General features: G+C 28.0%; 3 protein-coding genes, 1 long non-coding RNA gene and 2 pseudogenes across 4 annotated transcripts; 4 read left to right on the top strand and 2 right to left on the bottom strand.

The window, feature by feature from the left end:
- The first annotated feature begins 3,326 nt into the window (after positions 1-3,326).
- Positions 3,327-5,690, top strand: LOC132943173 (uncharacterized). The gene is made up of 6 exons (XM_061012029.1): positions 3,327-3,465; positions 3,571-3,798; positions 3,940-4,082; positions 4,628-4,694; positions 4,814-4,978; positions 5,571-5,690. Exons 2-5 carry the CDS (start codon positions 3,781-3,783, stop codon positions 4,961-4,963), a joined length of 378 nt encoding a protein of 125 aa, XP_060868012.1. The 5' UTR covers positions 3,327-3,465; positions 3,571-3,780; the 3' UTR covers positions 4,964-4,978; positions 5,571-5,690.
- On the top strand, positions 5,581-12,884 carry LOC132943172 (uncharacterized; annotated as a pseudogene).
- Positions 12,885-16,351: 3,467 nt separating this feature from the next.
- LOC132943093 (uncharacterized) lies at positions 16,352-18,170 on the bottom strand. The gene is made up of 2 exons (XM_061011898.1): positions 17,824-18,170; positions 16,352-17,742 (listed from the first exon to the last, which is right to left on the bottom strand). Exons 1-2 carry the CDS (start codon positions 17,956-17,958, stop codon positions 16,450-16,452), a joined length of 1,428 nt encoding a protein of 475 aa, XP_060867881.1. The 5' UTR covers positions 17,959-18,170; the 3' UTR covers positions 16,352-16,449.
- A 567-nt stretch (positions 18,171-18,737) lies between these two features.
- On the top strand, positions 18,738-20,291 carry LOC132943752 (uncharacterized). Its single transcript, XR_009664364.1, has 5 exons — positions 18,738-18,934; positions 19,285-19,315; positions 19,381-19,509; positions 19,924-20,094; positions 20,162-20,291. It is a non-coding gene; the product is annotated as an uncharacterized LOC132943752 (long non-coding RNA).
- Positions 20,292-44,107: 23,816 nt separating this feature from the next.
- LOC132942602 (trimethylguanosine synthase-like) lies at positions 44,108-44,721 on the top strand (annotated as a pseudogene).
- A 23,286-nt stretch (positions 44,722-68,007) lies between these two features.
- On the bottom strand, positions 68,008-71,792 carry LOC132943129 (uncharacterized). The gene is given in 4 exon segments (XM_061011954.1): positions 68,008-69,095; positions 69,828-69,917; positions 69,919-70,128; positions 71,437-71,792. Coding segments are annotated over 4 exon segments (1,464 nt in total). The 5' UTR covers positions 71,674-71,792; the 3' UTR covers positions 68,008-68,168.
- Positions 71,793-72,089: the final 297 nt, after the last annotated feature.

Below are 72,089 nucleotides of genomic sequence, written 5' to 3'. Positions count from 1 at the left end.
TGCATTTGCCTGCAGGTGCCACCACCCTGCTTCAATGTTTTCGAAATTTTCTTAACTGTTGTCGAATATTTTGTTGAAATTTTTCAAACGTTGGTAACCTGATGCCTTAGCTCTGTTTTATAATTCTTTAGTGAGCTTATCATATTGAATAGTTTTTCTGTTTAAGATTCTGGGCATTATAGTTTGTAATGTGTATTCCAAAAATAAAATTTTTTCAAAATTTATTTTTTTGTTTTCTAAAATGTATTTGCCTGCGGGTGCTAACACCTCCCTTCAATTTTTTTTTTTTTTATTTATATAACTCTAGTTGAATTATTTGTATTGACTTAAACATTGACAATCTGGAACCCTCTGAATAATTCGTCTTCAACGAAATAAATATTTTAAATAGTTTTTTCTGTTTAAGATTTTGGTAATTTTAGTTAGAAGTTTTTAATTTGTTTTCCAACAATATAATTTATTTAAAATTTTTTTTGTTTTCAAAAATGCATTTGCCGGTGGGCGCTAACACCTCCCTTCAATTTTTTTTTTATGATTTCAACTCTAGTCAATTTTTTTAAACATTGACAATCTGGAACCCTCTGAATAATTGTTCTTCAATGAAATAAATATTTTAAATAGTTTTTTCTGTTTAAGTTTCTGGGCATTATATAATAGTTTGTATTTTGTAATGTGTATTCCTAAAATAAAATTTTTCCCACATTTTTTTTTTGTTTTCTAAAATGCATTTGCCAGCGGGCGCCAACACCTCCCTTCAATTTTAAGATTATGAGCAAAGCGGTGAATGTATTGATTTTACAATTATGTGTGTTTTTTTTTTTTTGTGTCCGTCATCACCTTTTAGGACAGTAAAAGTGCTTGGATTTTCATCAACAGTAACTTTTCTGATAGGAAAGTGAATCTAGTTGGTACTTTGGGGGTGTCAAAATTTCCCAGTTGTTCTCAAAAGCGACGTGAAAAACAAAAGAAAAATTAAGGAAAAACATGAATTTTTACGCAAAATCTGTTTTTGAGAAAATCGACTATGGTTTTTGGTGTATTTCTAAAACAAATGACCGTAGGGACATGAAATTTTGACTGTATGTTTATATTAGCATTTTCTATACACCATAAAATTTTTTTATATGGTTTTTTTTTCTATAAATATCAATAAAATTTTATCTGTTGAGTAAAAAAGCGTGAAAATTTAATATAAGGCTCCTGATATATCGTTCTAATAGCAGTTGAAAAATATTAAAAATACATAGGTACAAATTTTTTTTATAAGCATTTAAAGTTAAAATGTTGACAACATTTATCAAATTTATAATTTATTAATTATTTTGTAGTTAAAAATTTATTAAATGTTCAACTTTTATAGCTAAGGATTGAAAATTTAAAACAAGGCTCCACGTAAATAGGTTATATATAAATTACTTTATTCACAATAATATCATGAAATATACTTGGCAATATCATAGGCTTATTTTCGCTCAGAATCGTTTTTCTTATACAATAATATTATATCATTGAATTCAAATTTAACACCATCCATTACAGTGACCCACTTGTAACCTACTGTACAGCAGAGCGACATCCACTTATCCACCTTTTTTTTTATGATTTCAACATTGTGGCAAGGGTGTTTTATTCGAAAAGTCCTTTATGTTGTGACGTGGTGTCCCAATTTTGAAAGGACAGCAATGATGTCTTCATGTGAAGTTGTTGGGTGGAGATTTCGAATAACTACGCATAGCAGGTGAATAAAATTTGGCTGGTAAGTATGAAAACTTACTTCATTCTCCATTATAAATGCGTTAATAACGGATTGTACTGTTCATGCCTTCACGGAAATGCAAAAAACATTTTTTAAGTTTATATTTTGATTAGTCAATATTTCTAATGGTTTAATTATAAAATCAAAATCATATTATTTTTATTAAAATGATGAATTACTTTATTTTATTATACTACTACATGGATTACAGATAATTGGTATGCATTTTATTATTTTAGTATTTAATATTATTATTTGTTTTCAGGAAATTTGAGTTATTTTTAACTATATTTGAACGAGTTATGTTGTCACAAATTTTTGTTTCGTCAATTTCACTCATCATACTTTGGTTTAATTTAATAATGGTAAGAAAATATTGGAATACTTACAAATTGTATTACATTAGCTATATAAATTCAATTTTTAAATTATTAAATACAAAATAATAAGTCATGTACGAATGTAAATGAAGTGATAATTTAACTGGAGTAAAACGATCTTAGAGTTTCTTCAACAATGGTACATTTGCGATTTCTGGAGATACGTCAGTAAAAACGATTGTGGCAATTCCTTCATTCTTGTTTCAAATATTTATGGCGTGTTATTTATTTGAAAACATACACAACCAAGTAATTTGAAATTTATTATTTTTAGTATGATTTAGGGATTTGCATTGTATTTAATACCACAAATTTACAATTGAATATGAACAATAATTAGTTCATTATAACTATTATAAGTAGGTACATATCACCTAATAAGATTTATTATGTAATATAATATATAAATTTATAAACTAAAAATACCTATAATGTATCAATTCAATAGATCATAATTCTAATCATGTATTTTATATAACCAATAGACATTGTATAAGTTGTCTGCATACTTTATACAGTATAAACATTATTCTGATAATTTTCCACGCTTTGTAAAATAAAAGCTTGCAGTAAAAAAATTTAGATGCAGGTTTAAGAGTACACACATAGAAATATCGGTGTTGATTTAGCAATAATTAATATGTTGAATACAAATAAGTTAAATTAAGAAATATTTGTATTACACATGACGACAATAACGCGTTGAATTGAGTTACATAGAGTAACAACACACATTTTCAAAATTACTCATAACTTATACTATTTTAAATATACGTTATGCTTAAATTTATGTAAGATTAACTTATTGTAACTAAAAAATATATTAATATGACATTTTAATATTATTAATTTGAACAATAATTGTGGGTCGAATCAACAGTCATGAATCTCATTTTGACCGCCATAATATATTTTATAGGGAATGGATTTGATAACTGCAATGATGTTAAATCAACCCCATTATACATTAAAACAACGTGCGATAAGAAGAAAAATGTACTGGATGTCTACATTTAGGACAAACTTCCCGCCGCCGTGGCCGCGTCGCCCAATTTCCCAAGATATTGATAACTGTCGTCTGTGCACCATTGTTCGTGTGTGTGTTTTCTTTTTTTGTATTAATAGTTTTATTACGTTTAATGTGCACCATACGTCCTTACGTAACCGGTATTATTTAAAATTCCAATTAATTTCCGTGTTCGGTCTCCGCGTTCTTCGCGATAGTCGCTAAATACTTTTGTGATCAATTTAATATTGTGCACATTTGTTAATTTGGATTAATTTATGTCATCAAATATCAATACGAATATGGATTTGTTTGAAAATAAAGTACGTGTTAAATTAACAATATATTTTTAAAGAATTCAATTTTTTTAGTGTAATTGAGTGGTGTTCTTAAACGAATATTTCGTTTTCTGTAAAATATCTATATAGTTTCTATATCTGGATTCATTCGCACCGCAGACAACTGCAGTAGCACAGCAGTCTGTTGGAGGAAATTTTGATTATACCTAAGTCCAAGATATTTCAAATAACCATTATACAGTTCTATCTGCGCCTACAACGGCTACATCGACGTCTAAAAACGGCTCAAAAGAAAGACCATCGCCATTGGAACATAAGAAATATGGTAGTTATAAGCCAATGGAATGGGCGATTGAAGTAAGTATATTATTTAAATTCGGATAAGTAATTCTACATTTTGATTAACTTTCTCAGGCTCATATATAATCAAACTATTTACATGCTATTTAAATACAAAAATTACCCAACATGTTTTAAGTACTTAAAATTTTTTTACAGACCTTATTAGATTTAATACACATCACCAACGATGGTAGATATATTTTAGCCGATGCTGAACAAAATAATGGGTCCCTATCTGATGATTCGCAAAATTTGCTTACACAACTTTTGATCAATCATCTGTTTCAAGACAAGAGCAAGTAAGAATATTTTTCATCATAATTAGTTAATAGATAATATTTTATCAGGGTTGGAGTGTATTGTGTATAATATAGTTTACATAAGCGTGTGCATCGCACATGTGGCCATGTGGTAGGCAAATATACAAGATCCTATTTGATAATAATATTTAGAGCTGAAAAAGGGTTAACTTTTGTACATGGGAACATTGATTTAATAAAATTGGGAATATACCTAATGTCCTAATACTAATATATTTAAATTAAATAAGCTGTGATAATGTAAAATAAAGTATGTTATGTATTGGTCATTAAATGTAGAATATATTTTTACATTTTTTTATTTAGGTACTTTATATTTTTATTTAAGAATAAAAAACAGTTAAGTGATATAAAAGTCACATATTTAAATAATACTAAATATTCTGCTGAATCCAATACTTTTAATCTGCACATGTCTATGGGCTATGATTATTTACAATACTATACTCGCAGTAAAAAAATACATTTTACCACAATATAGGTATAAGATAGATAATCATAAGTTGTATTGTTTGTTATTACAGAGGAATTGATCTATTTTTTAGAAAAATTTCCAATTTAATCGTTGAAGTATTTCCTAAGGAGCAAAAGGTATAAATCTTATAATATTAAAATACTTCTTCACATTACAAACTTATAAATGTTATGTACTTATGTATCATTATTTTTAATTAATTCTTAGTAAAATAAATTAATAATATTGTCTTTAGAGCATTTACTTTATACCAGCCAAAACAGAAGGTGCACATCAATCACATGCTAAAGGAAAATTAATCGAACGATGGAAAAATGTGGCTAGACGACTACGATCAGTTGGTGTCTTATCTGTTGTAAAAAACATTGCAACATTCCAGAACTGACAATTTCATTTTCTGGTAAATTTTTTTGTGGTAAACTGATAAAATTAAAATAATTGATTTAGATTGAAAACTATGTTTCTTTGGTAACAATTTTTGTTTTCCTTTTCAAGGATGGAATGTTAATTACTTTTTACTAAATAATACTCCATCCACATTTGTAATAGGTATACAAAAAATATATAATTTTATGTAAAGGTACAAAATATGTATTAAAAAGAATCATTAACAAAACCATGTTATAGGTATGTTATTGCATACATGTAGGTACCTAACAAATTTGAATTTATTATAATGGTTTTTATAAAACTTAGATTCAATTATTCGTATGGCAATAATTATTTGAATACAGTACCTATGTTTTAAATTCATTTTTACATTAAAAAAAATCAAAATGTTTATAAATCACAATTGGTACCTATTTATGTAAAATTTAAATTTGACCAATGTTATGTAATATTTATATAAAACTGCTAATTCCTTTTTTTCTTACATTCAAAATTAATTTTGTATCATCTCATCTAATTTTAAATTTCAAAGATTTTACAAATTCTCTAAAAAAGTTATCGCTGAATTACTAATAAATTACATGTTTTTTTTTCACTTATAGAAGATATATATGCTGCCAAGCAATGGTTGGCAAATGATGGATTAACTGCTAGTTTTGAAGTTGTTTTATCTAAGTGGCAATATACATTGGAGTTAAGAAAAAATGAAATTTTGAATCCCAACAGTCTGTGTTTGTCAGACATTTTTGAATTGTGGCCTGTTCTTCAAGGTCCAAGAGGATTTGAATTGGTATGTTCTATGTATTTTTATTTATTATAAGATAAGAAGATATTAATTACATAGACTAAGAAACTTTTTTGTAATAAATATATAAAAAAATCTGTTTTTATTTTCAGATTATTAAAGATTTTGAATTATGTTACTCAAACACTTATTCAGAACAATTTAAAGATTGGAACTGTTTCTTGAATTGTTGGGATATTTTTACTGCTAAGCTTTTGCAAATTAGGAAAAATTCTGTCAAAGACAAATATGCCCGTAATCTCTTATCAGTACTAGATTTGGCTGTACTAAATGGAAGTATGTATAACAATTTATTTATATTAAACCATAACTAATTTTTACAATTTCATCTCAAATTTCTAATTTTGTATTTTCTAAATATTTTTTATCTGAAATATAAAAATATACTTCTATAGACTGTAAGTATTACTATACAAATGTATATAAATACCAGCTACTCTAGTTTTACATACATATTTTTATGGTAATTATTTACTATTTGTATGTTGGTCCTATGAAATTAAATTATCAATTTAATCTTGAGGGCTCAATCAAAAATAACAAATTTATATTATTATATTTATAATTACTAACCAAACTATTTTTTACTAAATTACTTTCATTTTTATTTGTTTTTTAGATGTAAAAACAACAAATGCTTTGAAATTACTTTTGATTCTGTATTTAATTCCAACCAAAACACTTATTTGTAATACAACCCTAAACAATAAAAGTAAATCTTGGAAGCCATATTTATTAGAATCTGCTTCAGCATTTTCTTATTTTTGTATGGTTAGTATTGTTTTTATATAACATTTTACATTAATTTATTCTAATGATAACTTTCAATTTGAATAGAATCTCATTGGACTTCAAGAAGACATTGAGAAAGGGCTTTCGAGGTATAGTCAACAAGGAGCCACTATACAACCTTACATTACCATTGTTGGGAAAGATTATAACTCAATTGATACATGTTATATTAGGGTAAATCAAAAGTTATGGTTGTTCGACTGTCCTGTTAAAGCTTTGGAGGTTTGTTTTAAATCGTATTTTGTTTTCAATTGTTCCTATCCCAAGGAGTGTTATGACCCTTGGATAGTGATTCAACAAGAGTCGTTTAAACTTGTAACTGCTTACGATAGATCAACTGCAACTACAACTTCAGTAATTAGTAAACTACAATCATTATAGAAAATAAATATTTTCATTTTTAATTAATTTTCAACTGTAATATTAACATATTAAGTATAAAGTACTACTTATATAATAACGGTAACAGTAAAATATTTTCTTTAAATATTATATTTATAACATTTTTAGATTTAAATTAATAAAAAGTATTAGTAAAAATGTATTGCTGCTTGTTATGTAATTTAAGACGTACATCGATTAATAAGCTTATTTTGCATTTGAAAGTCTATCATAACTTTGATAGTCACTCAATATACACATGTAACCAAGGAGGATGTGTGAGAGATTTACAAGGGTCTGAAAAATGCAGAAAACATTTAATGGTAGTTCATTCCCAGAATGTTGAAACAATTAATTTGAATACTCCAGTGTTACAATTAACCAATGATTTAAATAAATCTTCGTTCGAGCATGAATCAAATCATTTTTGTAGTGCATCTAATAAAACTTCTAGTACATCCTATAATGAGATTATTATTAATTGTGAATTAGAATTTATTACCAGTCTGTACACAAAACCAACTGTAACAGAAATCCTTATACAACAAATAATATTATGGAGTATCCATGTTATTTTCCAGTGAGCTTATTTTACATTTGAAAAACAAAGTCATGTCTGTTTTAGAAGTATGCAATACTTCAGATAAAAATGAAATTGTGTCAATGTTTAATGATTTGGAAAATCCTTTCTTAAACTTTAAAACTGAGTATCAAAGAATGAAATATGTTGAGTCTAATAATTTAATGTTTAAATCTAAAACAATAGTATTGGGCTTTACTCCTGAAAAAAAAAAAAATGTTTCAGGCATAGATAAACTAATAATGGTACCAGTCCAAGGGCATTTATTACCCATTAAACAAAATTTAAAACTGTTCTTTGAACTTCCGGGAGTTTATAATACAGCCTTAGAGTATACTGAAAATGCTATGAAACAAAAAGATATTCTTACATCATTTTTAAATGGTAGTACTTGGAAGACAATTAAGTGCAAATTTTTTGATAAAATAGTTTTTCCTATTTTCCTTTACTACGACGATGCTGATAATTCAGTGAATATTCAGGTATATTTTGTTCTTGGGTTAGTGTTGGGGGATAACTTGGGTCTCAATTCTATACTTGGTTTTGTAGAAAGTTTTTCAGCAAATTATTACTGTAGAATTTGTTTCTCTCATAAAACACCCTTCAAAAAATGCTCTTTGAAAGTACTGAATATCTAAGAAATGTCGAAAATTATAAATTAGATGTCCTAAAAGCCAATGTATCTGAAACAGGTATATGTGAACTTTGCATATTCAATGAAATTCCCAATTATCACGTTACTGTAAATAGTGTATGTGATTTTATGCATGACATTACAGAAGGAGTTGCACGTTACGATATGGCTTTAATCATTACCAGTGTTTATTTCAGGGGGGTGACCGGAAAATGTATACCCCCCCGAAAAAAAGTATGACATTATTACGTAAATAGTATATTATGGTGCGATTATATATAAAACGAGTTATCGATGAATTGTCAGTTATTTCGTGCGAAGATGATATAATAAATAAATATTTAATATAATAATATCTTGGGTATTACTTTTTCGTACATCAATATAGTCAATTAATGTGTACCGATAATAATCGTAATCTATATATTATTAAATTGTTCGTCAATATAATCGATTTTAGATAAGTAGATACTGTAAATGAGGTAATTGATTTGTATGCACGTCAAAAGCAGCGCCGGATTCGTTTAATTTAATTTAATAAACATAATAAATATTAAAATGTATATGACCTAAGCTCATATTGGTGTATTATTAATAATATAGTATAATGTATAACTAATGTACGTATAGTAAATGTGTGTTAATTGTGTTATATTTTTTTTTCCATATAATTAATCAAAATTAGATTATTAATAATTTATGTATTCTTAGAAAAAAAATAATACCTTAATAACTTAAATTATTAAGTATCAATCTGATACCAATAAATTGAGCTTAAAATAATATTTTTACTTCTCTTAATTATTTACTTCTAAGACATATCCCCTTGAAAATTTACGATACCCCCCCCCCCCCCCCCCCCCGGAGTAGAAGGTCTGAAATAAATACTGATCATTACACACCTAATAAAAGATAAATATTTTACTTTAGAATGTTTAAATAATCGTATTATGTTTTTGAATATGGCTTTACCGAAAAAAAAAATTCACCACCTGCAATTAACCAAAATAATTTAGTAGTACATTTTACTCACATTCAATGAGTACTTGTGCAAGTTTTTGGACGTTAGCAAAATGATAGATATCAAACATAAAATCAATTCTTACATTTATAATTTGATGCTCCGTCACTACTTAAGTGATTTTAAATATTGTTAAGATAGCAACTGAATATATATTTCACATAAATTAAATGATAAGTGACTGTTATGAAGTAAGACTATAACTATAACATAATATTTTTGGCTAAGTTGGCCTGTTTGACGATTTAGTAAAATATTTCAGTTTAAAAATATATTTTATAATATATCACTTTAAAATTAAAATATAAAAAGGCCATCATACAAATACAAATACAAATTATATTTTTAGCTTTATGTTTGATTATAATAGATCAAGTTAATTTAAATTTAAAACTAGAGCTAACAGCATAAGTTTTGTTCTAGTGAATGCAAACTTGCTATGTTTTAAAGAGAGAGAAAACAAATGTCAAATAGTGCGCTGACATCATGCTTATATTTAATGTTTTTTTATATAGCTTATACATCTCAACGACTTGGATAATTTTAATAACAGTGCAAAGAAGAGGTCAAACAACAATTTAAATCAATGCAGTAAACAATTGAAGATAGAAGAAGTTGGGAAAATATCTGTGATAAAGTTGACTCAAGCTGAATTTGATGCTGCAAATTTGCAGCTTATAGTTAGTACGGTGTCTCCTTTTTCTTTTACAGAGCACCCTGCATTTTTAAGATACTGTAAAATTACTAACAATAAAGTTCCTGTTTCAAGAAGAACATTAATGCGCAATGTTCAATGCATTTATGAACAAATGATTTCACAACTAGTAAATGACTTGGAAAACATAAAATATGTGTGCTTAACAGCTGATTGTTGGAGTATATTTCACAGGTTAGAGCATTCAAAATAATTGTGTTTTTTTCGTATATTATATTTATTCATTTTTATTATTGTAGATCATACATAGGCTTTACTGTACATTGGATTGATCCTCAAACGTTACATCGACATTCTAAAGGACTTGCTTGCAGAAGAATGATTGGTAGACATACATATGATAATATTGCAGAAGCTATTGATAAAATACTCAATGAATTTAAAATTAATAAAAAAACTACTCATAGTTACAGACAATGCTGCAAACTTTGTTAAAGCTTTCAGGTATTATTTAATTATTTAGTATTTGTTATAACTTAATAATTAGATGATGCTACACCCACATGTGTTGTTTCCGTCTTACTAACGTAAAACATTGTAAATTTAGAGACTGTAGAGTTGTTAGTTTTAATATTACAGTAAATTGACCTTTTATAAAATTTAAAGGTAAAAATATTATTTATTATCTCGTAGATTTTTATATTTTATTTTTAGAGCAAGTAATGACCATGTTTAAACTAAACGCTTAAAATTAAAATATAAAAAAAACCAACAAGAGGTAATAAATAATTTCTTACCTTAAATTTGATAATCAGTCAATGTATTGTAATATTAAAATTAACAACACTACACAGTTTATGCTCCTCAATGCCAATTTGCTATGTACTATGTAGTATTGTAGTATATTAGTAAAACGGAGCCAACACATGTGGGTGCAGCATCCTCTTAATGGTTTAATAATACCTAGGTAATTAAAGATATTTAGAGTATATTTTATACCAACATAATTCAAAATAATATGTTAAGTTGTTTCTAATTAACAATAATAACTAATAAGGTATATTTTAATAAAGATTATCTTTTTTAGAGTATTCAATAATGATAATGGTGATAATACACAGGAAAATGCTGACTCTGATGAACTGGAAAACTCAAGATTAATCGAAATTTCTGATGTACTAGATAATGAAAATATAGAGAAAACATTTAATTTCTCATTACCTCCGCATCAGCGCTGTACAGCTCACACATTAAACTTAATAGCAACAGGAGACATTCTAGAAGCTGAGAATGATACCACATACAAGACAATTAGTAGATGAGTTTCTAGCAAATGTCAATCAATATTTAATAAACAAAACCAATCAACGTTAAGTGCAGACAAAATCAAAGATATTCTTGATCGTTATCTTATAACACCTAATGTCATAAGGTAAATATTTAATAATTGTTTTAAATATTAAATAAAACTCATTTAAACAACTTATTAATTTTGGTTACTTATACTTTATTACTTATACGTCTAGATGGAATTTGTATTATGATGCAATCAATTGTATTGTAGAAAATATTGATAAAATAGATGAAATTTGTATCAAATTAGAATTGGTTACGTTTTCAAGACCACGAGAAGTTGGATTTTTAAAAGAGTATTGTAGAGTAATTATTATTTTTATATATTAATATACATTTCTGTAGACTAGTTAACTTTATTACCTACTGATTTTTTTATTTTAGGTTATGAAACCATTAGCTAAAGCATGAGATGTATTACAAGGAGATAAATCTGTTTGTCTGGAATTTCTCCTCCCAACAATTAATGCGGTTCATAAGTCGTTAAACAGACTAAACAATATTGTCTTCTGCAAACCTCTTATTTTAGCTTTGAAAAGGGGGTTAAATAAAAGGTAAAACACTAGTATACATATTTAATACATAACATGAATATACATATATTTTAACTTTATTTTTTAATGATTAATAATTTATTTGAATTTTAAATTATTTACTTATGTCATAAAACTGAAGAACGTATAGGAGTTTGTTTTTAATTTTTATTAATTAAAATTGTCAGTATCTACTGCTTTGTGACGGCGCAATTCAACTTGTCCTAAATTTGCTCAATAAATTCTAGACACTGAATGAGTGTAGGACAAAAACTGTGTACAATGTATAGTGGAAAATATTTTGTATTGACCTTAAAGTGTTATTTTTTTAGTTAGCTAATGCATAAATACTAACATTTCCATGAAATATTTTTTTTTTTGTCCATAGGTTTAGTAATTATTTTATGTCGAAATCATGCCAGGTAGCTGCTACTCTAATTCCTAAGTTTACACTTAATTGGACAGCTAATGAAAATAGAGATAAAATAAAACAACATCTCATAGAAATTGTAACTAACAATACTTCTATAAATATATCAAGTTCTCAAGAATCAAATCAATCAACCATATCTACTACTGAACAGTTTGAAAATAGTGATTCAGAAGATGATTTTCTCAGTTTTAGAGAAAATGAAATGATTAGTGAAAACAGTGGCACTGAATTACTTATTAATAATTATTTGTCAAATTCAAATTTAACAAATCCTCTGGAGTTACCATTAGCATTAAAAGAAGCATATATCAAATACAATACAGCAGTTCCATCATCGGCACATGTTGAACGCTTATTTAGTGCTGGAGGGCAACTATATGATAAAAGGAGATGATCTATGTGTGATAAAAATTTTGAGATGTCTCTTTTGCTAAAGTTCAATAAGTTTTTTGATGATTAATTGTATATCCATCTACTTAAATTACTATTTAGTTCGTTTTTGTTAACACAAGTACCTAGATTATATTTACTTTAATATATACAAATAAGCAGAAAAAAGCAGATCAGATAATAATGTTTTTTATTCTTATAATACTATAAAATATTTTTTACATTTTATTATTATTTTTATTTTTTTAAATATTTATCTAACTATCTATTTGTGTCTACAAGAGAGTTTAAGACTTTTAGGTATATAAAATATATTTTATTATATCTAATCCATACAATTTAATAGTATAATTTAAAACAAAACCTATAATGTAATTTTATTATTATAAAATTGAAAATAATTAATAAACACTTTAGAATATTTTCAGAAAAACAATAAATACAATTACAAATGTGTATACATATACATTTTTTTATTTATAAACATTTTTAAATTATGTAAATTATTGTAGATAATAGGTATACAAATTGATGGTACACATTTTAAAAGTATGCTAATAAATGTGTGTACAAACCTCTTGGAAAATAAAATAATAATAGTTCTTTGATCTAATAACATGAACAACTTTAGGTACCTACCGATTGTTTTAATTTTACCTATATCAAAACAAGACATTTTTTTTAAGTAACTTAACTTGAGTTAAATAGTTAATATTAAATTTTCGTTAACTTTAAAATTAGTTCAATTGATAGAACATTTTGAATTAACTTTTAACTATTAACTTAATTTAGATTTAAGTTTAACTTAACTTAACTGAGTTTAAAAATATCATTAACTTGCCCAGCCTTGAAAAATTGATATTATTAACAATGCACTTGAATAATGCATATCAGAAAAAGTTAAGATATTCTAGAACAAAAATTGTTAACATGGAAATGTTTTTTGAAGTACGTATTATTAGAATAATTATTACTAATCTAAAATTATAAGACTATAGACAAATACATTTATGGAATTCGTATTCTAAAATTATTATTTCTAACATAATAAATATCAAAATAATACAAGTATTCACTTTTATATAGAAAACTTTAAATTTTTTTACGCACAAAAAATATTTATTCATCCATATATATAATAAATATGGCGCACAAAAAGATTTTCAAAATTATATAATATTGTCTAATAATAAAAAAGGTGGGTAAGTGGAAGTCGCTCTGCTGTACAGTAGGTTACAAGTGGGTCACTGTAATGGATGGTGTTAAATTTGAATTCAATGATATAATAATATTGTATAAGAAAAACGATTCTGAGCGAAAATAAGCCAATGATATTGCCAAGTATACTTGATGATATTATTGTGAATAAAGTAATTTTTATATAACCTATTTACGTGGAGCCTTGTTTTAAATTTTCAATCTTTAGCCATAAAAGTTAAACATTTTATACATTTTTAACTACAAAATAATTAATAAATTATAAATTTGATAAATGTTGTCAAAATTTGAACTTTAAATGCTTATAAAAAAAAATCGTACCTATGTATTTTTAATATTTTTCAACTGCTATTAGAACAATATATCAGGAGCCTTATATTACATTTTCACGCTTTTTTACTCAACAGATAAAATTTTATTGATATTTATAGTCAAAAAAACTAAAAAATTGAAAACTGACAATGTCCGTACACAGCTCAAAAAGAGTTAAAATATTTTCAAAATTGTATGGTGTATAGAAAATGCTAATATAAACATTCAGTGAAATTTTCAAGTATCTACTAGTCATTCGTTTTTTAATTACAGTAAAATAAGAAAATTGTTACATGAGAAATCGAGTGAATATCAAATGTGAAAATATAAATTTCAGACGCTCATAAAAATTTAATTTAAGTTTCTTGTAGATATTTTTTTTTTGATAAAGGTAGACAAACTTATGAGTAATCTTATATTACATTTTCTGGAAATTTTTCTTGTATTTTTTTTTTTTAATATAAATCTTATTTGATTGATTTAATTAGAATATTATTTAAAGGTATTAATAATTCACTAAAATTGTAATAATAACCACAATAATATGGTTTATAATAAATGGTTAATCATGTTAATATATATAACAATTGATGTAGATTTGAGTATGAACTATCAAAATAAAATAGTTATATTAGTACTTACATACCTATATATTGCATTTTATTTTTTATTAATAAAAAGTGTCGTATTAGTATTACTGTGTGGGCAATGTTGCCAGTGTTTATTTTAACTGGTATGTCTACTAAACTACACAATTATTATCGCGTAGTGAAATAATAGTCCCCAAGTAAGAAGTAATTTTAATAACTTACTGGACATCGCTTTTTCTTCATACTTATTAGTATGTACTATACTACTATGTAGGTACTAGCCTAAACTAGCCTAAACTTTAATCATCACTAAGTCATAACGTACTATAAATAGGATAGAAAAATAATAAATTTCTCTAAATAATGGAAATTATACGATAAATGTTATACTTAGGGATATATTTTACTAAACGTATTGTTTATATACGGATTTTATTACTCCCAGCGACTATCGTCATGCGTGGGGCCCGGTGGGGAGGGGGGGCGAAAGCTTAACAGTCTGCCTAGTAGACAACTAAAATTATATTGCTATAGAGACGGAAAAATATAAAATAAAATGTTAATTTTTTTCTTTTCTTAATTTCTTTAAACTGAATAGTCTCTATTATTGGATTTTGTAAAATAATATCAAATAATTTATAAACTGAATTTATCTTTATATAGAATTTTTAATTTTTAATTAATAACATTATTTTATTATTTTATTAATTAAAAAGCTAGCAAGTGGGTACCGTTCAACTGTACCTACATTAAGTGTCGAGTGGGACATTGGGTCAGTAATGTTTGATAACGTTTCATATTTAGTGTAAATCAAACACCTATAACGAAAATATTGAATTGAAGTTATTTTATTTTTGTTTAAATACATTTATTATTATTAGAAGTGTACTTATATTTTATTTTTATTTTTTGCAATTATTTATTTAAGAATAATCAACGCAAATATTTATGTATAGGGTACATTAAATATTTTTGGTATGATGTAGTTTTAATTTTTCTTATAAATCTTGTATTTCTGACTACATACCAGGTAGACAAATTCCTGATTTGTAGCCTGATTTGTAGTCTGTAAGTGTTTAAAACAATCGTGGTATAGACAAATCACTAAAAATTGTAGCCAGTCTTTTATTATTATCAATCTTATGTAAGGTAATAAATAGTAAACAATTACTATGGTAACTGGTAAGAAAACATAATAGTATTTAGATAAAACAAATTATTATATTTATTAATTATCGGTATAAGATGGACCGAAGTTTTAAAATCGCTGACTGGCCTGACTCCTACCCTGTCTAAAGTCCAACTTAAATGTGCGTTTTTAATCAAGTCGTGCTGTAAATGCTGTATCCGTTTCTCGCACCTTTCTAACTTCTACGTTCCGCTTTCAGCCATATTTTTTTTTATTAATTGTTAATAAATTGTTTTAAGAGAATTCGCGACACTCCAAAAGAACCTTTACCTTTTTACTACCAAACCGGTGGTTCAAACCTCGTGTGAATCCTTCTGACGCAGAGTTAATGTATTTGTGCCAACTTCTTGCGGATTCTGTGTAGGAAATCTACTTACATAACTTACGTCCCGTATTTATTTATTTAAAGCAGATGCAAATACATTTTTTTTATATATTATATAGATACGGGACTAGGCCATAATATTATAATATAATTATATAATTGAGTTCATAAATAAATAAGACTTATTTAAATATGTATATTATGATTTATGACGATATACAAAAACACATACAATTACCAATCATAAAATAAAAAAATTACACATACATATTAATCAGAAAAGACTGAAGTGTCTCTTGTTGATTGCATCACTTCCAATTCTGCATCTAATAGTTCGTCAGAAATAAAATCGATATTGTACAATTTATCTTCCTCCTTGATTGTTTGGCTGACGAAATCGGCCCACATGTCGGGTGTTACGCGCTGGACTCCATCGTTAAGCAGCTTCTGTATATCAGTCAACTTATTTTTTTTTACGTGATTTTTTACCACCGACCACGCCAACTCAAAAGGATTCAGCTCACTGTGATAAGGAGGTATACGCAATACCACTTTTTTGGTTTTTAACGCTTCTTCGTCTATTAAATATTTATCATAAAGAGGTCCGATTTTATTTACCATTTCCATTAATTCACACATGACCATCGGTCTATCAATGACATAATTTTTAGACAACAACCATTCGATTACGTTGTCCTTGTTCCAATCCATTGTGGGAATGGGGTCCTTTTTTACCGAATGGTAAGAAGCGTTGTCTATTACTATAATACAATTGTCATTTAATCTAGGCAAAACCCCGCAGAACCACTCGTAAAAGGTGTCGTCATTCATTTTATCGTTTTTCGATTCAAAACATAGCAGTCCACCCTCGACAAAACCTTCAATTGAACCTATATGGACGACTATCATGTATTTCTCTTTGGCTCTTGGAATTTTCAGCCCCTCAGATGGACTACGAGATTTTACCTCAGTATCTGTCCAAGCGTTACTAGAACAGTCACGGGCATTCACACACATTTCATCAATATAGTATATCATTCGACCTTCGCTACGATAACGTCGTATATCCTTAATGTAATCACGTCGCCATAAGACGATATCTTCTCTTTCAATTAGCGCACTGTCCTTTGTTGTTTTAAAATATTCAAAATTCAACCCCTTTAATAACCGCTTCAAAAACCTTTGAGATATATTGGGAAGGTCGGGGTCATCCATAATTACCTGTTGAATTTTGTGGAATGTTGGTATTTCATGTCTAAACCAAAATTCATGGATTTTTTGTCGAATTGAAATTTTACCGAACTCGTTAATTTTATCGTTGTTTGTCGGAGGATTTTTTTTTCTAGACGGTGACTTCCGAGGTGACATCACAGTACCCGTTTTTTTGTACTTTTGTTCTTTTGTTCTTTTGTACTCGCTTACAGTTGCTTTAACTATACGCAATCCGATTCCGGTTTCTTTAGACAAAGATTCCATTAAAACTTCATACTTCATATTAGGTTGGTTTTGGATTTTGGATTTATAAAGATTAATAATCATAATTTTTTCTCCACTTCCGAGTAACTGAAACAATAATAATTATAATACTTTAACTCAATATAAGTGCGAATTTAATAAAAATTAAATTAAATTAAAAATTCTCACAAGTCTTTTTTGATTTTTTTTAACGGGCAAAAGCAATTTCATTTCCACATTTTGTACAACAGGTATCGCAGGGTGGTCTACATTGGTCGATTTATGGAACAACGACGAATTGATTTCTTCTTTAGAACCGTTCATTTTAAAATTATTCAATCACATAAAAAAAATTTACAACAAAATACATTAAAATCAAGGGCGTGATTCGATTTTGACTTTCGTCAACACATTAGACACGGTCCACGGACTCAATGACAAACGCTGTATAATTTCGATTCACATAATATTCCCCAACACGCAGAACGCACATGGTTATCATATATTTTGGACATTTACCATGGTCGAAGGAAGATATTATACTGGACTGGTATCACGGTCTTATCAGTGACCCTCAAATGTTTCGAACGCCGCCGAAAGGTACAACCACGATTAAAGATATAAAGATTAAAGATTAATGCCGGGTTGCATAAACGATCGATAAAAACAGCACGATAAGGTATACTAATGGGTTTATGCAACCCGGCATAAAGGTATATTTTTAATCGTGGGTACAACCATAGAACAATATTATAGAAGCGAAACTCGATCAGCTGACTGGGGTCTTGGTTACCTATGATCTGAAGTCTGAACCTATGAAAAACCTGAAAACGGTTCCACGCACCAATATGATGTTAGACCCATGGTTGCCAATATTATGAAAACGTGTGATAACTTTTTTCATATACATGATATCAAAAAAATAAAACAACGTTGCACAACCAAAGCTCTTCTTTTTATATGGGGCAAACCTCGTTTCTTAGTTATGACCATAGCCTTCTCGGTTCTTTCCCGCGCAAAACAGTTTTTGCTATGTTTTACATTTGTAAGACGGAGACAACACATGCGGGTGTAGGGTCCTCTTATGTATAATATATTTTAACTACTTTATGTCACACGGTTATATCACTAATCAGTTTAGACAGTTAGCCAAATTTTTTTCTCCAGTGACGTTCTCTGAATCACATACAAAATATCATAGATTATATTATTATCTATGCAAAATATTATATTCTTGATTGTAAATAAAATGTTATAATATAATTTTATAAATTTTTTTTTGTCATCACATGTTATATAGGTAGGTACATACATTTTTTTTAAATTAAATCAATACATTTGTATGACATGGCTACATACCATTAATAATATTAAAATTTTTACATAATAATTGGTACATGATTTCAAAACATTGGCTTATAATAAATACAATATAACATAAAATATATTATGTTGGTATACAGTCTATGCAGATTATTAACATTTGAACAACAATTAAATGTAAATATGACAATATGTTTAATTCTAACTTATAATAAAACAAGCTATTCTAATTGACATTCATTGTAACCTAAACTTTGAAAATATGAACTATGTTATTATTGTGATTATAAATGATTTTAAATTTAACATTTACTTGATGAATGCCAGCTAATAGTTGCTGCCAATGCCAATCCAATAGGTATGTTATTTTTACTGGTATAGTTATTACTCTGAATATATTTAATTATTTATCATGTATAATAGAAGAACCAGAGATGCTCCATATTCCAAATAGTTATACTACTGTGTTTGGGGTACAAAGGATGACTACAGAAATAATCAGAGATGACGCCGGCTTCTTATACTATAAAATAAAACAACTGAAACTAAAATGTGAGTGAATACAGTACCTTATTCTATAACCTGTTTAGCTATTTAGCATGTTTTGAAAAAAGAATGAAGACCAATGCCACGGTACAGCATATAATATATTCCCAGACAGAAATGACTTAATGTTTTTTTTTTGTCCAAACGGCACAACCATCCAGTTAAACCATTTGATAGAAACGTACCATTAATTCGGCAAAATATAAATGAAAATGCATTACAAAAAACTGTTTAATCGTATACACCTCGTGGTATATAATATATTATACTTGGAGGCCATTGTAAAGTTTGTATACAATTTGTTTTCATTAATTGTGTAATAGAAAATATGCAATATTATTTACAATTTTTTTGTATTATTTTTATAACTCAACATGTTACTGAATTGAAGTTTTTATCTGTATGTTCATTGTATTATAGTTTTCCTGATGGTACAAAGCAATACACCTTTTTGCAGAGTACTGAGATGATGAGACGTTTAAGTTGTCTGTGTTTTCCAGCAACACCCAGAAACCTTACAGAGTTGCTTTATTTGTTGGTGGCTGATGAAAACAAAGAGTATATTCAGACTCTCCAAAACCTACCAAATAGGTACCTAAAGCATTAAATGTATTTTTACTTTTTACTCGTTTAAACAAAATAATTACATTTTTAACAGGTTTTATCAAGGTCCTCTAATAATACACAGAATTATACAGAGTGTAATTTTTGTAACTTAACAAACATTCAACAAATTGAGAACGAACTGAGAAATGTATGAACATTTAATTAATAGAAAATTAATGTAAGTAAGTTTTCTAAATTAATTCTATACATTTATAGATATGTTTAGCAGGATGTGATGGCACTTTTAAAACTGTACCTACGTTTTTAAATAAAGATACCAAATTGTTTAATTCCTCGTAATTTTTAAAAACTTAAGTTCAATATGTTTTAATTTATTAATAATTGTAAATTAACGTTATTATTTAAGATTAGAAAAATACACTTTAAATAGTGTAGTAATTTACATTACTTTGTAGTATTATCATATTGAACTATTAATATATATTTTTTTATGTAGAACTTTTAAGTTATGTTAGAACAGTGTTACCTCTGACATATTGTGATTTAACAGTCACTTCTGATTTTGAATATGGGCATGATAAACGTGGTGAATATCATATTTCCAGAGAGTAAGCACCAAGGGTATTATTTTCATTTTTGTCAGGTAAAAATCAGTTGTATACTATGTATTCTGTTAAGCCTGCAAATATTAATAAAAATTAATTTCAGGATGTCATTAGGTTTACAAGAAATAAAAGAACCATTTTGTTTAAATTGATAAAAGCAAATGCAAATGCTGCACGTGTAGGTACTCAGAATGGTAATTAGTAATTACTAATTTATAACAGATTTAAATATCAATACAAATTAAAATTTGACACTTAAATACTAACATATTATAACCATAAAATATATAATACAATTAACATTTTTTTTTTTTAATTACAGATTTTAGCTCTACCATATTTGCCAGCTGCTGTAATTAATGTTATACCATCAATGGAAGATGGCTTCCACTCAATTGTTGCATAGGTATATCAATAAATTTCTCGAGTTGGATAATAAACCATTTTTAAATAATTTTATTTGGAGATATTGATTTGTAACTATGAGGCCAGCTGCTGTGACATGTTACAACCAAGATATACGAACCAACAATTATATTCATAACTACCACGCTTCATTGTTGAAGCTAATAAAGCCTCATTCTAAAGTTTGGGAATTTTTATGTATGATTTTAAAAGTTGTTTTTTTTTCCTTCGGCTTGCCCTTTTGGTGTTTGTCATAGTATATTTTATGTGTAGATAATATTATATACTTATTTATACTATTGGAAATAATGAGTGTTAGAATATAATATGTCAAGTACCTAATTGATTTTTTTTTTATTTTAAGAGGAGAGAAAAACTGATAGTTGAATAATATTTAATATGTTTTTTATTTATGTTTGCAACCATAATTAAAGCTTAGTAGATTATATTATAATAACGATTTCTTTGTTTATTATGTATTATTGAAGTCCACGAAATCTAAAACCTTTAAATATTAATTTTGATGGAAATATTATTCTTTTAGTAATTTATTTCTCGTCTGTGGGTCGGATAATGTCCGTCCGCGGACCACCATTTGGTGACCCCTGGTGTGGTGCTGTGTATCTAATATCTATACAGTATACGCTAAGCAATATAACTCAATAAAATATTATGCCATTTTATAATATGTGCTATAATTCGTCATGGAAACGAGGAACAGAGTTTCGGCAAATGTCTATACGACGAAAACGGCGGAAACGCCATAATCGCGGCATATAATATAAATATAGCACAAGTACTGTTCCTATATTATATCATATTATAGGTATATCGTCCACATGGACGAGTTTCCGGGCAGTGACGACCGGAAGAAAATCATGGCCGCATCCGATTTCCGGGTCCGCTCTCGGTTTTACGCGATCCGCCAGGTTGACGGCGAACGGGCGTACGACTGGTACAGGCGGGTGAGGGCGGCCGCCGTGCCGTGCGGGTTCAACAGTATCTTTTCTGATAGGAAAGTCTGAAAGTGAATCTAGTTGGTACTTTGGAGGGGTCAAAAGTAAAAATTTCCCGGTAGTTTTCAGAAGCACCGTGAAAAACAAAAGAAAAATTAAGGAAAAACTGGAATTTTTACGTAAAAATTATGAAATTTTGGTTTTTGGTGCATCTCTAAAACAAATTACAGTGATACATGAAATTTTTACTGAATTTTCTTTCAAAGCATTTCCTATACACCATAACATTTTCCAAATATTTTGACTTATTTTGAGCTGTTAACAGACATTTTCAGTTTCCATTTTTTTTTTCTATAAATACCATTAAAATTTTATTTGTTGGTTAAAAAAGCTTGATAATTTAATAGAAGGTTCCTACTATATTCTTCAAAGGCTAATGAAAAAAATAAAAAATCCAGTCACAATTTTTTTTTATAAGCATTTAAAGTTCAAATATTGACATGATACGTAAAAATGACAAACATTTGCAAATTATTTTGAGTAGGAAATTTATAAAAAAATTTTTATTTAAATCTAAGTATAGACAATATCATACAACATCTCTCATAACTCATAAAATTGTCTATATTTATTAAAAAAAAAAAATGTTTACAAGCAAATCAAATTAAATTTTTAAGAGCGCTCGAAGTTCATATTTTTACAAGTTGGATATTCACTCGATTTCACATGTAGCGATTTTGTTATTATTCAAGAACAAATAACTGTAGATACATAAAAATTTCACTAGCTAGTGGTTTTACAATGGTGTTTATTTATTTATTTTTTTTATATACTGTGTACAAAATTTTTTCGATTTCCTCAATAGTTATTTAATGCCACGGGAAAAACTACTGACAAATTACGAAAAACCGCTTAAAATGGGATTTTAATTTCTAACGATTTGTTTATCGCCGTAGCAACAAATAAAAAATTATAATATTATAATATTAATTCTACTTGTAACCTACTATACAGCAGAGCGACATTCACTTACCTGTTTTTTTTTGTAACTGTCAATAAAATTTTATTTGTTCGGTAAAAATGCCTGAAAATTTAATACAAGGCTCCCGATATATTGTTACAATAGCAGTTGAAAAATATTAAAAATAAATATGCACAATTTTTTTTATAAGTTTTAAGTTCATATTTTGACAAAATTTAATAATTATTTTGTAGTTAAAAATATATACAACTTTCAACTTTTATAGCTAAGGATTGAAAATTTAAAACAAGGTTTCACGTAAAAAGGTTATAAATTATAATATATAAATAACTTTATTCACAAAAATATCATCAAATATAATATATACTTAGTATTATACTAATATAGGCTAACTTGACCGTCTTCGCTCATAATCGTTTTTCTTATACAATGATATTATATCATTGAATTCAAATTGAACACCATTCATTACAGTGACTCACTTGTAACTTACTGTACAGCAGAGCGACATCCACTTAACCGCTTTTTTTTAAATTAATTTTTTAATTTTAATATAATCTGTGATAATAGTCAGTATATTATATAATTTATAGGTATAATTAAATTAATCCAAATGTGATATTTAAATTAATGTTAAAGATAATTTTAAGGTATTAGTGTTTTAAAACAGTCAATACTCATCCCTTTAGTCACAATGTGGTAAATCCTAGTTTTTGCACTTTTCGGAACGTTATTGACTTAGTTACTTTGACTGTGGCGTTATTCCAAAAGTATACGCAACTGTAGATTTTGGAATTTCATCAAACGGTTAGTATTTACAAAAAGTCAAAGTAGATTATTTGGTGTGTGATTCTCGGAAATAAAATATTAAGCCCTTGGAAAATGACTGCATATCCTTTGAATGATACATCATGGATTTCTTCAATCAAATCAGTTGAAAACGTCAACAGTGTTAAATTACCAGCATTTTATAAAACACAGTTTACATTACCAGTTAACTATACAAAATGTTTAGACACTTATTTGAACACTTCAGGCTGGACAAAGGTGTGTTCTTACAAGTTAATACTGTTAAGTCGACTTTTATCCACATATTTACAATTTAATAAATAATATTCGATATTTACAGGGTGTAGTGTTTTTAAACAATGTAAACCTTGGTCGGTATTGGCTCCTCTTTTAAAACCATCACCTTATGTCAATGCACTAGTGATATTAGAACTTGAAGGTACTCTCAAGATTTGTCCGTGAAATTTGTGGATAAATCTATTCTTGATGGTCCTATAATGACATAGATAAAATGTATGTTATATAATTAATTAAGAAAAATATATTAAAATTATTAAATGTTTGATTTATTTTATTTTTATCATATAATAATTATCGTGATTTTAAACTCTGTGTGTCATTCTATAAACCATCCACTGAAAAGCAATAATTCACAGTTCATAACATCAAATAGATAGGGCCCAGCTAGGATACCTACATAATTCAGAAAATTAAAACATATTGTGTATAGCAATGCAATCTAGGTATCTTGCGACGGATGTGAGTGGATGACACAGTATGGTCTTTGCGTTAGAAGCTTCAAATTGAGTACCTAGGTATTTTGTTGTTTTTTAAATTTTTATTTACGTAATTTTTTCTAGTGATTCCATCACCACATACCAGATGACGATACGTCATCCAGTAAAAAGATTGTCGGTGGCAATAAATATATAATTCAAGTTTAAAAATACTCCGAACTGAAACTTGAAAGTATTTATTTTATGAAAATAACCCGAACGCACTCAAATGTGCGAGTTCGTGGTATATACTTATTTTTTAATATTATATAGGTATACCTACTGCTTAACAAACTGTCCGTCTATTGTTGGCTCATTTTATTTTTTTTGTTCACCGAAATTATCATAGAATTGTTAATCGTTTCCGACGAATGTCGATAATTATTGGCGATTATCATAGATGATACAAAATATATTAGGCATATTATGATAAATCCATTAAACTTATATACTCAGTACCTATATGGTCAATTGATAAATTGTGTGTTCTTTTACAGATATCTTTGTGATCTGCAACGTATGAATAGATACGGTTAAGTTGAATTATTATTATTTGTTTATTGTCATATTTGTATATAATAATATATTTTAGTCGTTTCAATTATCCACGAATAATATTTTTAAAATAGGAATAGCACGAACTAAAATCGTTCTTCTTTGTTTAAATATCTAATTTCGTCCAATTTGATTATAAAAAGGTGGATAAGTGGATGTCGCTCTGCTGTACGGTAGGTTACAAGTGGGTCACTGTAATGGATGGTGTTAAATTTGAATTCAATGATATAATATCATTGTATAAGAAAAACGATTCTGAGCGAAAACGGTCAGTCACCCTATGATATTACCAAGTATATTTGATGATATTATTGTGAATAAAGTAATTTATATATAACCTATTAACGTGGAGCCTTGTTTTAAATTTTCAATCCTTAGCCATAAAAGTTAAACATTTTATAAATTTTTAACCACAAAATAATTAATAAATTATAAATTTGATAAATGTTGTCAAAATTTGAACTTTAAATGCTTATAAAAAAAAAATTGTGCAAATGTATTTTTAATATTTTTCAACTGCTATTAAAACGATATATCAGGAGTCTAATATTAAATTTTCACGCTTTTTTACCCAACAAATAAAAATTTATTGATATTTATAGAAAAAAAAACTAAAAAAATTGAAAACTGACAATGTCCGTAAACAGCTCAAATAGAGTCAAAATATTTTCAAAATTGTATGGTGTATAGAAAATGCTAATATAAACATTCAGTGAAATTTTCAAGTATCTACAGTCATTCGTTTTTTAATTACAATAAAATAAAAAAATCGTTACATGAGAAATCGAGTAAATATCAAATGTTGTAAAAATATAAATTTCAGACGCTCATAAAAATTTAATTTAAGTTTCTTCTAGACATTTTTTTTTTGATAAAGGTAGACAAATTTATGAGTAATCTTATATTACATTTTCAAATCTTAGATTTAAAAAGAAAAATTTTTATGAATTCTCATCAAAATAATTTGCTATTTTTCGTGATTTTTCCGTATTTTGTCAAAATTTGAACTTTAAATGCTTATAATTAAAAACTGTGACTAAGGATTTTTAATTTTTTTCATCTGCCTTTGAAACAATAAACTAGGAGCCTTCTATTAAATTTTCAAGCTTTTTTACTCAATAGATAAAATTTTATTGATATTTATAGAAAAAAAAACTAAAAAAATTGAAAACTGACAATGGCTGTAAACAGCTCAAAAAGAGTCAAAATATTTGGAAAATTTTATGGTGTATAGAAAATGCTAATATAAACAACCAGTGAAAATTTCATGCATCTACGGTCATTTGTTTTAGAGTTACACCAATAACCAAAATCGATTTTGTTAAAAATCGATTTTGCGTAAAAATTCCCGTTTTTCCTTAATTTTTCTTTTGTTTTTCACATCGCTTTTGAAAACTACTGGGAAATTAAAATTTTGACCTCCCCAATGCACCAACGATATTCACTTTCCCATCGAACAAGATACTGAAGTCGAAAATCGAAGCATTATTTCGACTACTTATCGTGTACACAGACACAAAAATAAAAAAATAAAAAAAAAAATAAAAAAAAAATAAAAAAAAAAAAAATAAAAAAAAAAACACACATCATTGTAAAATCAATACATTCATCGTTTCACTCAGAATCTAAAATATAAAATAACTAGGTATAAAAAAAATTGTGTTTTTTCTAAAAAAAATTTTTAGATTTTTTGGTTACAGAATAACCTATTTACGTGGAACTTTGTTTTCAATTTTCAAACCTTAGCTATAAAAGTTGAAATATTATTTTCAATTTTAAAGTTCATAAATTGTGCCTATTTATTTTAAAAAATTTCACCTGTTATTGTAACAATATATCAGAAGCCTTTTATTAAATGTTCATGCTTTTTGACCCCACTACTAAAACTTTATTGACATTTATAGAAAATAAAACTAAAAAAAAAGGAAACTGAAAATACCCACAAACAGCCAAAACAAGTCAAAATATTTTGGTGGTGTATAGAAAATGCTATTATAAACAATCAGGGGAAATTGTATGTACCTATCTACGATCATTTGACTTAAAGTTACACCAAAAACTAAAATCGATTTTGTTAAAACGTGATATTATTGGTGTGTTAAGTTTCTATTTTATAATAGATCAATAGCCAATAGATTACCTATAAATCACATTTTTCTATTTAAATCCCGGTAGTCGAGTTTTGGACAAGTACCTACCTACATAAGTAACTTATAATAATTCATATTGTAATTTAATTAGGGAGCAAAAAAATATAACTTCTCAAACACTGTGTCTAGAAGAACTGGTGGGATAATGCATTCGAATAATAAAATGTCTATAAACTTGCGGACCAGTTTCGCATAGTTAAATTTGGCATGCGAACTATAACTGAAATAGATAACCAGAATAGGTACATTGCTGATCACAAAGTACTTTCTGTAAAAGTACATACGATTTAATATTTATCAATAGACTGTAAAGATACGCTTAGTATAATATAAAGTTCTATGGATTTATCATAGTAAATAATATATTTTATAATATCTATGGCAATCGTCAATATTGTCGACATTCGTCGGCGACGATAAACAATTTTAATAATTTCAGTGAACAAATAAGTAATAAGCCATCAATATAGACCGACAGTTATGAGCCGTATACATTATAATGTAAATTTTAACACAAACTCACTCATTTCGTTATGATCAGGTATTCAGGTTATTTTCATAAAATATTTTGATACTTTCAAGTTTCAGTTCAGAGCGAGATGAAGATGGATAAAGATGGTTTCTTCGGCGACGGCGGCACTCTAGCTAGGTTTCACCGGAAGAGTTGATGCTTACGCGTGAGTTTGTTTTCATATTATTATTATTATTATTATTATAATTAAATATTTATTGCCACGGACAATCTGTTAACTGGGTTACGTAGAAGCATTTATAAGTTTAATCCCAAAAGCGCAATGTATAAAATACGCGAGACCGTCTTCGTTTCACCACGCCAAGTTTAATACGCAACTTTTTGCATGTTATATTATATACTATACGCCGGGTATCACCTTAGGTTTGCGCGAAGTATTTAAAACAATATAATTTTATTAATCTTTATATTTTATATTTTTATATACATAAATACATTATACACCTCATATATTTTATTAGCATACTTACAGCTTTTTTAGTGTAGTTTATACCCTATAAATGGCTATAGATATAGGTATTACATGTCTTGCAATTATATATTTTACTATAATTATTAATTTCGTTATAATATAATATAACAATACACTTTAAATTAAATTAGTTGTTACCAAGACAGACAGTCTTAAAACAAACTCTTTTCTGGACGTTATTCAAAGATCACTTTGGGATAAATGCCAAACGTATAAAAATGTAAATTAAATTAAAAACAATTAAAAAACATTTTGTGAAAGGAACAAGATTACTGCTAATATTTAAGTTTTAATTATTATTAACAAATACATACAAATAATAGATATTTTAATAGCTTTTTACTATTAACATATTCAGTGTAAATATAGTTTCTGATCGACTTACCTATAAATAAGTACCTTCATTAAAATAATTATTCATATCAAATAATCCTAACAATTTAATGCAAGGGTTCTCATAAATTGATCTTACAGCAGCCTTAAAACACCAAAAATACATTTACACAGACCACAAGAAAAAATAATTAAAAATATTAAAAAAATAAAGAACACATCATTATAAAATTAATACAGTCATCGATCCGCTCAGAATCTAAAATTATAGACTTAGAGTTTTAGAAATCTAGTTGGTATTATGGTTTTTATGAATTTACTGCATACGTTTATGGCTTTATGTTAACTCTAAAATCCAGTAATCACATTTTTATTTAATAATTCATAAAATACAATATACTTATATACTCTTATAAAAGAATTCTTGTGCTTCTGATATCTATTCACCACCTTAATCAATAATTAAATTGATAAACTAAAATAATAATTAAAATATTACCTATATCATATTATTATAATTCAAATTCAAAATTATAAACTATTTTGGTTTTATTGTCATATCAAATTTCAATAAACAAATTGTTCCTTAACACGGAACTCTTTGATATGAAAAGTTGCATTATATTATATCCGTGGATTCATCATACTGACGTACCTATAGTATAATATCTATCATTTATTTATTTAATCTATGGCAAATCTCAAAGTCGTTGCAGAAGACACAGTCGATTAATAATTCTAAAATTTCAATAAGCAAAGAAGATATGAGCAAAAAACTTACTGCGTTTCGTATAATTTTATTTTTCATAAATCACAATATTCTAAGTTCTGGCTGTATTCTGGAGCGTTTCCTCGTGGGCGTCGCAGTTCACAGATGTCACGGATTCCGCCGAGTCGATAATTAAAGTAAGTTTGTTTATATATTCTTTTGGGGCTTAAATTTACTTTTAAGACTTAAAACAAATATTTAATGTCACGAAAAATGTGCTATCAAAGTGTTGTAGGCGCATATTTTAGTTCCGAACTAGAAATGTATAAAATACGTGAGATATAAACGTCGTCGTCGTTTTTCCAGTCCCTGTTCGTAGAATAATTATAATTAATAGGTACATACCTATATAGGGTACTTAATATAAATAAATCTATGTTTTGGTTTAATTTATAGAAATATATGTTATGACTTATAACTGATAATAGTCATAAGATACAATTTTAATTAATAACTGGTAATTTTTTTTCCAAATACAACGTTATAAGTTTATAGGTAACTATTAATTTAGTGTCACATACTTAACTTCTATTGTTCACCTAATATCTATATTCTATATCATAGGGATTAGGGACGTATAACCAAGTACCCATAAAAGTAATATTCACGGAATGGTCAACTGCCTATCCTGACGTGTGCGCACTTATGAATAATATACCTAGGTACTCATATAGTCGTATTGGTATGTAAATATTCCTATATATAAATAGTGTAATACTACATACACGAATGTGTTACCTATTATGTCCCTAAAAGTTCAACAGTTATTATTATATTTATTTATTTTTTACATATAGGTAGGTTACATTACGAGACTCTAATTAAAATCACATTTATTTTATTTTTTCGAACACAATGTTTCAAAAATTATTACTTAATATATAATTTATTGGTATAGTATTAAATAAATTAATGAAATAGAACAAACACATCTACTATAATTATTAAAATACAAAACGAACAAACGAAAAACGATTCTGAGCAAAGACATCATTAACTAATAAATAATATTGAGATTAAAGTAATTTATTTTACTATTAGACATTAGTACCTACAATAGTAGGTTAAAGTCATTTTTGCCCAAAAAATTACATTTGAAAATGTCATCGTGTATATAAATTATAATAATATACTCTAAAAGTTGCATAAACCCGCGAATACCTACTTTCTTTAAATTACAACAAAATAACTAAAATCGTTATTCTTGGTTTTAATATGTAATTTCGTCAACATTTTAACTTATAATATCTTTAAAAAGTAACTGTGTTTATAATAGATTTTTTAGATTTTTTGGTTACAATATGAACCAGGGGCGGACTGGGTCGGCGGGATACTGGGAACTTTCCCGGTAGGCCGCTACTCAAAAATGATTTGTTATTGCTATTTATTTATAATTATTATTAATATAGAAGATCGGGATAAATCGGTAGAAAATCGGTATAAAAATGAATTGTAAATATTTTTTATTTTCATACCATGACGCGTGTGTGAAAAATTGTTTATATTAAGTGTTTAAGATGTTAAATTTCGGTTCAGCTGATTGTCCACCGCCCTCACTCTTCAGCATCAATGCATCACAATTTATTATTTATAAAAATTGCATTTTCTGAATTTTCTAAAACATTGCTTTCCAAGCAAATAATTCGTTTCATATATTATCAACGAATTGAAAAATGAAATTAGAACATTTATATGGGTTGAAATCAATTTTATAAAAACTTATTAAAAAAAAATTTAATACAATTAAATAAAGGTAATTTTTTTTACTTATATTTCTAATTTTTACGTACCCATTATGTTCGATACTATCACTTCAGTTTTCAGCTGAAGATAAGTTTCAATTAGCGAGATGTAGAGAGAGATGGAGACGGATGAAGATAGCTGTTTCTTCGACGACAGCTTATGCTGCAGTACAGCTAGGTTTCACTGGAAGAGTCGATGTTTATGCGTAAGTTTAATTTCATATTATTTTGGGACGTACATTTACTTTTTAGACTTGAATTAAATATTTATTGTCACGGAAAATCTGTTAACCCAGTAACGTAGAAGCATATACGTTTACTACTATACTTATACCTACCAAAGGCGCAATGTATAATAATAATACTTACATTATACGCCAGTCCGAACAATCCAAACGCTTTCTTATTCGTAGTCGAGCTCTAGTTGATAACCGACTTGTGAATAAATGTAATTTTTGTTAGGTATACAAATAAAACTAATAAATCCTTGAATACAACATTTAAAAATACAAACTCTGTGTAATAAAAATTAATATTAGGTATTTATTGGTAGGTTTATATAATATCAGTAGACTATTACGCATAGGTCATTAGAATAAAGTAGAACATTTTACTGCATAAGATGCGTGTTATTTCAGAAATGGTATTCGTCAGTGAAAATGTTCAAACTGAGAATAATATATCATAAGTAGATTGAAATGTGTGAACGTTTCAGTGCTTCGAAGACCAAGTTTCGTGGCAGATTTTGATTCCGTCACGGGGTATGTAATTTCTTATTTCTCAGTAGGTTTTTTTTTATTATTGTTAATTGATCAAAGGATGTATTGTCCGAAATTTTTCAATATTTGTATTGTAATTATACTGGTATAACACTATTCCGGCTATCAATAAAGTCGTGTTAAAAATTAGAAAATTAGCGAGGTTTGTTATTTTTTTAAGTAATTCTTTCGAGTAGGGAATTCGCTCAATGATATTTAAATATTTTCACCGATAATCAAGTACGATGACTTGTAGGTAACTACAGACTGAGTGAATAGGAATTAGGAAGTGTGTGATATGGCGAAGATAAGGAAATGGGTCAACAGGGTTTCAGAATGTTTGGTGTATGAAAGGGAAAGATGAAAAAGAAATGTAAGGTTAGGGTAGGTAAGTGGAGTGAGGGTAGCAGATATGAGAATAATAAGTTAGGTGTTAAGGTACAAAAGAGGATAGAATAAGAAATTAATTAATTAAGGGTAGTGTACATATTGTAGTGAAAAAAAGAGAGAATAGGTTTAGGTGGTTCGGTCACTGTATGATAAGAGATAGTGAGAGTGGCTATAGAAGTTAATTTAGGGGGGAAATGAGGGGCGAGAAGACTGAAGAAGAGATGGATAGACAGAATACCGATCATATGGAGGAGTGGAATGAGAGTGGCTGAACCTGTATATAGCTGTGAGAGACGGGGGAAGAAAAAGTGTAAAGGTAGAATAGTTATGTTAACAATGCCGAATACGTAGGAAAAGATCTTGAATTGCAAAGGCCCTATTGACTTTTTTGGCTTCAACTAACCATAGGTTTACATAACTAACCTTCTTATGACGCATTAGGACACTTTGAATAAAAAGAGCCTGAGTTGCATGTTGCCGAAATTAGGTGTTTGATTATCAAGTTGATCCTTTAAATTGTTGACATCTTAATCCATGCTATGGATGAAGCCCATAGATAATAAAGATACGGAGGGGAAGGCAATTGAGGCTCCTATATATTGATAGTCGATACTCGATATAGGTATACTTTATTTGGCCTCAATTGTTCCCCTCGAAGACCGCTGATAAGACCATTATGTCCTATCCATATCTTTATCATCGATGGTGGAGCCATACCCAGATTACTCGTGTTGTTGCTGGTTGGGATGTCAGCGCACCATTTGTTTTCCATCTTTGACCCACGCGTAGCATACCAAAAAAAAAAAAAAAAAAAAACACTAAGATGATTGTGCGTGGGTCAGAGAGAGAAATAAATGGTGCGCTAAAAATCTGACATCCTCATTAGCAGGGCTGTGAATTTAATGCAATGAAAAAGTGTTAAATATTTGTCTGCATATATGCACTAAAAACAGCAAATATATGCACTGAAATATTCAAAAATATGCATTTAATATTCAAAAAAATACTGAATGAAAACGTTCTTATTAAAATTTTTTTAAATTAATAAATAATAATTCAAATTGGTATATAAAAAAAATTCTTTATTTATACACTTGGTAAGTGGGTATGTAGGTAGGTAACGTATGAACCGAGAATATAAAAACATTATAAGAAAATAAGCATAAACACGAAGAAATCATGAAAACATGAAATTATATTAAGTAATCAAAAAAAAAAACGCATATTGGTAACGGTATTGTAATTATAGGGATCTCCCCAATAAAATACGTACTAATAGTTCAAACAAATCATAAAAGCCAACTGTAATAAATATTAATTTATGAAAAAATATATTAAAAAGCATTATTATTATAAATGAAACAAAACTATGAACTATGGACCGTGACATAATATAGATATTTCTATATTTTTAGCTCCATAATTTTTGTTAAAATATTAGGAAAATGTATTAAGTGCCGTAAAAATGATAAATTTGAGCTATTACTTAAAATATTATATTCATAACAAATTATCATAGAAGGTTAGGTACTGTTATTCCACATACCTATTATAGTTTAATTTAACTACAACATTCTAGTAGAGTCTAATAAAATTTGGTTCCACGACTTTGATCATGCAAACTTTAAATACTAAACTATGGGTCTGAAATTTAGTTTATATAGATCTACATAATCCAAAACATATAGTATTGCTTCAAAATATAAAAATAAAGTGTCTTGTAAATCACACAGTCTCTCTTCAATTTTAAATTTTTCTTCAAATTATCTACAAAATATAAATGTTTAGTAAATTGGAAGACTTGATTGAGTATTTAATCATTTATCTAAAAGAGATGTGCCGGGTCGCCACATTACTATATCGAGGGGCCATGGTGCAAGTGTCGTCCATAAATATCATAACATATATTAAATTAGAAATACAAACTTAATATTTCACTAAAAGAAAATATTATAAAAAAATATTACGAAATGTACTATACTCATATAATATTATGATTGTATTAGTTACAAACTCTTGAATTAAGAGTTATGTGTAAGGATTTAATTGATTTCCAAAAAGGAAATGCCTGAAGGTTGTTTCAGTAAGTTGAGGAAGATAATGAAATCACAAATATTAGTAGGTACTATAGAGAGACTGTGCATTGATTTACAAATTTGTCTTAATTTTACTTTTTGCATTGAGAATAATATGAAGGTGGGCCGGGCTTTTAATATCAGAGTGGGGGACAGGGCTGGGAATTCATATTATGAAATGAAATATTTAAATAATAATAAAGTTGATCGCTTTTATGTGCTTCAAATTGTTTACACGAGTGAGCTGGGTATGGCTCCATCATAGATAATAAAGATATAACATAATGGATAGGACCTAATAGTCTTATGAGCGGTCTGATCTTCGAGGGGAACAATTGAGGCCAACTCGAGTATCGACTATCAATATAAAGGAGCCTCGATTTCCTTCCCCTCCGGGAACACGGCCTGAAATGTATTTAAAATAGGCGTGTACTATCCATATCTTTATAATCTATGGGCTTCAGCCGTAGCATGGGTTAAGGTATCAACAATCAAAGGATCAACTTGATAATCAAACACTTAAGTTCGGCAACCTGTAACTCAGGATCTTTTTATTCAAAGTGTTCTAATGAGTCATAAGAAGGTTAGTTAGGTAAACCTATGGTTAGTTGAAGCTATGGTGATGATAGACGACTACCATCACTGGTCGTGAGCTTTGCGATGATCTTTTCCTACTAACCATCAAGGTATTCGATATTGTAAACATAACAATGAAAGAAAATATTTAAATATTATTAATTTGGTTATGTTAGGTTAGGTTAGGATAGGACAGGAAATTAGACGTTAACTAATTATCATGGTTTTTAACACGGTCGTAAAGACTGCCAGCTAGAGTTGTACCAGTATAGTTATTAAAAACTTAAATACAGCCAACATTAAATAATGATTTTTTTACCACAACAAATTATAAAATGTATTTTAAAATATAACAAAATATTATTTTATTAGGATTTTATAAGGTGTTCAATACTTTTTGTAAATAGAAAATGTATAAAATCAATAGTTTTAATTTAATATATGGTTTTGTGTTTTAATATCCTATTGTCAAAGAATTCTCAGGGTTTTCTTTCCACATTTTTTTACATTGTACATTTTTCTCATTTAATTTTTTTGCATCCTTTATAAATTACATTCGTTTTTATACATTTTCTAATACATATATTACGGTGATACACCTCTGATCATAATAACTATTCGTGTATTTTAATGTAAACAATATACACAAATGTTTTCTGTTTAAGATTCTGGAGATTTTAGTTTGAAGATTGTAATGTGTACTCCCACAATATAATTTATTAAAATTTTTTTTTTGTTTTCTAAAATGCATTTACCCTGGCACCTGCAGGAACCCTGCTTCAATTTTTTCGAAATTATCTTAACAGTTGGCGAATTTTTTGTTGAGATTTTTTGAACATTGATAACCTGATACCATAGATCTGTTTTATAATTCTTTAGTGAGCTTATCATTTTGAATAGTTTTTCTGTTTAAGATTCTGGGCATTATAGTTTGTACTTTGTAATACGGTATTCCTAAAGTAAAATTTTTTCCACATTTTTTTTTTTGTTTTCTAAATATAACTCTAGTTGAATTATTTGTATTGACTTGAACATTGATAATCTTGTGCCTTGTGAATAATCCCTCTTTAATGAACTACTTAAAATTATTTTGAATAGTTTTTTCTGTTTAAGAGTCTGGGCATTTTAGTTTAAACTTTTTAATGTATATTCCTACACTAGATTTTTTTCAAAATTTATTTTTGTATTCTGAAATGCATTTGCCTGCGGGCGCCAACACCTCCCTTCAAATTTTTTTTTACGATTTTAACTCTAGCTAAATTTTTTAAACATTGACAATCTGGAACCCTCTGAATAATTCTTCTTCAATGAAATAAATATTTTAAATAGTTTTTTCTGTTTAAGATTTTGGAAATTTTAGTTAGAAGTTTTTAATATGTATATTCCCACAATAGAATTTATTTAAATTTTTTTTTGTTTTCTAAAATGCATTTGCCTGCGGGCGCCAACACCTCCCTTCAAATTTTTTTTATGATTTTCATTGTAGACAAATTTTTTAAACATTGACAATCTGGTACCCTTTGAATAATCCTTCTTTAATGAACTAATTATTTTGAATAGTTTTTTCTGTTTAAGATTCTGGGCATTATAGTTTGTACTTTGTAATACGGTATTCCTAAAGTAAAATTTTTTCCACATTTTTTTTTTTGTTTTCTAAAATGCATTTGCCTGCGGGCGCCAACACCTCCCTTCAAATTTTTTTTATGATTTTCAATGTAGACAAATTTTTTAAACATTGACAATCTGGAACCCTCTGAATAATTCTTCTTCAATGAAATAAATATTTTAAATAGTTTTTTCTGTTTAAGATTTTGGAAATTTTAGTTAGAAGTTTTTAATATGTATATTCCCACAATAGAATTTATTTAAATTTTTTTTTGTTTTCTAAAATGCATTTGCCTGCGGGCGCCAACACCTCCCTTCAAATTTTTTTTTATGATTTTCATTGTAGACAAATTTTTTAAACATTGACAATCTGGTACCCTTTGAATAATCCTTCTTTAATGAACTAATTATTTTGAATAGTTTTTTCTGTTTAAGATTCTGGGCATTATAGTTTGTACTTTGTAATACGGTATTCCTAAAGTAAAATTTTTTCCACATTTTTTTTTTTGTTTTCTAAAATGCATTTGCCTGCGGGCGCCAACACCTCCCTTCAAATTTTTTTTATGATTTTCATTGTAGACAAATTTTTTAAACATTGACAATCTGGAACCCTCTGAATAATTCTTCTTCAATGAAATAAATATTTTAAATAGTTTTTTCTGTTTAAGATTTTGGAAATTTTAGTTAGAAGTTTTAAATGTGTATTCCCACAATATAATTTATTTAAATTTTTTTTTGTTTTCTGAAATGCATTTGCCTGCGGGTGCCAACACCTCCCTTCAAATTTTTTTTTACGATTTTAACTCTAGCTAAATTTTTTAAACATTGACAATCTGGAACCCTCTGAATAATTCTTCTTCAATGAAATAAATATTTTAAATAGTTTTTTCTGTTTAAGATTTTGGAAATTTTAGTTAGAAGATTTTAATATGTATTCCCACAATATAATTTATTAAAATTTTTTTTTGTTTTCTAAAATGCATTTGCCTGCGGGCGCCAACACCTCCCTTCAAATTTTCTATGATTTTCATTGTAGACAAATTTTTTAAACATTGACAATCTGGAACCCTCTGAATAATTCTTCTTCAATGAAATAAATATTTTAAATAGTTTTTTCTGTTTAAGATTTTGGAAATTTTAGTTAGAAGTTTTTAATGTGTATTCCCACAAAATAATTTATTAAAATTTTTTTTTGTTTTCTAAAATGCATTTGCCCGCGGGCGCTTACACCTCCCTTCAATTTTTTTTTTTTAGTTATATAACTCTAGTTGAATTATTTGTATTGACTTAAACATTGATAATCTGGACCCCTCTGAATAATTCTTCTTCAATGAAATAAATATTTTAAATAGTTTTTTCTGTTTAAGATTTTGGAAATTTTAGTTAGAAGTTTTTAATGTGTATTCCCACAAAATAATTTATTTAAATTTTTTTTTGTTTTCTAAAATGCATTTGCCTGCGGGCGCCAACACTTCCTTCAATTTTTTTTTTTTAGTAATATAACTCTAGTTGATTTATTTGTATTGACTTGAACATTGATAATCTTGTGCCTTGTGAATAATCCCTCTTTAATGAACTACTTAAAATTATTTTGAATAGTTTTTTCTGTTTAAGAGTCTGGGCATTTTAGTTTAAACTTTTTAATGTATATTCCTACACTAGATTTTTTTCAAAATTTTTTTTTGTTTTCTAAAATGCATTTACCCTGGCACCTGCAGGAACCCTGCTTCAATTTTTTCGAAATTATCTTAACAGTTGGCGAATTTTTTGTTGAGATTTTTTGAACATTGATAACCTGATACCATAGATCTGTTTTATAATTCTTTAGTGAGCTTATCATTTTGAATAGTTTTTCTGTTTAAGATTCTGGGCATTATAGTTTGTACTTTGTAATACGGTATTCCTAAAGTAAAATTTTTTCCACATTTTTTTTTTGTTTTCTAAATATAACTCTAGTTGAATTATTTGTATTGACTTGAACATTGATAATCTTGTGCCTTGTGAATAATCCCTCTTTAATGAACTACTTAAAATTATTTTGAATAGTTTTTTCTGTTTAAGAGTCTGGGCATTTTAGTTTAAACTTTTTAATGTATATTCCTACACTAGATTTTTTTCAAAATTTATTTTTGTATTCTGAAATGCATTTGCCTGCGGGCGCCAACACCTCCCTTCAAATTTTTTTTTACGATTTTAACTCTAGCTAAATTTTTTAAACATTGACAATCTGGAACCCTCTGAATAATTCTTCTTCAATGAAATAAATATTTTAAATAGTTTTTTCTGTTTAAGATTTTGGAAATTTTAGTTAGAAGTTTTTAATATGTATATTCCCACAATAGAATTTATTTAAATTTTTTTTTGTTTTCTAAAATGCATTTGCCTGCGGGCGCCAACACCTCCCTTCAAATTTTTTTTATGATTTTCATTGTAGACAAATTTTTTAAACATTGACAATCTGGTACCCTTTGAATAATCCTTCTTTAATGAACTAATTATTTTGAATAGTTTTTTCTGTTTAAGATTCTGGGCATTATAGTTTGTACTTTGTAATACGGTATTCCTAAAGTAAAATTTTTTCCACATTTTTTTTTTTGTTTTCTAAAATGCATTTGCCTGCGGGCGCCAACACCTCCCTTCAAATTTTTTTTATGATTTTCAATGTAGACAAATTTTTTAAACATTGACAATCTGGAACCCTCTGAATAATTCTTCTTCAATGAAATAAATATTTTAAATAGTTTTTTCTGTTTAAGATTTTGGAAATTTTAGTTAGAAGTTTTTAATATGTATATTCCCACAATAGAATTTATTTAAATTTTTTTTTGTTTTCTAAAATGCATTTGCCTGCGGGCACCAACACCTCCCTTCAAATTTTTTTTATGATTTTCATTGTAGACAAATTTTTTAAACATTGACAATCTGGTACCCTTTGAATAATCCTTCTTTAATGAACTAATTATTTTGAATAGTTTTTTCTGTTTAAGATTCTGGGCATTATAGTTTGTACTTTGTAATACGGTATTCCTAAAGTAAAATTTTTTACTTTAAAATTTTTTAACTCTAGTTGAATTATTTGTATTGACTTAAACATTGATAATCTGGACCCCTCTGAATAATTCTTCTTCAATGAAATAAATATTTTAAATAGTTTTTTCTGTTTAAGATTTTGGAAATTTTAGTTAGAAGTTTTTAATGTGTATTCCCACAAAATAATTTATTTAAATTTTTTTTTGTTTTCTGAAATGCATTTGCCTGCGGGTGCCAACACCTCCCTTCAAATTTTTTTTTACGATTTTAACTCTAGCTAAATTTTTTAAACATTGACAATCTGGAACCCTCTGAATAATTCTTCTTCAATGAAATAAATATTTTAAATAGTTTTTTCTGTTTAAGATTTTGGAAATTTTAGTTAGAAGATTTTAATATGTATTCCCACAATATAATTTATTAAAATTTTTTTTTGTTTTCTAAAATGCATTTGCCTGCGGGCGCCAACACCTCCCTTCAAATTTTCTATGATTTTCATTGTAGACAAATTTTTTAAACATTGACAATCTGGAACCCTCTGAATAATTCTTCTTCAATGAAATAAATATTTTAAATAGTTTTTTCTGTTTAAGATTTTGGAAATTTTAGTTAGAAGTTTTTAATGTGTATTCCCACAAAATAATTTATTTAAATTTTTTTTTGTTTTCTAAAATGCATTTGCCTGCGGGCGCCAACACTTCCTTCAATTTTTTTTTTTTAGTAATATAACTCTAGTTGATTTATTTGTATTGACTAGAACTTTGATAATCTTGTGCCTTGTGAATAATCCTTCTTTAATGAACTACTTAAATTTATTTTGAATAATTTTTTCTGTTTAAGAGTCTGGGCATTTTAGTTTAAACTTTTTAATGTGTATTCCCACACTAGATTTTTTTCAAAATTTATTTTTGTTTTCTGAAATGCATTTGCCTGTGGGTGCCAACACCTCCCTTCAAATTTTTTTTTACGATTTTAACTCTAGCTAAATTGTTTAAACATTGACAATCTGGAACCCTCTGAATAATTCTTCTTCAATGAAATAAATATTTTAAATAGTTTTTTCTGTTTAAGATTTTGGAAATCTTAGTTAGAAGATTTTAATATGTATTCCCACAATATAATTTATTAAAATTTTTTTTTGTTTTCTAAAATGCATTTGCCTGCGGGCGCCAACACCTCCCTTCAAATTTTTTTTATGATTTTCATTGTAGACAAATTTTTTAAACATTGACAATCTGGAACCCTCTGAATAATTCTGCTTCAATGAAATAAATATTTTAAATTGTTTTTTCTGTTTAAGATTTTGGAAATTTTAGTTAGAAGTTTTTAATGTGTATTCCCACAAAATAATTTATTTAAATTTTTTTTTGTTTTCTGAAATGCATTTGCCTGCGGGTGCCAACACCTCCCTTCAAATTTTTTTTTACGATTTTAACTCTAGCTAAATTTTTTAAACATTGACAATCTGGAACCCTCTGAATAATTCTTCTTCAATGAAATAAATATTTTAAATAGTTTTTTCTGTTTAAGATTTTGGAAATTTTAGTTAGAAGATTTTAATATGTATTCCCACAATATAATTTATTAAAATTTTTTTTTGTTTTCTAAAATGCATTTGCCTGCGGGCGCCAACACCTCCCTTCAAATTTTTTTTATGATTTTCATTGTAGACAAATTTTTTAAACAGGGACAATCCTCTTATGAAATAAATATTTTAAATAGTTTTTTCTGTTTAAGTTTTGGGGATTAAAGTTTGTGTTTTGTTTTGTGTATTCCTAAAATAAATTTTTTTCCACATTTTTTTTTTGTTTTCTAAAATGCATTTGCCCGCGGGCGCTTACACCTCCCTTCAATTTTTTTTTTTTAGTTATATAACTCTAGTTGAATTATTTGTATTGACTTAAACATTGATAATCTGGAACCCTCTGAATAATTCTTCTTTAATGAAATAAATATTTTAAATAGTTTTTCTGTTTAAGATTTTGGAAATTTTAGTTAGAAGTTTTTAATGTGTATTCCCACAGTATAATTTATTTAAATTTTTTTTTGTTTTCTGAAATGCATTTGCCTGCGGGTGCCAACACCTCCCTTCAAATTTTTTTTTACGATTTTAACTCTAGCTAAATTTTTTAAACATTGACAATCTGGAACCCTCTGAATAATTCTTCTTCAATGAAATAAATATTTTAAATAGTTTTTTCTGTTTAAGATTTTGGAAATTTTAGTTAGAAGATTTTAATATGTATTCCCACAATATAATTTATTAAAATTTTTTTTTGTTTTCTAAAATGCATTTGTCTGCGGGCGCCAACACCTCCCTTCAAATTTTTTTTATGATTTTCATTGTAGACAAATTTTTTAAACATTGACAATCTGGAACCCTCTGAATAATTCTTCTTCAATGAAATAAATATTTTAAATAGTTTTTTCTGTTTAAGATTTTGGAAATTTTAGTTAGAAGTTTTTAATGTGTATTCCTAAAATATAATTTTTTTAAAATTTTTTTTGTTTTCTAAAACGCATTTGTCTGTGGGCGACAACACCTCCCTCCAATTTTTTTTTTATGATTTTCATTGTAGACAAATTTTTTAAACAGGGACAATCCTCTTATGAAATAAATATTTTAAATAGTTTTTTCTGTTTAAGTTTGTGGGGATTAAAGTTTGTGTTTTGTTTTGTGTATTCCTAAAATAAATTTTTTTCCACATTTTTTTTTTTGTTTTCTAAAATGTATTTGCCTGCGGGCGCCAACACTTCCTTCAATTTTTTTTTTTTAGTAATATAACTCTAGTTGAAGTATTTGTATTGACTTGAACTTTGATAATCTTGTGCCTTGTGAATAATCCTTCTTTAATGATTTACTTAAATTTATTTTGAATAATTTTTTCTGTTTAAGAGTCTGGGCATTTTAGTTTAAACTTTTTAATGTGTATTCCTACACTAGATTTTTTTCAAAATTTATTTTTGTTTTCTGAAATGCATTTGCCTGCGGGTGCCAACACCTCCCTTCAAATTTTTTTTTACGATTTTAACTCTAGCTAAATTTTTTAAACATTGACAACCTGGAACCCTCTGAATAATTCTTCTTCAATGAAATAAATATTTTAAATAGTTTTTTCTGTTTAAGATTTTGGAAATTTTAGTTAGAAGTTTTTAATGTGTATTCCCACAAAATAATTTATTTAAATTTTTTTTTTGTTTTCTAAAATGCATTTGCCTGCGGGCGCCAACACCTCCCTTCAACTTTTTTTTATGATTTTCATTGTAGACAAATTTTTTAAACATTGACAATCTGGTACCCTTTGAATAATCCTTCATTAGTGAACTAATTATTTTGAATAGTTTTTTCTGTTTAAGAGTCTGGGCATTTTAGTTCGAACTTTGTTATGTGTATTCCTAAAAAAATTTTTTCCAAAATTTTTTTTGTTTTCTAAAATGCATTTGCCTGCAGGCGCCACCACCCTGTTTCAATTTTTTCGAAATATACTTAACTGTTGTCGAATATTTTGTTGAAATTTTTCAAACATTGGTAACCTTGCCTTAGCTCTGTTTTATAATTCTTTAGTGAGCTTATCATATTGAATAGTTTTTCTGTTTAAGATTCTGGGCATTATAGTTTGTACTTTGTAATGTGTATTCCTAAAATTAAATTTTTTCAAAATTTTTATTTGTGATTTCTAAAAAATGCATTTGCCTGCGGGCGCCAACACCTCCCTTCAATTTTTTTTTTATGATTTCAACTATAGCCAAATTTTTTAAACATTGTCAATCTGGAACCCTCTGAATATTTTTTCTTCAATGAAAGAAATATTTTAAATAGTTTTTTCTGTTATAGTTTCTGGGCACTATAGTTTGTATTTTTTGTTGAGATTTTTTAAACATTGATAACCTGATACTCTAGATCTGTTTTATAATTCATTTATGAGCTTATCATTTTGAATTGTTTTTCTGTTTAAGATTCTGGGCATTATAGTTTGTACTTTGTAATATGTATTCCTAAAGTAAAATTTTTTCAAAATTTTTTTTTTGTTTTCTAAAATGCATTTGCTTGCGGGCGCCAACACCTCCCTTCAATTTTTTTTTTATGATTTCAACTCTAGCCAATTTTTTTAAACATTGACAATCTGGTACCCCTTGAATAATCATTCTTAAATGAACTAAATATTTTGAATAGTTTTTTCTGTTTAAGATTTTGGAGATTTTAGTTTGAAGTTTGAATGTGTATTCCCACAATATAATTTATTTAAATGCCGATCTGCAGCGTCGTGAAGCCGTCAGACGCGCGGACACCACGTACGTGCATTTACTCATAGGTATAATTAGAAATTGAATAATTTTTTTTTATATTGCCCATAGACTTAAGCACATATTAATATTGGAAAAAGAGACATGCCTTATTTTCGAAGTTCGACCAAGGTATTCTGATGGACGAGGGTATGTAAAAAAAAACATTTATATATTATATATGTACCTATCATATCATGTTAAAAATAAAAAAGAAATATATTATAATCGTATGTTTGGTTTTATAGAGAGCTTTCCCGAGACACCCATTGCCTATATGGCAGAAAAGTGTGACCGGGTGAAAGTGGCTGTGGACCCGTTTTGCGGCGCCGGCGGAAATATAATCCGGCTTGCCCGACTGTTCGACAAAGGTACTGTAATATTTTTTGCACTAAAACAAATAAAACCGTTTATGTGGAAATAAAATGTGAACATATTATTTCTACTTAATTGTAAATTGTAATTACCGAATGTAATAATTGTCTATAATGTACCTATCTATATATTGTATTATTTTTTAATAGTATATTAAGTAGGTACCTACCTATTATCTGTGGCTTCTAATAATTGTAATATTTTATATTTGTAATAGTCATTGCTGTAGATATTGACGTAAACAAGATAGTGATGGCCAAGCAAAATGCCGCGATTTATGGCGTACTTGAGAAGATTGAGTTCGTTGTTGGAGACTTTTTCAAACTGGCAAATCAGATACAGGTTAACGTTATAGTCACATCGCCTCCACGGGGCGGTCCAGAATACAACAAAATTTATGTTATCGAAAATGAGTTTATTTAAAAACTGTTTAACTCGACGTTGCTGTATGTCTGGTCCAATAATGTAAGTTATAAGTCATTGTGTATTTAATACAATAAAAGCATAGTAAAAAAATAATTAATAGACTATATTAATATAGCACCTACTTAATTAATTTAATATACCTAACCGTACTTATACATACAACAATATTATAATAATGTATTATTTATGTTTGAATTCATTAGAAGTTAGAACAATGCCGTATCAGACGTCGCTCCCAAACCGGTCGACATCCATCTGCATAGCTGTGATTGAAAACGTCTATATTTAAAAATTCTTATAGTATAATATTTATCTAATAAATTAATTTTCTTTAGCATTCCGCAAGAATGAACGGTATAGTTTGAAAACTTACTAAAGTTATCTGGTGGATGTCGATACGTTGGTGAGCAGCCGTCACACATCGGTCTGATGTACCTACGGAAAGTTATTATTGGATCGGTCATAATATTACGTTGAGAAGTTATCTGTTCATGAACTCATTTGCAGATTTGTAGGCCAATTCCGTTGCCATTTTTTAATCATTTCTTAATCATTCTTTGTATTAAAAATCTTAATTTAAAATACCTAAAAACCTAACTACCACTTATCAATTATAACTACAGGTTATCAATATCCGAATTTTAAAAAAACAAATATTGGACCCATTACATACCCATTATATACCCATTACCCACCAAACTTACAAACATTTAAACCTTGAATGCTCGAAAACTTAAAATAGTTTGTTCACGACACATCTAGTGAATCTTTGTAACACAGAATTTATAATAATTTTGATTATTCTTGATTAACTTTTGATAAAATAATACATGATTGAGTGACTTACATTTCCAATAACAATATGATGCGACATAATATATTGAATAATATGGTGTATTGCTATTAATTTTATGTTCCACAACAGTTATTTGTTTTAAATGCAGTTTCAAAAACGTCCATACATACATAAGCTGCTCAAACATTTCCTAAATTTTGTTTTAAGCTTATTCAATATTATCAAAGTAAGGCGTTGGCCAACCCAAATGCTATTTGCGCCCATGCATAAATATTAGTATCAATTGTAAATTCATCATAATATATAAACAGTATAAGACTTAAAAATTGCATTTACTTGTCTAAATTCTTTATATATATTTTATGTATAAGGTACATAGTTACATAAGATACAAACATAAGTAATGTGTAAATTATAAAACTAAGATTTTATATATGTATTAAAAAAAATTATATAGCTGAAATTTAAAATATAAATATAATATGTATATTTTTCGTCTAAGTTTATCAATAAATAGAAACAAAAAAAAATACATTCAAATATACATTAAATAGACAAATATAACTTAAGAAGTATGAAGTGAAGAATACACTGTTGAGTACTGTAGAGATGTGACAAGTTGTCTTTAATTAACTGATTCGTTTTTTCAAATAAATGAACTGGTTCAGACAGCACAGTGAATCATTTGATCATAAGAATCATAATTTATTTGTTTGTGACCACCACTGACGAGTTCATTTAATTGAATCATTAGTCTAATGCGAGTTGTTTCTTATCATAATTATACAAAATTAATTAAATTAATACAAAATAATTTATTATAAGAATCTAAATAATAAATATCCAGTACACAAGAAGTCACTATTTCTATTTTTTGATTTTTATACATCAAATTTGACTTAAATAATAAAATTAGTTTGTTGACACATTAAAAACACAGTAAATAAAAATCATCTACATCTTATATGGAGTTAAGTAAAAAGAAATAATAATTAATATTAGTCCCAATTATCTACACACCAAGTATCTATTTAGTTTAATTTTTTATTTATTTTAAACTAACAAACCATGTTTAGTAATCAAAGGTCAGGTATTTATCAATAGAGTAATATGGTTTGAAACTGGCTGGACAGTGATGTACTGATGTGATATGATATTTAATCTTTTAGTGGGGTAAATATTTAAACATAAATTCAATCAACCAACCAGGGAAATTTTATTTTAGCACATTGAAAATGAAAATTTGTTTCTTAAATTACATTTTAACCGTTTCTTATTCTATTTTATTGTATCTATTAATAAGAAAAATTTCAATCCCCTAAAGTAGAATTCAATTACAGTAAAAATATTAACTTCAAAAAATATAAAATTGTTTGTTTGTTTTTTCAATATTTTATTTGTAATATCTATTTATTAGATTTTGTAATTTGTAATTTAGTTTTATAATATAGGAATTTTTTGTATATCAAGTGTCAGAAATAGCGTGGATTTTTGTGAACGAGACATCTAGAATCTACATATATTCTATTATAATCTATTTTTCATTTTTTATATATATAATATTAGGGCCTTGTCCTTGAGTATAGGTAGGTGCAACGTTTTAATGTCATTAATTATTATTAAGGTGTTAATATTAATAAGGCAGAATTTAAATCCCTACTCATGGCACCCAATTTCTTTAGTTGTGCCTTAACCACAGTGGCACTTGACACGGATTACAGAATAACATAATATTATTATATATAAATAAATACACCGGCATATATCCGGAAACGGTATTTACAACTCTATGTGGTATAGCTTAATGACGTTCTTTCAAGGGTGAAAACAGAAGTTGAAGCTTATTTTGAAGAAAGATGCCTATTTTGGTCATTACTCGTAAACCGCCATGTGGAACTGTAAGTGGAAACAGTTTTTTCAGAAGAAGTTTTTCCAAACAGAATAATCTCCTACGTGGCTTGGGTACATGCATATACCAGTTACTGTATCTTGCTTACTAAAATTGGAAAAAAAAACAACTATATTAATTAAATTATTTTGAAAATTGTATTCATTTAATGGCTCAATATCATATAAAAAATCAATGAAAGTAAAATAGTAACCAATCAACATTATTCATAGTCCCAACACATAGTTTATCCCAATATATAATATAGCAAACATCCTTGTGTTATAGTTGTGAACCTATAGCGTATACTTGTATTATTTATTATTATCTATGCCTTATGGAGAAAAATAAAAAATAACAATATAGGTAATCATGTAAACTTTTTAATATTATTAATAATTAGTAACTCCATCATCATTAACCATTACTATAAAATTTAACACTAAGGACCATAGTCAATGCTTAAGAATAAGTATTGCGCTTAAGTACATTTTGGTAATTTAAAAACTAAAAAAATTGTGATAGTAACTAAAAGCAATGCTTGATGTAGGTCTCGATGATCCTTAGTTTAAGTAACACTATTTCTTTTCTTAGGCTAAAGTCTCGTGTATGAATCTCGTTTGAGTCATAAGTAGGTATAGCTTAAGCAATACTTATTCTTAAGCATCAGCTATGATAATGGCCCTAAACATTTACAAAATATCAGATATTAAATCCACATCTGACTGCAACTTTGTAAGATAAATAATTATCGTTTTAATGTATCTGTTAAGTTGTTTCAGATGTATCACAACCAATAAGTAATACATTATAGGAATTTTAATACTATGCAGATTGAAGAATGATTTGAATTATGAAGGTTTGAATGTGATTGTTGTAACTTGTAAATGGCATATTAAGTTTAACTTGGATTTGCAATGATTTTAATCCTTTGTAGATACATTTGACCTAGAAATAATACACTGTTGTATAACATAAAATTTAAAGAATAGGCAAGCAGATTAGTAGTCAAAATGTATGTACGACTTACGAAAATTTAAGATGAACTGTTTAAATTTGTAAATTGTATACTGCACAGTACACACGATAGTGAATAATAAACATATTGTATAAAATGTAAAAAAATGTAAAAAAATTAAATAATTAATAAATTAAATAAAAATTAACAAAATATTAACGAATAATTATTATTTACATTTGAATTCAACATAACTTCAATTATTGTTTGCTGACATTTGAAGTGGTAACCATCTACATGGTTACACATGTTAATAATTCATTATCATAATTTAAAATCTATGATTATTTGATAAAGCAAATTTTGTATGGTTTTTTCAGTTTTTTGGTTTTTTTTTATGGTTTTTGTAAGCTCTCTCTCTCAACTGGAAAATTCGTTACACCGACCATTTAAATGGAATCTCCATAATATTCTCCATCGACAAACTTTAGATTTCACCATTTCTCGTTCTCCTATGTGGGATTAATCTCATCCACAAACAGACGACCACAATAGTTCTGAATAGAGTACATACCTAATGGCTAATATTATATTATATATCTGTCATTTACTAATTCACAAATCGTTTATACCTATTGTCCAGCGTTAGTAAATTTCAGGACATGTCATATTACAGTATTATAATTTATGACAAAATACATTTAGTTATAATCATTTTCTAGACGTATAATACGTCATAAACTTTGATGATTGAATTCATCAATTATATAAACAATTTATTGTTCATATTTAACACTAAATAGATTTATTATCGATGTGATTATATGAATAGGTAACTATTTCTAGGAAAACTACTGACATAGAAAGTTGTATGTTACTGGCGTAATTACCAAATGCGAATTAACGTATAAATATGTAATAGTTTTTAAAGTTCAATAAATCTATAAGTTGTAGCTGATGACGTTTTCATAAGATAATATTATACTTTTAAGTTCCCAAACGTTTCGGTTTAGGCCCTTCTAAAACGTAATCCCGGAATCGCCCCCCCCCCCTAGTTGTATTTTGGAAAAGATTGAGTTTTTGTACGACGTTTCTGAAACTCGAGATTTGTATAGTTTGGAGGTCGGTGATCAAATTCGGTGTCAGGTGTCGAGACCATAGGAGCCGTTTTTCTCCGTCTTTTGGGGCTTCGGAAATTTAAAATTTGCGTTTTTCGGGGTTTCCGGTACGGTCACTTGGATTTTGGGAGCGGCGAGCCGTTTTTTATAGTCGGACGTTATAGAAGACTTTTCGCCGTTTGGCAGGATCATTGTCCAATGTATTTATGTTAGTATCTGATTTCTGACCTAAAATATGAAAATATTGTGTTAACCTTCGCCATATCATATTGCCTACATGAAATTATTTTGAAATACCCATAATTTGTTAAAATATATGATTATGATATTTATTTATTTATTTATTAAGCTCACAAGCAATTCTCTTTATAAAACATAATCTTAATTGTTTTGCGTGTTATGTGATAAAGTATAGAAAATGTGGAAAAGGGAAAAGTATTTTTTGTTTATCCTGAAAAGTTATTAAAATGTAACATAGATTCCTCTTAACAAATGCCCATTCAATTTAAAAATGAAATATACCTACCTGAAACTTGTGGAACTGAGTTAACTGAACCTTCGGCAAAGACATTACTTAAGTCTGGTTTATTAACATCAACATTATTATTTTCCTCAGAATCCACTGGCTTTAAAACTTGTTCATAAACTCCAGAATCGATCACAGTATCAACTTCTAACTAAACAAATATTGCTTTAGTTATTATTGTCACACATAATTTAGGTACATTAATAATAATGTTTAAGCCCATATTAAATATATCAGAAATTAAAAATCTAAATAAGCATTGATCATACTGAAGTCAGAACAAAAATAATTACAAAATTAAAAATACCTGCGACTTGTAGAACTGAGTTAACTGAACCTTCGGCGAACATGAACATCAACTTTATCTTTTTTCTCATAACCTGATGGCTTTAATACTTGATTATTAACTTCTGATATTTCTACATTAACATTTCATAGGTATAAAAGTTAATAGGTATTTTTTATTGTTCTTTAAACTTTTCAGTTCAAAGTTTTCTCTTATATATATACTACTTAATATTTATTAATTGTATTTCATTATTTGATTGTGTTGACACATTTTTGAAAAAATGTAAAAAAAAATATTTTTCAAAATTTTAAATTATTAATTTCATAACCGAACAATAAACAAATAAACTTGACTTTTGCAAATACTTGTAATTGTTAAATTAGTCATAGTATGAAAATTGAAAACTAATTTTAGTTTAATAAGTTTTAATATTATGTTATACTTTTTAGTGATTTATTATTGCTAATAGTCTATGACAATTATTGAAAATGTTAAGTTAAAAAGTTACAAGGTACATAATTACCTTTCATGATTTTTTTTTACAACCAATTGAAAAAAAAGAAGTAATATCAGTATTCTTTGATTTAATTTTAGATGTTTGACAGGTATCTAAATGTCGCATCCAGTTAGTATCATTAGATATATTTTGTTTTTAATTTTCCGCAATCACACTTTTCAACCATCTTGAATGCGACGTCGAAGATGAAGTTTGTATACTATCTAAATAATAATTTTAATAATATACTACCTATTATAGTACTCTATAGGCACTATGGGCAGTCTGCATTCGGTTGGCCGTCACCCGACACCCGTCTGTGTGTGTGTCATACGTCGTTTTCTGGTATGCAATAAAAATATAATAAATTTCCGTCAGACATCGAACACACGTTTATTTCTTTTTCGCATTTACCAATAATTATTACTAAAGTGATTTGTGACTATCCCCAGTCCCCAAAATATTATCATTTGATTAATGATTTTCGAGTATTATATAAATAGTAGGTATACAAGTTGGGCTTATGACTACAAGTCTACAACTATTGAACTCTATATTGGTACTGTATTTATAACTATGACAAGATTGCGGGGGGAAACCGGTCACCGCCTGCGCGACGAGGTACGGTACGATCTCATTTTGAACATAGTATGGGTGGCTTACTGTTCATTTCAAACGGTTTACGAAATATGAAGCATGAACAAAATACAATAACATTATCATTATCATTATTTTATAATAATTAATAATGAACATATTTCAAGTTAATTATTTTATGTTATACCCACCCACCCCTTATTTTCAAGGTGTAGAGACCGCTACACCTAGTAATAGGGATGGGCGCCACTGCCGGTCGCTGAACATGGGAAGTCCTCAAGTCCACCCAGAATCGTATTGATGAATCAACAATACATCTTACATCTTACATCTTACATCTAACATCTTACATCTATCATTGCAATCTTATAATTATTCACCTGAATGCATGTAATCCTGAATGTACAGTTAATTTATTGCTAACCATCTACAAAGTCAACACTGTATTAATAAAAGTATTTATTGTTAAAATAAAATTGAGTTCTACATTATTTGTAGGTACTTAATAATTATTTGGGTATAAAGGAAACATATTTTAATCATACAAAATTAGATAAACTAAAAAACAAAAATAATAAGTACATACGTCGTGTTAAAAATAGTTTTTAATTAATATAGGTAGGATAGGTACCTATATGTAGGTAGGTACTTATCCAAAACTCGTTTATCAGAAATTAAATAAAAAGGGAGGTCAATAAAAAAAAAAAAATTGGAAGTGACTCTGCTGAAGTAGGTTACAAGTGGGTGACTGTTATGGATAGTGTTAAATTTGAATTCAATGATATAATATCATTGTATACGAAAAACAATTTTAAGTGGAGACGATTTGTCAGCCTAGGATATTGTATACTATACTTATATTGATATTATTAAATATTATTAATACCGTAGCCGGTTAAGGTGAATTATTATTATTTGTTTATTATCATATTTGTATAATATACAATATTATGATAATATATTTTAGACGTTTCAATTACCTACGAATAATATTTTTAAAATAGGTATATATATTACAAGTTACAACGAATTAAGAACGATATTGCAAAAATTAATTGCCGGAAATCATTAGTTTTTAACTGAAAACGACACGGAAGTCTGAACTTGGCGGTCAGTCTTATTTTTAAGTTATATGTATCATAGCCAATTGAAATTTTTGGTATTTTCATTTGTACCCGGTGTGGTCACTCGCACACTGCGCTTGCTCGAAGCGAAAGGTGCGAGTGACCACACCGGGTCAACACAAGGTGCAGACTGCATTTAAATCAAAAACATCCCTCGACTTGTTATGTAAAACCACCATGGGTGGGTGTCAGAATTATTTTTGCATCATCAATTTTAAAACGTTGATTTACCTAGATTAAAAAAAAAATTAATTTGTAATACTTAAGCTCGGTAAACTTTAAGCGTTGTACGGGTGCGTAAAACACCGAAAATCGTAAACTTCGTAAGGCTATACCATAAAAACCAATGATTTCCCGGTAGTCGAGTTTTGGACAAGTACCTACATAGGTAACTTATAATAATTCATATTGTAAATTAATTAGGTACCAAAAAATATAACTTCTCAAACACTGTGTCTATTGTTACTGGCGGGAGAATGTATTAGAATGTCTATAAACTTGCGGACTAGTTTGTATACATAGTTAAATTTGGCATGCGAACTATAATTGAAATAGAAAACCAGAATAGGTGCATTGCAGATCACAAAAATTTCTGTAAAAGAACATACGATTTATAAATATACCTATAGGTATACTGAGTATAATACTATAATATATAAATTCTTTGGATTTATGATGGTAAATAATATATTTTATAATATCTATGGCAATCGTCAATTGTCGAAATTCGTCGGCGACGGTGAACAATTCTAATAATTTCAGCAAATACTATTGTATTATAAATATAATATATTGTATATTTTGATTTCAGTGAACAAAAAAATAATAGGCCACAAATATAAACGGACAGTTCGTTAAACCGTATATATTATAATGTAAGTTTTAACACAAACTCGCAAATTTCGTTATGGTCAGGTTATTTTCATAAAATATTTCGATACTTTCAAGTTTCAGCTCACCGGAGTGAGATGATTAGATGAAGATGGATGGAAATAGCTGTTTCTTCGGCGATGACGGCACTCTAGCTACGTTTCACCGGAAGAGTAGATGTTTACGAGTAAGTTTGTTTTCATATTATTACCTACTATTTTACATTTACTTTTTAGACTTAAATCAAATATTTATTGCCACGGACAATCTGTTGTGGCGTAGGTGACGTAGAAGCATTTATAAGTTTAATCCCAATAGCGCAATGTATAAAATACGCGAGACCGTCTTCGTTTCACCACGCCAAGTTTAATACGCACCTTTTTGCATGTTATACTATACGCCGTGTATCACCTTAGGTTTGCGCGAAGTATTTAAAACAATATAATATTATTAATCTTTATATTTTATATTTTTACACACATAAATACATTATACACCTCATATATTTTATTAGCATACTTACACATTTTTTAGTGTAGTTTATAACCTAGATGGATATAGATATAGTTATTAAATGTCTTGCAATTATATATTTTACTATAATTATTAATTTCATTATAATATAATATAACAATACACTTTAAATTAAATTAGTTGTTATCAAGACAGACAGTCTTAAAACAAACTCTTTTCTGGACGTTTTCAAAACGTATTATGCTTAAAAAAAATTGCACAGTTGTCGTAGCAGTCCGTTTCTATATCAACCCGTGTGACATCAAATAGGAATTATTCTTGTTTTTTTAAATAGTTTTTTCGAAAAATATATGTAACATGTAGGTAAAGCTCATGCAGTTATGAATTTTTAGTTAATGGAAATGCGGATGTTTATACTTCATAGATATTTTTTTAGTTAATAATCGTGTAAATAATTTGATTAAACAATCAGGTACCTACTCATCACTAGTATCAATTTTATTATATTACGTGTAAAATCACCGACACAAGGTGCAGACTGCATTTAAAAAATTAAAAGCATAAAATAAAATATAAAATAATGTTGTAGTAGAAGCTGGAAACTGTAGTTTATTCTAATTTATAATCCAATTAATGTAACCGAGAATGTAACTATTAAATTCATCATTGAATGATTATTCAGAGATCACTTTGGGATAAATGTAAATTAAATTAAAAATAATTAAAAAACATTTAGTGAAAGGAACAAGATTACTGCTAATATTTAAGTCTTAATTATTATTAACAAATAAATACAAATAATAGATATTTTAATAGCTTTTTACTATTAACACTCAGTGTAAATATATTTTCTGATCGACTTACCTATATGTAAGTACCTTCTATAAAATAATTATTCATATCAAATAATCCAAACAATTTAATGCAAGGATTCTCATAAATTGATCTTACAGCAGCCTTAAAACACCAAAAATACATTTGTACATCATTTACAAAATTTTAGTTCCCTATTATGGTGTGGGTATTAATACAAACAATAAATTGCTATTCGAAAACACAATTTCGTATACCTATTATTATTTACTAAATACCTACAATTAAACTAAACTAAAAATAAATATATGATTACATACTGAGTGCCTATAATATAATATTATATATGAAAATTGAATCTTTATTACGAATACTTATCGTTTACACAGACCACAAGAAAAAACAATTAAAAATATTAAAAAAATAAAGAACACATCATTATAAAATTAATACAGTCATCGATCCGCTCAGAATCTAAAATTATAGACTTGGAGTTTTAGAAATATAGTTGGGATTATAGTATTTGATGAATTTACTGAATACGTTTATGGCTTTATGTTAACTCTAAAATACAGTAATCACATTATTATTTAATAATTCATAAAATACAATATACTCTTATAAAAATATTCTTTTGCTTCTGATATCTATTCACCACCTTAATCAATAATTAAATTGATAAACGAAAATAATAATTTAAATAATACCTATATCATATTATTATAATTCAAATTCAAAATTATAAACTATTTTGGTTTATTGTCATATCAAATTTCAATGAACAAATAAATTGTTCCTTAACACGGAACTCTTTGATATAAAAAGTTGCATTATATTATATCCGTGGATTCATCATACTGACGTACCTAGTATAATATCTATCATTTATTTATTTAATCTATGGCAAATCTCAAAGTCGTTGCAGAAGACACAGTCGATTAATAATTCTAAAATTTCAATAAGCAAAGAAGATATGAGCAAAAAACTTACTGCGTTTCGTATAATTTTATTTTTCATAAATCACAATATTCTAAGTTCTGGCTGTATTCTGGAGCGTTTCCTCGTGGGCGTCGCAGTTCACAGATGTCACGGATTCCGCCGAGTCGATAATTAAAGTAAGTTTGTTTATATATTCTTTTGGGATTTAAATTTACTTTTAAGACTTAAAACAAATATTTAATGTCACGAAAAATGTGCTATCAAAGTGTTGTATGCGCATATTTTAGTTCCGAACTAGAAATGTATAAAATACGTGAGATATAAACGTCGTCGTCGTTTTTCCAGTCCCTGTTCGTAGAATAATTATAATTAATATGTACATACCTATATAGGGTACTTAATATAAATAAATATATGTTTTGGTTTAATTTATAGAAATATATGTTATGACTTATAACTGATAATAGTCATAAGATACAATTTTAATTAATAACTGGTAAATTTTTTTCCAAATACAACGTTATAAGTTTATAGGTAACTATTAATTTAGTGTCACATACTTAACTTCTATTGTTCACCTAATATTTATATTCTATATCATAGGGATTAGGGATGTATAACCATGTACACATAAAAGTATATTCACGGAATGGTCAACTGCCTATCCTAACGTGTGCAGTGCTTATGAATAATATACCTACTCATATACTCGTAAAGGTATATAAATATAAACGTATAAATTATTAAAATACAAAACGAACAAACGAAAAACGATTCTGAGCAAAGACATCGTTAACTAATAAATAATATTGAGATTAAAGTAATTTATTTTACTATTAGGCATTAGTACCTTCAATAGTAGGTTAATGAATAATATACCTAGGTACTCATATAGTCGTATTGGTATGTAAATATACCTATATATAAATAGTGTAATACTACATACACGAATGTGTTACCTATTATGTCCCTAAAAGTTCAACAGTTATTATTATATTTATTTATTTTTTACATATAGGTAGGTTACATTACGAGACTCTAATTAAAATCACATTTATTTTATTTTTTCGAACACAATGTTTCAAAAATTATTACTTAATATATAATTTATTGGTATAGTATTAAATAAATTAATGAAATAGAACAAACACATCTACTATAATTATTAAAATACAAAACGAACAAACGAAAAACGATTCTGAGCAAAGACATCATTAACTAATAAATAATATTGAGATTAAAGTAATTTATTTTACTATTAGACATTAGTACCTACAATAGTAGGTTAAAGTCATTTTTGCCCAAAAAATTACATTTGAAAATGTCATCGTGTATATAAATTATAATAATATACTCTAAAAGTTGCATAAACCCGCGAATACCTACTTTCTTTAAATTACAACAAAATAACTAAAATCGTTATTCTTGGTTTTAATATGTAATTTCGTCAAAATTTTAACTTATAATATCTTTAAAAAGTAACTGTGTTTATAATAGATTTTTTAGATTTTTTGGTTACAATATGACTGGGTCGGCGGGATACTGGGAACATTCCCGGTGGGCCACTACTCAAAAATGATTTGTTATTGCTATTTATTTATAATTATTATTAATATAGAAGATCGGCATAAATCGGTAGAAAATCGGTATAAAAATGAATTGTAAATATTTTTTATTTTCATACCATGACGCGTGTGTGAAAAATTGTTTATATTAAGTGTTTAAGATGTTAAATTTCGGTTCGACTGATTGTCCACCGCCCTCATTCTTCAGCATCAATGCATCACAATTTATTATTTATAAAAATTGCATTTTCTGAATTTTCTAAAACATTGCTTTCCAAGCAAAGAATTCGTTTCATATATTATCAACGAATTGAAAAATGAAATTAGAACATTTATATGGGATAAAGTCAATTTTATAAAAACTTATTAGAAAAAAATTAAATACAATTAAATTTTTGTTACTTATATTTCTAATTTTTACGTACCCATTATGTTCGATACTATAACTTCAGTTTTCAGCTATAGAAAACAACACTTGCCAATATGGAATTACTGTCGAAGTTTCTTATTTTAAAATATTAAATAGCATCTGATTGACTGATGTGCTATAATGAAACTCAAAATATAACGAAGACTCTACATATACACCTATCTAAATTCTATTTTATATTCGTTTAAATTGGACTTAATTTTTCTGGCCAATTTATTAAGCTTTGTAATATAAGTGCAATAAATCGTATTTTTCTCATTTTTAATCCACGTCCTATTTATAACTTAACGTCATTTTGTATATACCAATCGATTAGTGTACACAATAAAAAATATAATATTATTGATGGGTTAATAGGTTCATAACTATTATGTAGGTAGGTACAGTTTTGTACGTTCAATGTAACGTTCTTAATTCAAAAAGTAGCTAAATGAGTCAAATGAGAGTGGGGGAGGATATTTCTGATTTTTTAACATGCACTATTTCAAGGGTTTTTAATCTGAGGGGCGCACCACTCTAAGGAGGAGTGACACAATTTCGTAAGGGGGGGGGGGCGTGAAAATGTTTAAAAAAAACACGAATTTATTTAGTTATTTTGTTATTTAGGTAATACATATTAATTAATAGGTATTTCTTAAATTTTTTTATTATTTTATTCGAAACATAAAAATTAATATTAGGTATTTATTGGTAGGTTTATATAATATCAGTAGACTATAACGCATAGGTCATTAGAATATTGTAGAACATTTTACTGCATAAGATGCACGTTATTTCAGAAATGGTATTCGTCAGTGAAAATGTTCAAACTGAGAATAATATATCATAAGCAGATTGAAATGTGTGAACGTTTCAGTGCTTCGAAGACCAAGTTTCGTGGCAGATTTTGATTCCGTCACGGGGTATGTAATTTCTTATTTCTCAGTAGGTTTTTTTTTATTATTGTTAATTGATCAAAGGATGTATTGTCCGAAATTTTTCAATATTTGTATTGTAATTATACTGGTATAACACTATTCCGGCTATCAATAAAGTCGTGTTAAAAATTAGAAAATTGGCGAGGTTTGTTATTTTTTTAAGTAATTCTTTCGTGTAGGGAATTCGCTCAATGATATTTAAATATTTTCACCGATAATCAAGTACGATGACTTGTAGGTAACTAGAGACTGAGTGAATAGGAATTAGGAAGTGTGTGATATGGCGAAGATAAGGAAATGGGTCAACAGGGTTTCAGAATGTTTGGTGTATGAAAGGGAAAGATGAAAAAGAAATGTAAGGTTAGGGAAGGTAAGTGGAGTGAGGGTAGCAGATATGAGAATAATAAGTTAGGTGTTAAGGTACAAAAGAGGATAGAATAAGAAATTAATTAATTAAGGGCAGTGTACATATTGTAGTGAAAAAAAGAGAGAATAGGTTTAGGTGGTTCGGGCACTGTATGATAAGAGATAGTGAGAGTGGATATAGAAGTTAATTTAGGGGGGAAATGAGGGGCGAGAAGACTGAAGAAGAGATGGATAGACAGAATACCGATCATATGGAGGAGTGGAATGAGAGTGGCTGAACCTGTATATAGCTGTGAGAGACGGGGGAATAAAAAGTGTAAAGGTAGAATAGTTATGTTAACAATGCCGAATACGTAGGAAAAGATCTTGAATTGCAAAGGCCCTATTGACTTTTTTGGCTTCAACTAACCATAGGTTTACCTAACTAACCTTCTTATGACTCATTAGGACACTTTGAATAAAAAGATCCTGAGTTGCATGTTGCCGAAATTAGGTGTTTGATTATCAAGTTGATCCTTTAAATTGTTGACGCCTTAATCCATGCTATGAATGAAGCCCATAGATAATAAAGATACGGAGGGGAAGGCAATTGAGGCTCCTATATATTGATAGTCGATACTCGATATAGGTATACTTTATTTGGCCTCAATTGTTCCCCTCGAAGACCGCTGATAAGACCATTATGTCCTATCCATATCTTTATCATCGATGGTGGAGCCATACCCAGATTACTCGTGTTGTTGCTGGTTGGGATGTCAGCGCACCATTTGTTTTCCATCTTTGACCCACGCGTAGCATACCAAAAAAAAAAAAAAAAAAAAACACTAAGATGATTGTGCGTGGGTCAGAGAGAGAAATAAATGGTGCGCTAAATATCTGACATCCTCATTAGCAGGGCTGTGAATTTAATGCAATGAAAAAGTGTTAAATATTTGTCCGCGTGTATGCACTAAAAACAGGCAAATATATGCACTGAAATATTCAAAAATATGCACTTAAAATTCAAAAAAATACTGAATGAAAACGTTTTTATAAAAATTTTTTTAAATTAATAAATAATAATTCAAATTGGTATACAAAAAAAATTCTTTATTTATACACTTGGTAGGTGGGTATTTAGGTAGGTAACGTATGAACCGAAAATATAAAAACATTTTAAGAAAATAAGCATAAATACGAAGAAATCATGAAAACATGAAATTATATTAACTAATAAAAAAAAAAACGCATATTGGTAACGGTGTTGTAATAATAGGGATCTCCCCAATAAAATACGTATTAATAGTTCAAACAAATCATAAAAGGCAACTGTAATAAATATTAATTTATGAAAAATATATTAAAAAGCATTATTATTATAAATGAAACAAAACTATGAACTACTGACCGTAACATAATAAAGGTATATCTAAATTTTTAGCTCCATAATTTCTGTTAAAATATTAGGAATATGTATTAAGTAGTAAGTACCGTAAAAGTGCTAAATTTGAGCTATTACTTAAAATATTATATTCATAACAAATTATCATAGAAGGTTAGGTACTGTTATTCCACATACCTATTATAGTTTAATTTAACTACAACATTCTATTAGAGTCTAATAAAATTTGGTTCCACGACTTTGATCATGCAAACTTTAAATACTAAACTATGGGTCTGAAATTTAGTTTATATAGATCTACATAATCCAAAACATATATTGTTTCAAAATATAAAAATAAAGTGTCTTGTAAATCACACAGTCTCTCTTCAATTTTAAATTTTTCTTCAAATTATCTACAAAATATAAATGTTTAGTAAATTGGAAGACTTGATTAAGTATTTAATCATTTATCTAAAAGAGATGTGCCGGGTCGCCACATTACTATATCGAGGGGCCATGGTGCAAGTGTCGTCCAACCTGACCTATATTTTAATAATATTATGATTGTATTAGTTACAAACTCTTGAATTAAGAGTTATGTGTGAGAATTTAATTGATTTCCTAAAAGAAAATGCCTCAAGGTTGCCTCAGTAAGATGAGGGACCGTAGTGCTGTCCACCAATAAAGTACCCGAAAAAAAAAAACGATTAATTCAAATATAGAAGGTACTTATATCATATACTTTTATCAAAGTATGATTGTGTTAGCCACAGTCTTGTGTAAATGATATTGTCTTATGTTTTCCCAATCTAATTATACAAAATACTGAAAATTAATGAAATCACAAATATTAGTACATTAGTGCATTGATTTACAAATTTGTCTTATAAATTTACTTTTTGCACAGAGAATAATATGAAGGTAGGCTGGGCTTTTAATATCAGAGTATGGGGGACAGGGCTGGGAATTCATATTATGAATTAAAATATTTAAATAATAATAGAGATTCGTTGATCGCTGTTATGTGCTTCAAATTGTTTACACGAGTGAGCTGGGTATGGCTCCATCATAGATAATAAAGATATAACATAATGGATAGGACATAATAGTCTTATCAGCGGTCTGATCATCGAGGGGAACAATTGAGACCAAATCGTGTATCGACTATCAATATAAAGGAGCCTCAATTTCCTTCCCCTCCTGGAACACGGCCTGAAATGTATTTAAAATAGGCGTGGACTATCCATATCTTTATAATCTATGGGCTTCATCCATAGCATGGATTAAGGTTGTCAACAATCTAAGGATCAACTTGATAATCAAACACTTAAGTTCAGCAATCTGCAAATCAGGATATTTTTATTCAAAGTGTCCTAATAAGTCATAAGAAGGTTAGTTAGGTAAACCTATGGTTAGTTGAAGCTATGGTGATGATAGACGACTACCATCACTGGTCGTGAGCTTTGCGATGATCTTTTCCTACTAACCTTCAAGGTATTCGATATTGTAAACATAACAATGAAAGAAATAAATAATAAATATTTAAATATTATTAATTTGGTTATGTTAGGTTAGGTTAGGATAGGACAGGAAATTAGACGTTAACTAATTATCATGGTTTTTAACACGGTCGTAAAGACTGCCAGCTAGAGTTGTACCAGTATAATTATTAAAAACTTAAATACAGCCAACATTAAATAATGATTTTTTTACCACAACAAATTATAAAATGTATTTTAAAATATAACAAAATATTATTTTATTAGGATTTTATAAGGTGTTCAATACTTTTTGTAAATAGAAAATGTATAAAATCAATAGTTTTAATTTAATATATGGTTTTGTGTTTTAATATCCTATTGTCAAAGAATTCTCAGGGTTTTCTTTCCACATGTTTTTACATTGTACTAAATCTAATTTTTTCCGCACATATTTACAAAGACTAAAACAGATATCTGACTATGTTTTTATTTGCATTAAGACTTTATAGTTTGTAATTTAATATTGACTGTAGACCCAGGCAAACACAATATTATTTTAAATTAAACATTATTTTATGTCCTTCATAAATTACAATCACATAGTAAAGTCCGTGCAGGACCTTTTTCTCATTTAATTTTTTTGCATCCTTTAAAAATTACATTCGTTTTTATACATTTTCTAATAAATATAATACGGTGATACACCTCTGATCATAATAACTATTCGTTTATTTTAATGTAAACAATACACACAAATGTTTTCTGTTTAAGATTCTGGAGATTTTAGTTTAGCTTTGTAATGTGTATTCCTACACTAAAATGTTTTCAAAATTTTTTTTTGTTTTCTAAAATGCATTTGCCTGCGGGCGCTAACACCTCCCTTCAATTTTTTTTACGATTTCATTTCTAGCCAAACTTTTAATATTGACAATTTAGTACCCTCTGAATAATTTTTTTTCGATGAAATAAATATTTTAAATAGTTTTTTCTGATTAAGATTTTGGAAATTTTAGTTAGAAGTTTCTAATGTGTATTCCCACAATATAATTTATTTAAATTTTTTTTCGTTTTCTAAAATGCATTTGCCTGCGGGCGCCAACACCTCCCTTCAATTTTTTTTTATGATTTTCATTGTAGACAAATTTTTTAAACATTAACAATCTAGTACCCTTTGTCCCTTTGAATAATCTTTCTTTAATGAACTAATTATTTTGAATAGTTTTTTCTGTTTAAGTGTCTAGGCATTTTAGTTTGAACTTTGTAATGTGTATTCCTACACTAAAATGTTTTCAAAATTTTTTTTTGTTTTCCAAAATGCATTTGCCTGCGGGCGCTAACACCTCCCTTCAATTTTTTTTTACGATTTCATTTCTATCCAAATTTTTTAACATTGACAATTTAGTACCCTCTGAATAATTTTTCTTCGATGAAATAAATATTTTAAATAGTTTTTTCTGATTAAGATTTTGGAAATTTTAGTTAGAAGTTTCTAATGTGTATTCCCACAATATAATTTATTTAAATTTTTTTTTGTTTTCTAAAATGCATTTGCCTGCGGGCGCCAACACCTCCCTTCAATTTTTTTTTTATGATTTCATTTCTAGCCAAATTTTCTTAACAGTTGTCGAATATTTTGTTGACATTTTACAATCATTGGTAACCTTTATCATTCTTTAGTGAGCTTATCATATTGAATAGTTTTTCTGCTTAAGATTCTGGGCATTATAGTTTGTAGTTTGTTATGTGTATTCCTAAAATAAAATTTTTTCAAAATACTGTTTGGGGTACAAAGGATGACTATAGAAATAATCAGAGATGACGCCGGATTCTTATACTATAAAATAAAACAACTGAAACTAAAATGTGAGTGAATACAGTACCTTATTCTATAACCTGTTTAGCTATTTAGCATGTTTTGAAAAAAGAATGAAGACCAATGCCACGGTACAGCATATAATATATTCCCAGACAGAAATGACTTAATGTTTTTTTTTTGTCCAAACGGCACAACCATCCAGTTAAACCATTTGATAGAAACGTACCATTAATTCGGCAAAATATAAATGAAAAGGCATTACAAAAAACTATTTAATCGTATACACCTCGTGGTATATAATATATTATACTTGGAGGCCATTGTAAAGTTTGTATACAATTTGTTTTCATTAATTGTGTAATAGAAAATATTCAATATCATTTACAATTTTTTTTATATTATGTTTATAACTCAACATGTTACTGAATTGAAGTTTTTGTCTGTATGTTCATTGTATTATAGTTTTCCTGATGGTACAAAGCAATACACCTTTTTGCAGAGTACTGAGATGATGAGACGTTTAAGATGTTTGTGTTTTCCAGCAACACCCAGAAACCTTACAGAGTTGCTTTATTTGTTGGTGGCTGATGAAAACAAAGAGTATATTCAGACTCTCCAAAACCTACCAAATAGGTACCTAAAGCATTAAATGTAGTTTTACTTTTTACTCGTTTAAACAAAATAATTACATTTTTAACAGGTTTTATCAAGGTCCTCTAATAATACACAGAATTATACAGAGTGTAATTTTTGTAACTTAACAAACATTCAACAAATTGAGAACGAACTGAGAAATGTATGAAAATTTAATTAATGGAAAATTAATGTAAGTATGTTTTCTAAATTAATTCTATAGGTTAGGTTAGGTTAAATAATAATAATATAGGATGTGATGGCACTTTTAAAACTGTACCTACGTTTTTAAATAAAGATGTTGCGTAAAAATCAGTTGTATACTATGTATTCCGTTAAGCCTGCAAATATTAATAAAAATTAATTTCAGGATGTCATTAGGTTTACAAGAAATAAAAGAACCATTTTGTTTAAATTGATAAAAGCAAATGCAAATGCTGCACGTGTAGGTACTCAGAATGGTAATTAGTAATTACTAATTTATAACAGATTTAAATATCAATACAAATTAAAATTTGACACTTAAATACTAACATATTATAACCATAAAATATATAATATAATTAACATTTTTTTTTTTTAATTACAGATTTTAGCTCTACCATATTTGCCAGCTGCTGTAATCAATGTTATACCGTCAATGGAAGATGGCTTCCACTCAATCGTTGCATAGGTATATCAATAAATTTCTCGAGTTGGATAATAAACCATTTTTAAATAATTATATTTGGAGATATTGATTTGTAACTATAAGGCCAGCTGCTGTGACATGTTACAACCAAGATATACGAACCACCAATTATATTCATAACTACCACGCTTCATTGTTGAAGCTAATAAAGCCTCATTCTAAAGTTTGGGAATTTTTATGTATGATTTTAAAAGTTGTTTTTTTTTCCTTCGGCTTGCCCTTTTGGTGTTTGTCATAGTATATTTTATGTGTAGATAATATATACTTATTTATACTATTGGAAATAATGAGTGTTAGAATATAATATGTCAAGTACCTAATTGATTTTTTTTTTATTTTAAGAGGAGAAAAAAACTGATAATTGAATATTATTTAATATGTTTTTTATTTATGTTTGCAACCATAATTAAAGCTTAGTAGATTATATTATAATAACGATTTCTTTGTTTATTATGTATTATTGAAGTCCACGAAATCTGAAACCTTTAAATATTAATTTTGATGGAAATATTATTCTTTTAGTAATTTATTTCTCGTCTGTGGGTCGGATAATGTCCGTCCGCGGACCACCATTTGGTGACCCCTGGTGTGGTGCTGTGTATCTAATATCTATACAGTATACGCTAAGCAATATAACTCAATAAAATATTATGCCATTTTATAATATGTGCTATAATTCGTCATGGAAACGAGGAACAGAGTTTCGGCAAATGTCTATACGACGAAAACGGCGGAAACGCCATAATCGCGGCATATAATATAAATATAGCACAAGTACTGTTCCTATATTATATCATATTATATTATAGGTGTATCGTCCACATGGACGAGTTTCCGGGCCGTGACGACCGGAAGAAAATCATGGCCGCGTCCGATTTCCGGGTCCGCTCTCGGTTTTACGCGATCCGCCAGGTTGACGGCGAACGGGCGTACGACTGGTACAGGCGGGTGAGGGCGGCCGCCGTGCCGTGCGGGTTCGGCGTCGTCAACCAGCCGCAGTGGACACCGGTCGTGGACAAGTTCGTTACGGGGTTGCGGCCAGGTCCAGTGGCCGACCGATTGCTCGGCGAACGAGCAGACAGCCGACTGGACGTCTTGCTGGCTGCGGCGGTCGAGGCCGAGACAGCTTCAGCGGCCGACGGTGCGAGTCGTCTGCCTGCCGGCGGAGCGTCGCCGGACTTGCTCGCCGAAATACGTGAAGGATTGAAGCTGTACCGGTACAGCGGTGAGGGATACGAGAGAGGTCTCATCAGCGGCGGCGGCGGCAACGATCAGGTAAAACATTTATATGGTCGACATCACTTGGGCCAAACCTGAACAGGTCGTTGGTAGTGTCATTGACGCAAAAGGCGTTTGGGGCCTCCAAACAGTAGGCTGAAGCCCTAATATAATGATACATATTGACATGCTTAAAAACAATTTAAGACCATTTTTTTTTTTTATTGGTGAGTCTTTAAGGGCGTTTCTTCGTAAGTTTTTCGATGGTTCGCTTTTGTTTTTATATACATGAACTCAACAGCATGGCGTCATGGCCTCAAAAAAAAAAAAAATTCAGTAAGTAGGTAGGTAGTATCTATTATCTATGTCTGGTATACGACAATTATTTTGGAGGGGACATTTCTAACCAATTCGGGGAAGAAGTCAATCCTAAAATCCCACCACCCTGCTGAAACCACATGCTCACAGATCGTCAGTGCGGATGGGTAAATGTCTTGTAAAGCTGCCATACAATAAAAAAACACATGCAATTAAAATCGGGTGTTCTTAATGAAACACCTTGTAATCCGAATCACTACAAAATCAATACTTCTTAATTTTATTATTATTGGACATTGGTTATTGCTTATTACTTATTAGTTATTACTTACCTTACCTACTTATTCATTGTTATTAATGTACTTACACATAGGTATGGTGTACAGTACTGTACACTATACCTCTATACCATACCTACACCTACTTTGAATTATGAAAATAAGTTATTATTGGAACCAGTGGCTTAAAACATGATTTCTGAAAGGGGGAGATCAAAAAAGAAAACGACATAGCTAAATGGGAGGGGATCTGACCCCTATGTCCTCCCCTTGTATACACCACTGATTGAAACTACTGTTTTTCAGAGTAATGATTATAAACATATATCATCACAAATGTCTAATATAAACATGATTGGTAACATGAAATCAACAATTGATGGAAAATCGTGGTGGAAACAAAGAATTGAAAAAAATTATAACATACCTCTAACATGTAAAAACAGTTGTAAGCAAGCAACGAAACTGTTAGGAAATGTTCAAGAAAATACTAATTTATATCATCAACCGAGTACAAGTATAAACTGTGAAAAACCTTCCAGGGATAATTACAAATCTACTAGTTACTTTCACGACGATTCAAAATGTTATTGTTCGTTACCGACAAATAATGACCGTAAAGTAAAGAATGTAACCCCAATTGGAGTTGGGAAATCTAAAAAAACTATTTCAATTTCAAATTGTTCAGATTGTACGAGAAATATAAAGTGCTACATTTGCAACATTAGTAGTTAGTGACTAGTTGTTGAAAACTGTTCACAATAATATTATACCCTATTAATTTATGAATTTAATATTTTGTAGATAATAATTTAGTAACAAAAATATAAAATTATTCTTTATAATATAACTCAATAAACAATATTCACTGCTAAAATGTTTCTACGGTGGGGGGGGGGGGGAGACGTTAAAAGGCCTTGAAAGAACCTACATAAAAATTATGAAATAAGAAAAAGAACATTTTAATTTCTTCTAGTTTTATCTTATCGCTCTAAATCTTTCAATGTTTTAAAGATAGCTAAACAACTTAATGCTTAGAACAAAGCAATTTATTATACTCTATTCAGAATAAGAATTCCCACTTTTGCGCATCTGCGGAATGTCGGCGGCGCTGCCTACATCAAACATGTGCGAACGAGACGAGTTTTTTTCAAGCAAGTGGAAATTCTTATTCTGAATAGAGTATAGTATAATATTACAGACTACAGTAGGTATTAAATCAATATTTGATGTGCTAAGTTATACCAGTTATATATTATATTGTGATATAGAATATGTTATGATTTTATGGGCCATTGGTTATTTTTAACAATGAACAATTCATAACCAAAGTTTTAAAGTATTAAACAATATACTATAAGTAACATACTAATAAACAATACACATTACATACATTTGAGTTTGTTGAATCAAATAGTTATATTTTAATAATAGCCTAAATACTAGACATTTTATAAACTTTTTTTTCAATACATAATGTTTGGGGAAAAATTAACAACAGTTTTACAATTATAAAATAAATAAATATTTAAATGTTTTGTTATAGTTATTATCTTAGTAAATAGTATTTATCATACTTATGCTTATAAGATTTGCTATAACATTTACAACCATAAGTCTGACTATATTTAGATTTTTTACATTTATCACAAAACGAAAAATGTGATTTAATATGTTTGGTAGCTTTATGGACTTTATTTAAAACATTTTGCATAGGGTTCAATTTTTTTGAAGCATTCGTGTCAGTCACAGTATATCTTTCAGATGTATTCTCATTTTTAATAATCAAAGAAGTTAACTCATTAATCCAAATATTTTTAGGACACTCTGTATTAATTAGTGTATTTGATCTGTTTACATTAGAGTAATTTTTAGCGGAAATAGAACAATCAGTAACTTGCACATTTGAGGAATTCATATCACAATGTAAATTTGGATGACTTAAATTATTATTTGATGTAAAAAATAGATTGTATACTGCCGATTGCTCTATTGGTAAGCTATTCACAACCATGCAACACTTACAATTGCATGGATATGGTTTAGTTAAAGGTACTCCTGAAATACCGTCTAGACAATTTTTATTTAAAAACTCAAGCATTTGCACTCTGAAAATATTTTCTGTTCTAGAAATAACGTCTTTGTGGGTACTATTGTCAGATACAATTAATGTATTGTTATTTGTAGATGAAAGCATAGCTGTATTAGAAATACTATTTGTAGAGATAAATATATGAGTATTAGGAATACTAATGTGAGACGTAAGCATGGAAGTATTATAAATACTATTTGCAGATGTAGCTGCATTAGAAACATTTTCTGTAGACACAACCACCTTAGAAGTATAATTTGTAGATGAATCTGTACAGTGAACATTTTTCGTGGACACAGATAAATGACAAACATTGTGTATATATGTCACCTGCTTCTTGACAACGCTAGTTTTTCCATTTGATTCATCTTCTGTTTGTTTAGTCTAAATAAATACATTGTAACAAGACATTTAATATGTTGTTTAATAAGTATAATTAATGTAATAATATATAAATTTTATTAAAGACCTCAAAGTCAATAGTTATTACGCAGATATTAGCTTGTATTTACAATTTTAAATGGTCTATATTTTTAAATTATATAATTTATACAATAACACTGAATATTTAAGGTATGGAATGTTAAATAATACATGATGAATTGTTCTCAAAAGTGATGTTTGATAACAACCAGTTTTAATATAGGTAAATAAAGATAATATAGTAAACAATAACAATAAGGCTAAACAGACACAATAGTCCAATTATTATAGTTTTATTTAAAAGTTGTACAAGGTATAATCTATATTATGGGTTCATTTTTAACTGATGATATCTAACTATTATTGATTAAAATTACTTTAATAATTTTTATTGACATCTCTAGAACTTTATATGTTCTATTTGGACAAACAAACAAGAAAATAACCTATCTTTAGCTTTGTTAATATGTTATATTTATTTTAAACACTTGTAAACTATATTTTAATTTATCTTAAAATATTTTTCAAGATAATCATTAACAGTACCTACCTATCACTTCTTTATTTAAATTTAAATATAATATAGATTTTTAAATAATTTTAATCGTCTATTTTAGGAATTAGGATATATACTACTCTTTCATCAATTAACTCTATGAATAGTCTTAGTACTGTAAACTTAAAAACAATTACCTTGTTGACATCAGCACTCTCAGCAAACAGTTTGACTGGTGAAGCTTTTGTAATCAATGGTACTTTTTTTGGAACATCTTCTGTTATATATTTTTTCTGAGAAGTCTAATTCATTCAAATCTTGGATTGAAACATTTATAGTACTAGAAACTTGTAAATTGGAATTTTCAATAATAATTTTATCACATCTATCAACCTCTTTCATATTTTCATGTTTAAAGGCATTATCTACAATTTTTTCTTGACAATTTTGATTTGATAAAACTTTAAAATCTTCTTTAATATCATTATCAATCTTATCCTGACAACAGAAGAAAATAATATTAAAATATAAAGGCACTGCAAAAGATAAATATTTATAAAAAAAAATTAATCCTTTACAATTTCTTTCTCTGCCAACAAAATCATAAATTATAATTGGCAAAAAATAAATATAGAAATAAAATATGTACAGTCTATGCAACATCAATTTAATAAGTTAAGCAAAATTGGTAGGTAAAATTTTTTTTTTAAGATGTTGGGTAAAATCTATTATGATCAAATGCTAACTTATACAAAATATTGGTTGAATTTGATGACTACATAATAGGGACTAAATCAGAGATAAAAGTCAGCTCCAGATAGGGTAATAGAGGCCCACTGAGTTATAGAACTTTCACCAGCCCAAAACCTGTTAAAATTGGTTAGAAGGATTACATTTTATACTTAATCTACCTATATTTAGTCTGCCCCCAGAACTCTGAAAACCATTGATTCTGTCCGATCCTGGATAAAGTAGATACATAATATTATGTCAGCATAGTGCTCACACAATAGTTACCTACCATATTATAGATCATAAAAAGGTGTTTATGAATTACCTAATTGTAATATTGGATATTCAATATAACTTAAGTAGGTACTTAATTTTTTGTTTCAGATATTGATAATAATATTTAAAATAAAAGTACTTCTTATTTTACTATTCTTTAAAGTGTTACTATTGAACGTATTAAAATCGATTTATTTAGAAAAAAAAAATGAACTGGACATTTTTAGTTCCATACCAATGTAGAATTATCCCACATTATTGTTTTTCACACTGAGTGGAGAGAGCAACTTTCTAGATAGTGTGTGAAATGTTGTAATAAAAATTAATATAAAGTATTATGTAGGTAGGAGCCTACAGGTGCCTACTAGATAACCAGCCTATAATAATGAATAATGGTGGTATATTATTTTTGTATACAATCTATACCTATAATAGAGTCCCAGACTATATCAATTCATAGATAGGTATGTGGAAAACGTATTTACATATGTATACGTATACCGATCAATATAATTAATTAAAAATTGTAAACGGGAAGCGAATTCAAACAAACATAACAATTTACAATACAAGCTATGATGAATATGTTAAACAACAGACAGTTTTTGAAGAAAGTGGACGAAAAGCTCATGTGTGATATTATAATATCAATGTTTTACGCAGTGACTATCAATAAAAAAAAATAACAAACCCATTAATGATGATGGACGGCGGTTAACTAAAAACTGTTCAGTTTATAAGCTTGTTGTTTTTATAAATAATTATTATACGAAGACTGTGAACCACCCGTTTACATACTTGTTTGTCTACGTCCGAGTGCACTTTTTCAGAATTCTTGAAAAGCGCGAGCAACTCGTACACAATTGAAGGCAGCAAATTCCACTTTTTCTCGTCCTTCTCGTCCTTCTCGTCCTTCATGTTTTCTATCGTCGGCAAAAACTGATTAAGGTCCGGTCCAATTTTCAGTTTTTTCTTGTCATCATCATTGTCTTCATCCAACGACCGTTTAGAGGCTCCTTCGCGAACGGTTTCCATAGTTGTCGTCGTTAAAAGGCGAGTTCAGTCCAAAAGACTAACAAAAATATAAAATATCTATGATCTTGAACTAACAAGTGAGTACTGAGTAGTGACAAATGACAATGATCGTCGTCACTACTCACCCGTCCAGTCATCCGTCGATGAGGATGTGCAACTGCGTCTGCGCAGAGTGCAGTTCCGCGTAAATTGTGGAAATGTAAACCAAAACAAGACGCTATTTTTAGACAAAAGAATTACCGAAAAATACCGAGTTATAATTATACTAATTATAGCGTATAAACTATAAATTAAAAATCATAATATTATGTATATTTTACCTATTATAAATTAATAATTACGATATCAAGATTCAATAATAAACTTACCAATAGTGTGGGCCCGACCTTACAAGAGCCGTTGAAATAGTGAATAGT

Source organism: Metopolophium dirhodum, chromosome 4, assembly GCF_019925205.1.
Source record: "Metopolophium dirhodum isolate CAU chromosome 4, ASM1992520v1, whole genome shotgun sequence".
NCBI classification, from domain to species: Eukaryota; Metazoa; Arthropoda; class Insecta; order Hemiptera; family Aphididae; genus Metopolophium; species Metopolophium dirhodum.
This window is presented reverse-complemented; position numbering and strand designations above follow the sequence as displayed.

Coding starts and splice junctions, on each gene's coding strand:
- LOC132943173 (XM_061012029.1), top strand. Junction 4,083..4,627: donor CTGTTTCAAGACAAGAGCAA/GTAAGAATATTT, acceptor TTGTTATTACAG/AGGAATTGATCTATTTTTTA. Junction 4,695..4,813: donor TATTTCCTAAGGAGCAAAAG/GTATAAATCTTA, acceptor TATTGTCTTTAG/AGCATTTACTTTATACCAGC.
- LOC132943093 (XM_061011898.1), bottom strand. CDS start 17,958: ATGAACGGTTCTAAAGAAGAAATCAATTCGTCGTTGTTCCATAAATCG. Junction 17,743..17,823: donor AAAAAAATCAAAAAAGACTT/GTGAGAATTTTT, acceptor TTATTGTTTCAG/TTACTCGGAAGTGGAGAAAA.